Here is a 67,540-nt window from a genome sequence, read left to right on the forward strand (position 1 = left end):
TAGAGAAAAAATGTAGGAAAAGGTGAGAGATACTATTTTTTCTAATCAGAGTAGATTTAAAGAAGAGTATATAAATGTGGACAAATGATTGGGGAGAGGTTATGACATGAATCCCACTCTTATAAGAACTTAACAAAAGAGTGCTAACTAATATTTTTGGTAGACATCTTCCAATGTACTTCAACTTCTTGCCACTGCTAGGATTTGGTCTAAATCAATCTTCTGCTTTTATCCTGCTTTTTTCATCATCCACAGTAGCAGAAAACTCACGTTGGATATTTTCATTCTGTCCAGATAGTCAAACCTCAGTTCAACTCAAAAAAATCACAGTTAGAATTGCTCATTAGAAAAGTATGTTCTTTGTGGAGGAGTTAATGGAGTCGTGAGAGCAGATTTTTGCTTTTGGTTGTTAGGCAGTGGTTAATCCAATCGTCCTGGAGGTATGAAACAATATATAAAACACTACAATCTACCATTGAATATGTGATAGGGAAAGAAGTTAATTTTGACCATAAATTCACTTGAAGTGAATAAAAATGCAGGTATACAGTATGAACTAATGTCCTTTGATCTAGAAGAAGTGGAAAGAATTCAGAAGACTCTTTTGGATCATTGTGTATGTGTTTGGGGGGCTTTAGGGAGAACAGTGTATGTTGAAACTGCAAGATGAGTACCCTCTAGTGGCCAGTAAGGGCTATTGCAGTCTCTCAAGAGGTTTATCTAATGTATACTAGAAAGATAAGGTGGAGTCCAATGGGTCAGTAGTTCTAAAAGGTAACTTAGATATTGCACTACTTCAGTGAATAATTAATCCAATGACAGGCTATCTTTTTGTTGGCTTAAAGAATGCCACTCTCAATCCAAATAATTGAATGGCACTATGGAAGGAGTCATAATATATTATGTCACATCTCTTTAGAGATCCCAGGATGAAGAGTGCTGTTATAAGTCTTCATAACAATGGGACCAAGCAGAAAAGAGACAAAACCAAGATTATATGGAGTCAAATATGAATGCTTTCCCCCTTAATTGAGAAGATAAACCCTTGGGCCCCAGAACACTATAAAGAACAATATGTTTTTATTTCAACACATCAAAAGGGATGAGTGAGTTCTGACAGAATGGTATTAAGTGAGTATAAAAAAGTATGCTTACCATAGTTTTATTTTTTTAGTTGAAGGCAATGGAAATAAGTCTTAAATAATGAGCAAGGTGAAAGCAATTAGAGGGATCCTTGGGGCAGCAGAGAGAAGAAAGCATTAAAGATCCTATGCATAAATAATTCTGGCAAGCCTCTATAGTATTCTAGATTTCCATGGGCATATGTGCTAGGAGCTGCCAACCCTGATATAGCCCATTACTAATTTGCTCAGAGGCCCTCAACAAGCTACTGTAAAAAATTGCCTTCTCAATGTACTAGAAAATGTTCCCTGTCTTCAGATTGGCTGCTGTCAAATTATTTATAGGCAATTGGTTTGCATACTCAAAATGGCAAAGAATATTTCTAATTATATCCAAACATCCCTAATGTCAGTAGGAATTATGCTGAGTGTTTAAGTTGCCAAATGTTTTGTCCATACAAAGGGGAGGTGGCTTTGGCAAGAACAGATCAGTCTCTATATAAGTATCCCCAGAGGCCTGAGTGTCTCATCTCCCCCAGCAGCCAAGAGGTAAGTGTCTACTGACTTGGGATTAGAAAAAGAATGGAAGAAGCAAACCTTGATTTTCATTTTACTTTGGCTTTCATATTATAGCTTCTGCTACTTGGAACTTTCATTTTTGTATAAACTCTTATCAACACAAATTTTTAATTCTGCTGTCCAGTTTATATCCAATAGTATTGTACTGTATACTGTATTTTGGAAGTGCTTCAGTAACGAGGATTTGCTCTTCTTTTTTCTAGTACTGACTATTTTTCAAAGTGCATCTACTTCATTTGGCACTAAAAGAGGTAAGATCTACTTTATTAATCCTTTAAAATGTTATTAAGTTTAGTTGGGGAAATAGTGTTCTTGATGCTCCATATATTGCCTGTACATATCATTTTAAAAGACATGAGGTCTCCTAATGAACGTTTGTAAATATTTAATCTTGACAATGTATTGTTCAGGGATTCTGCAATATTGTAGGGTAGATTCACAAAGAATAGATTTCAATAGTAGCCCTAAAATAATACTCATCTAATTCAAAGTACCTTTTTTGTTTAGCATGTGCTGAATAAATATTTCGTGAATGAGTTTTTGGGATGAATTTCATGAATGAAAATATGAATACATTTAAACCTCAATTTAAAAGACTAATATAGATACTATATTCTGATTTTCTATTAGAATACTTTTTGCAGGTAAAAACATGCAAGAACATTCTGTGAGTTTACTTTTAATTTTTTTTACTTTTAATTTTTAATTAGACCTTATCTTAATGATTTAGGGGATCTCTGTAAGGGAGATCATCACTTGCAACAATTAGAGAATTGTTCAAGGTCCTAAGGTAAAATGCCTTGCCCGGAGTCATACAGTCATATTATGTCAGAGTTAGTACTTTACCACAGATCTTTACTTATTATGCCATGTCACCTCTCCATGAAATGTGGTTCAGTCATTTTTCGGTTGTATTTGGCTTTTCATGACTGCATTTGGCATTTTCCTGGCAAAGATACAAAAGTGGCTTGCCATTTCTTCCTCCTGCTCATGGTACAGATTAGGATACTAAGGTAAATTAGTTAAGTGACTTGCCTTGTCACACAGCCAACAAGTACCGGAGACCAGATTTAAATTCAAGAAGAGTCTTCCTAATTCCAGTCTACATTCTCTATCTGAATAGCACCTGGCTGCCCTTCTGAAATAACTTGCCTAACTAAGATGAATCTTGATCCTTTCTCAAGATTAAATCTAATTACAATTGCAGAGCCTTAGTTTCTTTGTTTTTACAAAAGAGAGTTTGAACTAGCTGTTCTTTACAATCTATTACAACTCTGACATCCAGTAAATCTATGTGAAATTTAAAGGAAAAAAAAAACTAGGGCCATTTATTTTGGGGATGGGGAAAAATAGTCATAAGAATAATGCCATGCAGTACTTGTAATTAAAATTCCTATTTTTGTACTGCTTTCCTTTTTCCAATCAGAAGAAAGCACATGGAAATAAAGTGGATAAAATAGATCTTTTCCACTACAAAATTCTCATCTTTTTACTATCAAAGATTGAGTTATTAGTGGAATTCTTGCTGTGATGAAGTCAAAGAATAGTATCATGAAAGATTGTAAGAAATTAAGGAGAGGCCAATTTCATGGTTCACAGTTCAACTACAAATGATTTAGTAGGCTACACATAAACTAAAAGTTAAAAAACAATCTCAAGGAAGAAGCATCAAACATTAGTATAAATATGCTCTTAAAAATAAGCAACAGATTAGTGAAATAACTACATATTGATCATGAAACGTTAAGAAAACAAAAATATTAAGACTCAAAAGCACTATGAATCTCAATTTCCTTTTCCATAAACTTCAATCTTTCTTTTTGAAGTATGTTATTTATATCCAGAAAGCCTTCAAAAGCAGGAAATAACTGTAGTTGCTACAAAAAAAAAATCTCCTTTGTATTTAGTTGGTGATTTTTTTTCCTTTTTCCATATGAAGAAACATATTATTAATATAATTAATAGTAAAATATAATGTGATATATAATATGATGTGATATAGTGTGTGACATATGAAAATTTTAGCATGATATGATATATAAATTACATTAAAAATCACATTTTGTTACAATGTTGGTCATCTAATTCTGAGGCAACAAGGTATAGCATTATAGAGATGGGTATAGAAATAACTTTAGAGCTCATCTAGTTCAAGTTCCCATTTTCCATATAAGGAAACTGAGGTTCAGAGAGGGAAAGATTGCAAAGATAGCAAGTGACAAAGTTGGAATTCAAATCCTTCTCACACCATATTTATCATTTGCTTCATTAGACCACATTGCCTACCTTTAAGTAATATGGAAAAGAGATTTATAGCTTGCTAACAGTGAAACCCTAAATCAGCATCATCCCCTACTAATCCTTTGAGTTCTCTTGGCACTAGTGAGTAGTAACTAAGAGAGATACTTGGATTCTGTCCAGCGCTCCAGTTTTGGTATCATAGATTTAGATCAACCTTCAAGATCAACTGTACTAATCTAGAATGCACGGATCTCCAAGGAATGCATGTATAGATTTTAGAGGGTCTATAAACTTGAATGGGAAAAATATATCTTTATTTTCATAATTCTTTCATTGAAAGTTAGTATTGCCTTTGATTATGAATTTTTAAAAACATCAAACAACATTATTCTGAAAAGGTGTTCATTGCCTTCACAAGACTGACTGCCTATGGGTCTATGACACAAAAATAATTCTGTCCTAAACAAATCATCCCCATCATCATTATTTTACAAATAAGGAAAGTGGGATTCAGGGAGGTTATTTTTCATATTTCTTTCATTTTACTTCATAACTCATGCTTACTATTTTTTCCTCTCATTTTTCTCTCACTAGCAGAATTCTCTAAATTGAAGCCATGAGTTCGGATTCAGAAATGGCCGTTTTTGGAGAGGCTGCTCCTTACCTCCGAAAGTCTGAGAAGGAGAGAATTGAAGCCCAAAACAAGCCTTTTGATGCTAAAACTTCTGTCTTTGTGGTGGAATCCAAGGAATCCTATGTGAAGAGTACCATACAGAGCAGAGAAGGGGGGAAAGTGACAGTGAAGACAGAAGGTGGAGCTGTGAGTAACAATATAGATGGAAAAGTCTTTTCCTTTAGTTCAGGGATATCCAACCAGCAAGTTATTTATAGATTTACAATGCTATGTATGGACTTATTACACAGATCTAATTACTGGCAGGATTAGGTGTCCTGACTTCTTTTTTTCAACTATTACGAAGACTGTGTTTGACAGCTATGTATAATGACATTATTCCTGTATGTATTAGGTTCATTGAAGCCTCCTGGGATAAGTACAAAAATCCCCTGGCTAGATAAAAACTCACTATTATATCTTCGGCATTACCTAACAGACCTCCAAGATGGTGATCACTGTCATGTCCTTGTATTTATTTGTTTTTTTCTGAGAAACAAGGGGAATGTAACCATAGCAGAAGCCCCCTACTCAGGGACCTTCTCAAGTGATCCTAGTTGTTCAGAAATTAACACATTTTAAAAGTGCCTATATAGTACAGAGCACTGTGCTAGATAGTGGGGAAGATACAAAATTTAGATAAGAAATGAAATTTGCTATCTGTGAGGTTGGAATCTTCCATGGGTTTTACAGGATATTTCCAAAAACTATGTGATCTTCTCATTGTGGATATTCTCTTAACCAATGCAGATCTAAACTGATTACTATGATATATCCACAGCAATGTGTGATAAATTCATAGACAAAGAGTGAGGTCCAAAAGAGAATCAGGAGAGGTTTCATGGAGAAGATGGAATTTGAGCTGAGTTTTAAAGAATTTGTAGAAATTGAAAAGAGAAGGAAGAAGCAGTATAGAAGAATAGAGAACAAACTCTATTTGGTTCAAGAACTTTGGTTTAAATCTAACTACAAATTCTTGATACTGTTTGTATTCTTGTTTAGTTCTTTCAGTTGTGACATTCTTCATGACATCATTTGGGATTTTCTTGGCAACTATTCTGGTGTACTTTGCCATTTCCTTATCCAACTCATTTTCTAGATGAGTAAATTGAAGCAAACAAGTTTAAGTGGTTTGCCCAGGATCACACAATTAGTGTATGAGGCCAGATTTGAATTCATGAAGATTAATCTTCCTCATCCCAAACCCAGCATTTCTATCCACTGAACTATCTAGCTGCCTTAGTTTCTTGTATTTATAGAATTTAAAATGATTTTATTTTCTGATTTACTGTTAGAATGATTTATCATTATTCACTTTAAGTACGTAAAAATATTCCTTGAATTATTTTTCTGGATTTGGATTGTAATTTTGATCTCATTGGTTTGGGGAATCCCAATGAGGGATATTAACACCTGTTTTGCAGTCTCAGAGAACTGCCTTGGATGCTGAGAGTTTAAGCCACTAACAAAAAATATATCAGAGAAGGCCCCAGGCCTTCCTAATTTCTCTGAAGCAGAGGATTATTGGGAAGAATCTGTCTGTGAGCTTTAAAGTTCTATATAAATATAAATTATTACTATTCCACTCATAGGGAAGAGTATGAACTATGAGAAAGTACAGAAGATATTCATGAAGTAGTGAATAGATAAGTTTTATTTGAACATAAAGTACATGAAGAGGAATAATCTAAGTATGGAAGAGTTAAACTAGTTCCAGATGGTAGGAAGTCTTAAAGGTCTGTCAACTTACCTTAGGCATCTACAGAAGAGAGCTGCCAAAGTTTTTATTTTTAGAAAAGATGCAACAGATAAAAAGAAAAAAAATTTAGAAGCATAGACTGGTGTCAGAAAAAAGTAGATATGCTGTGTCCCTGTTACAATTTCTGTTACCTCTTTGCCTTATGAAGAACTTCCAAACCTTTATATCGCTCCTTAAATTCCATGTTTCTTCCTTTCCTACTCTCCCCCATCTTTTGAGTTGAGAACATTGCCTCATATTTCACTGAAAAAAAATTGAAGCCATTATCAAAGAGCTCCTTCATATCCCTTCATTTTTATTTCACAACACTCAGATGATTTACTCCACTAACTCATTTGCCTCTGTCTCACATAATAAAGTATCCTTTCTCCTTGCCAGGCAGACTCCACTAAATGCTCAAGTGATTTTATTCCATCCTATTCTCTCTATCAGATTGTTCCTTCTTTCATCCCCATTTCTTACTTAATTTCAATCTCTACCTGTCTACCTGCCTATGAATACAGCCATATTTTCCCAGTCTTTAAAAATACTCTCACTTGGTCTGTCCATCCCCACTAACTATTATCCTGTATCTCTCATCTTTAACACCTTTAGAAGGCCATTCAGAATCAGGATCCTCTCTTCTATTCTCATCTTAACTTTCTTCTCTCTGGTTTCAAACTTCATTGTTCAACTAAACTCGTCCTCTCTAAAGTTACTAGTAACCTCTTAGATGCTAAATCTTTTCTCAATCTTTCCCATAATTTCAATTATCATCTCTATGAAGATGATTCTTAGATCTATTTACCCATCACCATAATTGCTAACATTTATAGAGTAATTCATATATGCCAGGCACTGTCTTCCCAACAATCCTGTGAAGTAGATATTATTATTATCCCCATGTTACAGATGAGAAAACTGAGTAAAACTGAAGGTAAGTGACTTGCCAAGGGTCATACTGTTAGTATATGTCTGAGGCTTCATTTGAACTCTGATATTTCTGACTCCAGCCACTGCACCAGCTATCTGCCTACCAGACTCCCAATCACAGCCTAATAACATTGTTGATGTCATTTTTGATTCTTCACTCTTTCTTACCATCCTTATACAATCTGTTGCCATATCATACCAATTCTACCTCTTCAATATCTCTCACATATATTCCCTTCTTTCCTTTGATCTTTGGCATTAATACATGCTATCATTACTTCACATTTAGAGTATTACAATAGCCTGATATTTGGTCTCTAGGTCTCAAGTCTTACCCTACTCCTATCCATCTTCCACTAAACGCCATATTGGTCTTCCTAAAAAAACTGATCTAATGAGGTCACTCTACTTCATAAATTCTACTGACTTCCTGAAGAGTAAAATATTAAATTCCCTGTTTGACTTTTAACGTCCTTAGTAACCCACAACCATCCTACCATTCCATGCTTCTCACATTTTGCTCTCTTCCATAATCCAAAAACACCAATCTTTTTGCTATTCCTTATATAAGGCACTCCATTTCCTGGCTCCATGCATTTTCATTGGTTTTCTGTCATCTCAGGAATTCTTTCCTTTCTCATCTTCTCCTCCTGGCCCCTTTGGCTTTTTTCAAGTCCCACCTAAAATTCTGCCTTCTGTTAGAAACATTCCCATATATATTTTATTCATACTTACTGTTTGCAAGTTTTCTCCCTCATTAGATTGTGATCTCCTAAAGAGGGTTTTTGTTTTTTGTCTTTCTTTGTAACTCCACCTCTTAGCACAGTGTCTGACACATAATAGATGATTAATAAATGATGATTTTCTTTGACTTGACTTTACTATTGGGTCTCCTCATTCATACATAGCTTTGCCCTATTAGTGATTACTAGTAACTAGTGGCTTCAATGTTTAAAAAAGGAAAAGTTACTCTCCACAAAATGCCTAGAGCTGCTTACTTGATGGAAAATGGTCTCTTCCTTTCCTTGTCAGACTCTCACAGTGAGGGATGACCAAGTCTTCCCCATGAACCCTCCCAAATATGACAAGATTGAGGATATGGCCATGATGACTCACCTGCATGAACCTGGGGTCCTGTATAACCTGAAAGAGCGTTATGCAGCCTGGATGATCTATGTAAGTGCACTTTAAGTAATTCTTTTCATTTGCATGATGTCTTTGAGGAATCACTTCTTTGACAACCTATTTGTCAACTGATTAATTTTCTGATTTCCTACAGACCTATTCAGGCCTCTTCTGTGTCACTGTCAATCCCTACAAATGGCTGCCAGTATATAACCCAGAAGTAGTGGCTGCCTACAGAGGCAAGAAGAGGCAGGAAGCCCCTCCCCACATCTTCTCCATCTCTGATAATGCCTATCAGTTCATGTTAACTGGTGAGAAATTAATTTCTTTTAATATGAATCATATTAACAACACTTATATAAAATATTACTTTTATCACTATCCCAGACAAAGAAGGTTCAGATAAGATAAGTGACTTGTGGGACATCTCAATGCCACCAAGTATCATCTCAAGCCTCTCCCGGTCTAGCTCTCTTTTTTTCTATACTATATGGCCTCTTTCTCATGTAGATTAATCTTGTAAATTATATTCCTAAATTCTCAAATTCTTAGAAATAGCAAACTTATCTTTCCCCTTTCAAATCCTCAAAGTGTCAGCTATCCCTCCCTGATGTGAACAACTACAGGTCTTCCTTCAGTCTGTAAGTTACCTTGTCCAACTGGAAAAAACAAACAAACAAACAAACAAAAACATCTCTAGACTCCAAGAACTACTACTATTGTAACTTATGCTTTGGTTTTAATTATGCATTTAATAACTATATTTTCTGAATTTCAAGAAATGTTTATTATAATACTCTACTCCTAAATGCTTGTCAAACAAAAAATTAATGTACTCCCTGCCTTTAAAGAGCTTATAATCCACTAGGGATGATACTAAGAACTTCTGATCTGATATGTTCCTTAATAAGAATATATTTTCTTTTACAAAAAATTTGACTTTCTCAGAAAACTTGTGGGATATTGGAAAATACTTGATCTCTGGATTCAGAGAACCTAAAATCAAATCCCATCTTTCAAGATCACTTATGTGATCTTGGCCAAATTACCTCATCTCCCTGAGCCTCAATTTCTTTATCTATAAAATAAAGGTGCTGTACTAGATCACATCTGAAGTCCTTTTCAGTTCTGGAACTATAATATGTGATTCATGATACCATATATATGTTTCTATTTAAGTTTTTGCAACTCAGAAAATCACAAAGATCTTCAAAACTTCAAACTCCATCTTATGTATAAGGAAACTGACACCTAAATAGGTGAAATTGATTGCCCTAATGCTCATTTTAACTACTCCATGGAATCTATCCTTGTCTGCCATCCAAAACAATATATGCATGTATGGATATAGTTCTTCTGAGAACTATTTAAAACTATTGAAAAATCTTTACTCACTCTCCTTATTTCCAGAAATCTAGCTAAATACATTTTCTTTTCAAATATCAAATATATTAGCAATAAAAATTAGTATTTTTTCCTAAAAGGAACCAAATAGATTTGTATGCCATTCATTTTAAATCCAGAGGTTGTTTAAAGAACTTAAGTGCCTTATTGTATGCTGGGCAGTGGGCTAGGTGTTGAGGATACTATATGATTAAAACAGTTCATGCCTTCAAGGATGTTTTGAGGGGTTTTTCAAGTGAGAACTGTTTAACTACCTATTGAACATTGAATGAATGAGGTTTTGTTTTTTTTGTGTTTTTTTTTTGGTCAAGTTAATTTTTAATCATTTCACATGAAATTGGTAATCAGAAGTTAGCAAGAGTGTTTCTCTCTATATATATTTATACACACATGCATATACATGCATATGTACATGCACAAACACACCTTGTATATACAGGCACACACACACACATATATATATATATATATATATGTGTGTGTGTGTGTGTGTGTGTGTATCCAAACCTATGAATATACATATATATATGTGTATGTATACATGTGTATGTGTACACACACATTAATTAATACCAAAATATATAAGCTCTTTTGACATTAATGCCATTATGCTAAATGCCAATTTTCACTATAACAATATTTTTCTTTTTTCTTTCTTAGACCGCGAGAATCAGTCAATCTTGATCACGTAAGTACACTACATGCATTTTTGTGCCCATTTTTAAAATTGTATTGGCTATATAGTTTAAAGGTCTGAACTGTTTCATTCATTTGGATTTGGCAGTGGAGAATCTGGTGCTGGAAAGACTGTAAATACCAAGCGTGTCATCCAATACTTTGCAACAATTGCAGTTACTGGAGAAAAAAAGAAGGAAGATTCTTCTGGAAAGATGCAGGTAGGTTCTTTATTAAAGTCACATTAAAAATCTCTCTCCATGTTCTCAGGTGCCTAAATATAACAATTGCTTCCTCCTTTTTTTAAGGGGACATTAGAAGATCAAATCATCAGTGCCAATCCCCTGCTAGAGGCCTTTGGAAATGCCAAAACTGTGAGGAATGACAACTCATCTCGTTTTGTAAGCTTCTTGGTCACTAAGACTCTTATATAGTTCATAGGGACTAGACCTCTCATGTTTATGAATTTATGCATTCTGTTTATTATTTTATTTGTTTACAAGTTTATCATTCTTTGTTTTTCCCCTCTCAAGGGAAAATTCATCAGGATCCATTTTGGTACCACAGGGAAACTGGCTTCAGCTGATATTGAAACATGTAAGTAGCAAGGGAAGGGAAAATATGAATTTGTTGGGGATTTTTGTTTGGGATATTCTTCATTTGAAGATGTTTTTGATCCTGGATCTTATAAATTACCAAGTTGCTGTCAAAAAGCACTGCCTATGATAATATGTTTATCTTACCCATGAGTGACTACTAGTATTTTTACTAACTCTCCTTATATCCAGAAACAGAATATAGTTAAATATATTTTCTTTTCAAATATCTAATATGTTAGCAGTAGTGATAAATTCTCTTAATTTTTCTCTAAAATGAAACAAATAGATTTATGAGCAATTGATTTTTAAATCCAGAGGTTGTTTAATAATTTAAGTGCTCCACTATATGCTGGGCAATATTTGGCTAAATGCTAAGGATACAGAGATATGATTAAAATACTTGTTTTCAAGGAGCTTATATATTTTAGTGAGTACTTCAAGTGAGCACTATATAACTACCTACTCAAGATTCAACAAATGGCATTTTTGGTCAAGTATGAATTAATTGTTTTTAATTTCCACATGAAGTTGGAAACCTAGATGAGACACTGTCCCCCAGGGAATTTGATATAACTAGAAAATTCTAGACTTGGAATCAGTACCTTTACCTGACAAATATTACCTACTCAGGAGGATATTGAGTAGATGTGAGTTTTCAGAGGACCCAGGTTTGAGTTATATGCCATAGGCTTTTCTTTTTAACAAGTATTTCAATAATTCAGTAAACATTAATTACATTCCTACTACATGCAAATCACTGGGCACAACATTGAGAAAACAAAGATAAAAATCACAAACTGTCTCTATGGCCAAATAGTTCACATTTTTTCTAGGATTGTAAGATGTAAAAAGATAAGTAAAGCCAAGATAATTTAAGGAAAAATTAGAATATTTAAAACTACAGGGATTGTAAAGGGCTTTTCTTAAGAGAGAATATTTTCAGTTGCCTTTAGCAGCCTTTCCATTAGAAGGTGAATTTTCTGTCCCAGAAATACCACAGAAGAAATTGACTTTGATAGTCAACTTTAATAGATGGTGCCTTTAGCATTTCACCCAAATACCAGCACCTTTTCAAACCAAGAATAAATCTGTCTATCAGTTCTAGGTCTATACCTCAATACGATCAAAGAAAAAGGAAATAGACCTATATGTAAAATATATATATATTTATACACCTCTTTTTTTTGGTGGAGAAAAACTGGAAAATAAGGGAGTTCCCAATAAGGAAATGGCTGAATAAGTTATAGTATATGAATATGATAAAATATTATTGTACTGTGAGAAATTATGAACTGAAGCAGAATGAAATGAGCAATAGCAGGAAAAATATTTATATAATGACCACAACATTGTAAAGACAACTTTGAAAGAAAGACTTAGGAACTCTCATCCTAATAACTAACTAACCCAATTCTAGAAGATCCATGAACTTATAGCACAAGTTTTAACTACTACCAAGAAACTATCTTCCTGTAATAGAAATATACTCATTTAGATAGAAATGACCTCAAATTCATATTTGTGATTAATACTTACTATCTTGAGTATTGTTATCCCTATTTTTACAAATAGAAAGAGGTAGTGACTTGCATACAATCATAAAGTAAGGTAAGTCAATAACCTATAATTTAAATTAAACTCTTATTCTGAATCCATATCTTATGCTCTAACCATAATTATCATGTGAATTACAGAACTTCTTAAATGGTAATATGAGTGGAACTATTGTCTAGTTTTAAAAAAAACTACCTAATTACTCCTGTCAAACATATACACTATATTACATTCATGTCATTGTATATATCTCATAACATGATTAGGAGACTTTGCTCTTTTTTTTTCATTTCTGTAAACTTTCTAAATTTGTCAAAGCTCACATTTTTCTGCATTTACTTGTCATTTCAGATCTGCTAGAAAAGTCTCGAGTTACCTTTCAGCTAAAGGCTGAAAGAAGCTATCACATTTTTTATCAGATCACATCCAATAAGAAGCCAGAACTAATTGGTAGGCACTATTTTAATTTATTACCTGGGTACTAATACTCTTATTAGCAAGTGCAAACTTAAACCATGTGTCCTTTACTTTATGTGCTTAGAGATGCTTCTCATCACTACCAACCCATATGATTATGCCTTTGTCAGTCAAGGGGAGATCACTGTTCCCAGCATTGATGACCAGGAAGAATTGATTGCCACTGATGTAAGTAATTTCTACAAAAAAGCTGGTTCTCTTCTGATATGAAGATGGTGTCACTGGCTCAGTGCCAATATGGAGGACATATATGTTTGATTTATTTGTTAGTGGTACTAGCAGGTTCTGTTGATGGGTTCATATATTTGTCTGACTTTTCTGTAACTGCCTTGTGACATCCCTTGAGATGTAGCATTTAGCCATATAACAATTTGGAGTTTTTTTCCATGTAAAAAATTCCATGTAATACATACCATATATTATAAGTGACAAATTCATGGCACCTCATATCTTGTAAATAAGTAAATCAATAAATGCTTCTTCCTAAAACCAAATGAAATATTGAAAATATTATGCCTGATCTCTGTCACTCATTACTCTTCTTTTTTTTATATATAGAGTGCTATTGATATCCTGGGTTTTACTTCAGATGAAAAAGTGTCCATTTACAAGCTTACAGGGGCTGTCATGCATTATGGGAACATGAAATTCAAGCAAAAGCAGCGAGAGGAACAAGCTGAGCCTGATGGCACTGAAGGTAACAAATAACTATCCATTTGACTTAATGCAAAATCTAAACAGAAACTAATTTTAACTAATTGTTGAATACATACATACATATAAATATGACATAATATACATATGATATACTGGGGCTGTCTAGATGGCACAGTAGAGAGAGCGTTAGAGCTGGAGTCAGGAAAACCTGGCTTCAAATTTGGCTCAGATATTTTCTAGTTTGTGACCCTAAGCAAATAAATTAATCCTGTTTCTGTCAGATTTCACAGCTGTAAAACAAGCTGGAGAAAGAAATGGTAAACCATTCCAGTATGACTGTCAAGAAAACCTCAAATTGGGGGTCACAAAGAGTTGGACAGAACTGAAAAAAAGTTGAATAATACATATATACTCTGTGTGTGTGTGTGTGTGTGTGTGTGTGTGTGTGTGTGTGTGTGTGTGTAATTTGAGGTGGGATAATTTACTAAGAACAGGAAGGTAGTAGGTGACATTGAATAGAGCACTGGGCTTAGAATCATGAAGGCTCATCTTCATGAATTCAAATCTATCCTCAGATATTTATTATCTCATTATTATTATATAATATATATAGCTACATTATATAATATAATATAGCTATTTATTAGTTGTGTGATTGGGGAAGTCTTTAATGAAAAGAATAAGTCATAATATTCCAAAGGGTTTTCAATAAAATGTTGCTGCAAAAAAACCTTGAATGGTAGGTTGGGAGGGTGGTAAGGATGATAATCTGATTTTATTTCATTTTACTCCACAGTTGCTGATAAGGCTGCCTATCTTCAAAATCTGAATTCTGCTGACCTCCTTAAAGCATTGTGCTACCCTAGAGTGAAGGTGGGCAATGAATATGTCACCAAAGGCCAGACTGTGCAGCAGGTGAATTCATTATTTTAATTTATTATAGTCACTGATATATCCTTGACATTCCTTTAGCAGTCCTATGAATTAACACTCGGTCTTTGAAGGTACACAATGCTGTGGGTGCCCTGGCTAAAGCTGTATATGAGAAAATGTTCCTGTGGATGGTCACTCGTATCAACCAACAGCTGGACACCAAGCAGCCCAGACAGTACTTCATTGGAGTCCTGGACATTGCTGGCTTTGAGATCTTTGATGTGAGTAACCAAATTCTAAATATATCAGTCTACATCATAACTTGATCTACCACAGCATTCCTTGTTTCTCTAGTCTTACTTATTCAGTTTGACTTATTCAGTTCAACAGCCTGGAGCAGCTGTGCATCAACTTCACCAATGAGAAACTGCAACAGTTTTTCAACCACCACATGTTCGTGCTGGAACAAGAGGAATATAAGAAAGAAGGCATTGAGTGGGAATTCATTGACTTTGGGATGGACCTGGCTGCCTGCATTGAGCTCATTGAGAAGGTGTGTTTGGTCTTCTTTGAAAAGTGGTTTAATCATATCATCATTCAAGGTTCATGGTTTTTTCTTATATCTCTTCAAAGACAGCTAAAACATCTCTTGTCATTTTAATTATATTCCTTTAGGTTAGAACTTGGGACATTTAAAATGTTGGATTTCATAATTTGGAAAGAACTTCCCTTTTCCAACTCATACATATAAATAATGTCACTTAGAAGTGACATGGGACCTATTTTAAAGCATTTAATGAAAAGCCAAGTAAATGGGCTTGAGTTTTTTTTTTTCTAAAAAAAGCTACTTTCCTTTATTATAATAAAATATATTACAATTTAAACCAAATATACTTCAGATTTTTATTTTGAATATTTCATAAATGATATACCAGAAAAAATATGATCCCATTATTTCCATAATTACAACCAGTCAAACAGCTACCCTATTCAGAAGCAAAAAAAAAAAAAAAAAAAAAAGGAAGAGAATTCAAATTATTTTAATTCTTTCCATGTAAATGGCAAAGAAACTTTAAAATATTAAAGACATTGAACTATAGGGGTTATTTTAAATCTCAATGTAATTATAATATTACAGGACACATACTTCTGGATCAACAAGGTTGGAGTTAATGATGAAAACTGTAAAAGTAGACTCACTTGCCTAAAAAAAAATTTAAAAGTAAACAACATTTAAAAACAAACTCTTACTGTAAAACTTGGACCCAAACATCCTTTTTTTCTTTAAAAATAAAAGTATTCATAACGGAGTTGTCCTATAACATGGTGGTTGTGATGGAACTATGGCATAATCTGAAGAACAACTCATTAAGTAGGCAGAATTGTTTTTAATATGTGCAATCAAATAATTTTCCCCAAATAAAGGCATTTTCTTGATCTGTGACATGAATTTGCTTAATTTAGGTCTGTGTATAACCCAAAGAAATGACCATAGCAATATTTGCTTTTGAAAGGGGATGGTTTAAAATTAAATTCTCTCATCTGTCTTTCAGCCACTGGGAATTTTCTCCATTCTAGAAGAAGAGTGTATGTTCCCCAAGGCAACAGACACATCTTTCAAGAACAAGCTGTATGATCAGCACCTTGGCAAATCCAACAACTTTCAGAAACCCAAGCCTGCCAAAGGGAAGGCTGAGGCCCACTTCTCCCTTGTGCACTATGCTGGCACTGTGGACTACAACATTGCAGGCTGGCTAGATAAGAATAAGGACCCCCTAAATGAGACAGTGGTTGGACTCTACCAGAAATCCTCCATGAAAACTCTGGCTTATCTCTTCTCTGCATATGCTGCAGCTGAAGCAGGTAAAAATCTATGATATTTGTGTAAACATATTGATTTTTATACATTATCAAGTCACATTCCAGAGCCCAGATTCTATTTTAATTAATGTGTTGTTTTTATTTTTTCATCTCAGAGGGTGGAGCAAAGAAAAGTTCCAAGAAGAAGGGTTCATCTTTCCAGACTGTGTCAGCTCTTTTCAGGGTACAGTGCAAACTTCAACATTCCTTAGTTGATTTCAAAAAATGTTTATAATTATTGCTCCTTGGATAGATTTTTGTTTGGAGGGATAAGGAAATGCGAATTTCTTATCCTGACCACTTGGGAATTAATTTTTGTCCTGAGGATGCTGAGAAATTAGGCAGTCCAGGAAACTAGATCTACCTAGAATTTACAGACTAAGTCTTCATAATTAAGGCAAGACTAGTTTTAATACCCAAGAGAATCAAGTGAGATGAGGATCTTGAGAAATATGCCCTTGAGGAATAAAAATCTTTAAATATCTTTAAATTCACTAGTCATGGGTAAGCTAAATAAGTTAAAGGAGTTTGTGGAATTACTTTAGTGTTTAGGAGGTGCCTTTATGTCTTTAGACTGTTTTTGTCTATCTGCCTTTTCCTGTATTCATTCTGACCAGACTATAGCATATGTTTCCATTTCTCCTTCTCAACACTCATCAAGACTGGGAGGAATCATGATGAACACATTGGACAAAAGCATGAGAGGTAGTATAGTAACCACAGCAGCAATATAATAGTATCTAGCATTTTTATAGTCTGCTAGGGCTTGTAAAATGCTTTACACAATTTATCTCATTTAATCCAAATACACACACATATCATAGATGTAAATACATACACACAATACACACACACACACACACACACACACAGAATAGGCTAATAGGCCAAGTCTAAAAAGGTCAGTTTTATAAGATAAAAAGTCCTTTACTTGGAATTTAAAAAGTCAACCTCACAAAGAAAAAGATGGAAAAAATTATAACAAAATTGCAATTTTTCCAATAATTTTCTTGGGGAATTAATGGACTAAAGTTTATTATAAGTCAAAATGTTGATAGTTTGGCTTTTTTGTGGCTAAAAACAATAACAACAAAACCCAGTATGATTATAGGTTGTAATGAGAATCACTGTGTCCAGAATATAGGAAGCAGCAAATTTCTTGTAATCTAACTTGATCAGCTGACATGTGGAGTATTTTTTTTCAATTCTAGATGCCATTTTTATTTTTTAATTTATGAAACAAAACAAATATTTATATAGCAATACATTTAAAAAGGTGATTCCAATGCAATTGCAAATCTACATTGCATAATGCTTTCTCTCAAATAGGCAACAAAATTATCATGTAAATTTCTCTTTTCCCCCTTTCCCACCCTAGAGATGGCTACATTAGCCATCTATTTTATTTATATATATATATATATATATATATATATATATATATATATATATATATATATATATATATATATATATATATATATATATATATATATATAATTATTCTATACATCTATTTATCAGTTATTTCTTTAGACATCACAATTTTTGAAAAAGTTGTTGCTGCTATTCAGTCATGTACAACTCTTTGTGAACTCATTTGCAGTTTTCTTGGCAAAGATACCAGAGTGGTTGCATTTCCTGCTCCGATCATTTTACAGATGAGGAAACTAATATAAACAGGGTTAAGTGACTTGCCTAGAGATACACATAGTTAAGTATCTGAAATCATATTTGAACCTTGGCAAATTAGTCTTCCTGATCCCAGGCCCAGGACTCTCTGCACTGCATCATCTAGCTGCCCCTATGATATCCAAATAAGACTAATCAATACAATGAGGGGAAAAGAGACTATGTCAAATGAGGATTGGTTGAAGGCCCTAGAGATATTTAATTTAGAGAAGAGACAATGGAAAGAGAAGATGTGGGACAAGAGATAAGGAAGGAACTTGATAGCTACTTTTTAAGTATTTGAAATGGTAGTATGTACAAGGGTTAGACCTGTTCTATTTAGTCCCAGAATAGAAAACAAGGAGAAAATAGTAGACATGGAGGAGAAGCAAACTTTGGTTTGAGATTTTAAAAAATCCCAAAATAAAACTACCTAAAAGTGGGGTGAGTTATCTTTGAAGGATAATAGGTTCCTTTAACCCTTATTTCATTGAGGATCTTTAAGCAGGGAAAAGGCCCTAGAAGGGATTGGTTAGATATGGCTTGGACTAAACAACTTTTGAAATCTTTTCAAAATTGAGATTCTGTAGTTAAAAATGCCTTTTCTACCTATTTTGTAGCATTGTTATGAGATAATATAAAGGAGTATTTTTTAAGTCCTATAAAGTATAAGGTTGTTATAGTACACTGATAGTGAGAGAAATCTTAAGATCATTAAGAACTGAGTTAAAACTCCACTTCTATCACATACTAGCAGTGTGATCATGACAGGCTACTTAAACTCTCAGGGACCTTAGTCCATTTTAAAAGATTGTAAGTTGTAGAACAATTGCTGAAAGCTTCTTCTCTGGGATTTTCCAATCTAAACAATGAAGTCCCAAGTCCAGACTCTGAAATGATTTCAGCATTCGGGTCTCCTCAGTTAGCACAAGTTATTGCTTACTGTAAGATGTTAACTATCCACAAGGCTATTTACAATGGTATTCTTGCTAGAGGACTGATCTTTCAAAGGAATTTTCCATCAGATACAGGTTAAACAGGCATTTTAGTTTCCTTCTGATTCTGAGGTTCTATAATTCTGTCATCTACATTCATGAAATTTTTGTCTTTTGGTCTTCTAGGAGAATTTAAACAAGCTGATGACCAACCTGAGGAGCACTCACCCTCATTTTGTACGGTGTATCATTCCCAATGAAACCAAAACTCCTGGTAAGAGAATCTCAGATTAAAATATACATGTTGGCTCTGAGTTCTTTATTTCACAAGATTATAAACAAATATGGTGCTTTCTTTCAGGTGCCATGGAACATGAACTTGTTCTACACCAGCTGAGGTGTAATGGTGTGCTAGAAGGCATCAGAATCTGCCGGAAGGGATTCCCAAGCAGAATCTTGTATGGTGATTTCAAACAGAGGTCAGCCTTTCCCTGATCTATTTCATATAACACAGCAATGCAACATACTGTATATTTCATGTTTAACTGATTAAATGAACACATAAGATGTTGCATAAGATAAAATACCAAGATGGATAAAAATGTAAAACTTTTTGAAGATGAAAACTACATTTGGATTAAACAGTAGAAAAATAGATTTTCCCAGGACACAGTTAATGAAGTTTCATGAAGGCAAAGCAGTAAGTAGGTAAAGTGAAAACAATTTTTGATTTGGAGTCAAATTATATGTATCTGAATTCAAATTCCACTATTATTTTTACTCCCTCTGTGACCTTGGACTAGTCATCCTCTCTCAATTTTCTCATCTGTACAATGAGTTGATTGGCCATGAAATCTTTCAGTTCTTTAATCATTTTTTTAGACTTTCTTTTTAATTTTTTTTATTTAATAGTATTTTATTTTTCTACAATGACATGTAAAAAATAGTTTTCAACATTCACCTTTGTAAGATTTTGAGTTCCAAATTTTTCTTTCTCTCTTCCTTACCTCCCTCACTCCAAGGCAGCAAACAATCTGATATAGATACATGCATTATCACATTAAACATATTTACAAAATAGTCATGTTTGGAAAGAAGACTCAGAACAAAAGAAAAAAACCACAAGAAAGGAAAAAAAGTAAAAATAACATGCTTCAATCAACATTCAGACTCAATAGTTTTTTTCTCTGGGTGTGTAGTCAGCATTTTTCATTATGGATCCCTTGGAATTCTCTTAGATTATTGCATTGCTGAGAGGAGCTAAGTTGATCATAGTTGATTATTTTGCAATGTTGCTATTATTGTGCTATGTTTTCCTAATTCTGCTCATTTCACTCAGAATCAGTTCATGTAAGTCTTTCCAGATTTTTCTGAAATCCTCCTGTTCATCATTTTTTAATAGACCAATAGCATTCCATTAGATTCATACACTACAACTTGTTCAGCCATTCCCCAATTGATAGGCATCCCCTCAATTTCTAATTTTTTGCCTCCACAGAAAGAGGAGATATCAATATTTTTGTACATGTGGGTCCTTTCCCCTTAATGGTCTCTTTCTTTCTTCTCAGGTTATCATTAGTATTTTTTGGATATATTTATTGTTTAGGATTTTTGTTTGTTTGTTTATCCAGACTTCTGATTTCATCAAATGAAGGAGGCTCATTGGGAAGAAACCTTCTATAAATGTATAGAGGCAACTGTATTACAACTTACAGTTTTAGAACATTGCCTGGGGGGATGAGATGTTAAGTGTTTTCCTAGGATCATACTGGACTGTGTCAGTGAATCAAAAATCATTTAATGAGTGCTATGTGTCAAGCACTATTCTAAGGCTAGGAATTTAAAGAGGCAAAAATACGGTTCTTGCCCAAAAGGAGGGCCAATTCTAGTAGTGAAAACCACATGTAAACAATTAGGTACTTACAAAATATATAAATAGCAGATAGAAGGTAATTTGAGAGGAAAAGACACTGACAGAGATAGAATTTGAATTTAGATTCCAAGGTGGAATTTTTCAGGTCTGGAGCCAAGAAGATCTAGATTCAAATATAACTTCAGACACATCCCTAGGCACACCATTCATTCATAAAATGTGAATAAGAACAGTACCTATCTCCTAGAGTTATTGTAAGGATGAAATAAAATAATAATTGTAAAACATTTAGCACAATGTCCAACACATAGTAAGCACTATAATAAATATTAGTTGTTACATGAACTATTTTACTTGAGATTCAGTTATATTCACCAAATTCATTCAGAAATTGTTATTTTTTACCTGCCATTTACTCAATGCAGGCCTTTGAATCTATCTAGTCTACACTGCTAGGGAGATCAAAGTATATAACACATAGACATTAGATTCATAGTGTTATTATTTTTCTATTGGTGGAAGTTAATTGAAATCAACAAATAAATAACAAGTTAATTACCTACTGCACTAATGTTTCTGTGGATTATAACACTTTCCAATTTGTTTAATCTAACAGATACAAGGTTTTAAATGCAAGTGCTATTCCTGAAGGGCAGTTCATTGATAGCAAGAAGGCCTCAGAAAAGCTTCTTGCATCTATTGATGTGGATCATACCCAGTATAAATTTGGTCACACCAAGGTATAAGCACTAATTTTTTGTGTCCGATATAAGTGACTTCCATATTTGTGTTTCCTGAAAAATGAAAATTATTTGTTATCTTTTCTTTGTTAAGGTTTTCTTCAAAGCTGGTCTTTTGGGTCTCTTGGAGGAGATGAGAGATGACAAATTAGCACAGATTATCACTCGAACTCAAGCCATGTGCAGAGGATTCCTCATGAGGGTTGAGTACCAGAAAATGTTGCAAAGAAGGTAACAAAAATAACAATGTTTCTGTTTTTGTTTCAATTCTTGTGGAGACACAAAATCCTCAAATTTTTAGCACTAAACCTTAGGAAGAACCCAGCTGTCCCAATTCCAGTTAAAGCAGCAATGCCCTAGTTAACATTCCTAAAAGATTCATCTTGGATACTCCCAGCACGAAGGAACTCACTACTTCATAGAGCAGAGTATTTCATGAACTCAGAACTTCATTACAACCTAATTTGCTCACTTGCCTCTAATCTCTCCCCACCAATTTATTCTGTATATAAAGCTCTCAAACTTTTTTTGTGAAGAAAATTTTGATCATGTTATAATTTTGTTTAGGGAGCCTATTGTAGTTTTCATTGCCACTTATCAATTTCAGTATTCAGATGCCTGACATTTCCTAACTGAGCTGAGGCCTGGTCTCATTATTCATTATTTATAAATGTGTCAAAGCTCAAACGCTGGATCCTATTTCATTGCATTGTACATTCCATTTTCTTCATCTAGTAGATACTCTCATCAATCTGAGTCCATTTGCATTTCTTTAGAAAATGCAGCTTAAGGAGCAAAAGAGATGTAATCTAATAAATATAATTTCCTGAGTCCGGAAGAGAGATCGGATTAAAGTTATGTGTGTACAATGAGCTAATTCCATATTTTTATTTTTAAAGGTTATATAAATTTTATTTTAATTTCCATTGATAAACTTAGAAATTGAAACACATCAACAAAAAAAATACATTTATGTGTTTTTAACACATCTTTTAGCTTGTTGCATCCTGCTACAATAAAGTATATTAGTCCAAGTGTAAAATCTCCATTGTAATTGATCAAGAGAATATAATCTTGACAGATCTTTTCCATTTTTCTTTTATTTCTTGTCCTTCCTGTTTCATCATTCAAAGTTCTTGGAATAATCTCTGTCTTTTTCTTCCTTTCCTTTGTGTCTTCTGTCTCTCTGTTTCCTCTCACTTGTTGTTTTAAGAGACATTACTGCTTATTATCTTCTACTTTTCTCTACAAGATTTTAGAAATGAGTTTGTAATCAAAACTTACACTGCCCTTTACTATAATATCTTTCTTCTTGACAAGATGATCAAATATCTTCTGGCTGAAGAAATTTTTGGATCTTTTTGTTTTCCTCATTGTAACAACTGATATATTCAGTAGAGAATGCTATTGATGAGGTTCAGCGCAGGGTAGGGAGTTGTGGGAATCCGCTTGTGGTCGGGGCAGGTCCTTCATAAATGAATTTACAACCTCGAAAAGTTGAACTGGCAAAAGAAGTTTATTCTTAGAACTAAGAAGTCAGCTTTTGCAGGCTGACTTCCTTAGTGGCAGGGTAGCAGAGAAAACCTCTAGCAGAGAAATCCTGACAGAGAGGTGAATAGCGTCCTGTTAGGGAAATAGGTGAGATAAAGAGAGAGTAACACTGAAAAAGAATATATTTTCAGTGGGCAGAGGATCACAGCTAAACCAAGGGGAGAGAGATAGATGTTCCTTGGCATGATTAGGTCCTCTGCAAAGAATGAGACTCAAGTTGCCTCTTTTTATAATTGAAACTTTGGCTGGAGGCTAGGGGGCAGTTTGAGTTGGAAATCAGACATAGATTTTCAGAATTGAATAGAAATTTTCCATTTGAATGAGTGTCCCTGGACTAATCTCTAATTTAATGGAGTTGGATAGAAATCTCAGGTTAAGTAGGAGTGGTCAGGAACTCAACTAGTCCCACCCGATAACAGAATGTAACCACTTTATCTTGATTCTCTGGGGTGGGTCTCTCAGAGAAGAGCCTCTCTGAGGGAGTTTCCCAAGCTTTCCTCCCAGAGTCAGAGAGAGAGTGAGAGTTTTGAGGCTCCCAACCTAACTATTAATTTCTAATATAATCCATGGCCCATTTAAATAAAAAAAACACACATTTATATATTAATTTTAAAGGGAAATGGGGTACTTTGCTATTTCCAAAACACCTAAGGGGATAATTTTTTTCTATATTTATCCCTTCTTTTGTAACTGAATTATTTTGGTCCTCTTCAAAAATGAAGGACAACAAAAACAAAAAAATTAGGCAATAGATAATTCTTAGGGTTTTTTTTTAAATATTGATTTTAGAAATTTTGTTTTCATTTGTTTTCTTGAGTTTACAAAGGATAAGGTTGGGAATTTCAGATCATGTATAGGGCAGAGAATTTTTTAACTGATATGATTACTTTGTGAATAAACATATTAATCAGTAAATACTAAACACTCAATACTCATCTGCCTCTTTACTTATTCATCCTCAATTCTTTTACTCAATTGTTTAGTTGTTACCTCCTCTTGATAAATTGTTCTCATCTTTCTTCTCTATCAGCCAAATTATCAGGTTCTTCAGGAAATACCATATTCACATATTACTTTAAGGATTTAAATTTAAACATGTTCTTTGGAGAGAAAGAATCAATCTTATTGAATTATGGCCTTAAGGAAATTATTATTTAATTCAGAAAAGAATATAAAATATAACTTCTAAATACACGAAGCTCTAAATTTAGTTGGAAAGATTAGAAATTAACATGATGCAATTAGAGAACTTTATAAAGCAATATATCATCAAGTACTATTTAGGACATTGCAATGCAGAGTTCAAAAAACTGAGAAGTCAGTGGAGTTTCAGAATAATGAGAAGAGCATGAAATAACTATATGCCAGCTTAGTTTAGGAATGGAAATTTACAAAAATCTCATGATTTTGATTCAAATAGCAATGACCAAGAAGTATTGTACTCCCTCACCTTACCTTCCATATTATTCTCATATTATTTTCCATGTTTTCCCACACATTATTTTGTACATATATTCAAATATGAGTATGCTTATAGTTTTACCAAAAAAGACAAATTATGGGACTTAATAAATAGAAATTCACAAATGCCTCTTTATGTAGACTTGTTATTCATCAGAATTCATTGATAAAGCAGTATCAATACAGATTTTATCTAGAAATAGAATTAACATTAATTAAAAATAGGATTATATTTACAATAATACAGTTTTAAAAACCACTTACCATGGACAAGATACCTGTATTATGCCCTGATATGACTAGTAATAACTTATCTAGTAAAGAGCTATAGCAATTCAATTTATCCTTTTGTTAAATTTCAGGGAAGCCCTCTTCTGCATCCAGTACAATGTCCGCGCTTTCATGAATGTCAAGCATTGGCCTTGGATGAAATTATTCTTTAAAATCAAGCCTCTCCTCAAGAGTGCTGAAACTGAAAAAGAGATGGCCACCATGAAAGAGGAATTTGAGAAAACAAAAGAAAGTCTTGCAAAGTCTGAGGCAAAAAGGAAGGAACTGGAAGAAAAGATGGTATCTCTCTTGAAAGAGAAAAATGACTTGCAGCTCCAAGTTCAATCAGTGAGTATTCAACATTCAAACATACTATTATTGAAAACATTCTAAAAGTAACCAGTAGCAATGGTTTAGATTGATGGAGAGTCACTTTTCTACAAGATATACACATGAATCTTGTTTTTCATAATTGTTCATTCTTAGTGATAAGGTCTAGATTTAGGGAACCAAAATGAGATTGGGGTTTCTGGTCGTCAGGGAGTGAAATCATAAGGTCTAGTGGCAGGTTCAGGATTCAAGGAACCAAATGGAAAGGTTTGGCTCCCCTGCACCGTCTTAGGAATTCAGCACAAGGATAGGGAGTTTTGGGGAACTCCCTTCTGGAGGCATAGAGATTCTCTGTAAAGGAATTTACAGACCCCAAAACCTAGATTGATAAAAGAAGTTTAATTATAGGGATTGGGAAGTAAGGTTAGAAATCCTGACAGAGAGGCATGAAGTCTGGTTAGGGAAATAAGTAAGGATAAAGAGAGGGTAGCATTGGAAAAGAATATTCCAGTGGGCAGAGGCCCTTGGCATAGCATAGCTGGCATGTTTAGAACCTGCACAAAGAGAGGATTTTAGATTGGCTCTTTTAAAATAGGAGCTTTGGCTACCAGCTGAAGGGAACTTGTGGGTAGAGTTCTACAAGCTGGGTTTCAGCTTGAGCTGGAATTCAATGAGTTTCAATAGGATTGGAATTCCTTTTGCTAGATAACAGAGTAAAACTGTCTTGTTTGCTTTCCCTTGGGCAGGGTCCCTCAATGAGGCAGAATTGAAGGAGATTTTCTCCTTCAAGAATTTTTAGAGTTTAGGGGTCCCTTCTTCACTAGTACAAATTCAACCCACTCAAAGGATATAATTTTTTTCATATGTTGTTCATATGTTGAAACATATGTTTCATATGTTTTTCATATTTCATTTTGTGGATAATTTTTATTTAAATTTACTTATTTTTATTTTCATCAGGGATATTGGTCTATTATAGGAGTTCAAGATTTTTCTGAGATGAAATCCACCTCAGATAGGATAACAAAGTAGAACAGTAGAGAGACATTGGGGCTAGAATCAGGAAGATCTGAGTTACACGTGTTCTCAGACATTTACTAGCTGTGTGACTCTGGGCAAGTTGTTTAACATTTGTTTACCTCAGTTTCATCATCTCTAAAATAGGAAAAATAATAATAATGCTTACCTCCTAAAGTTGTTGTAAGGATTTGATAAGATGATTGTAAAGTGCTTAGCACAGTGCCAAGCACATAGTAAGTACTATATAAATGTTAACCCTTATTTTTCAAATATATAAAATATAAGTATATAGGATTAAAATTATATTTAAATACAATTATTAATACTTTAAAATAATTTTATGGATCCCAGATTAAGAATTCCTGATAAAGTTTTCTTTCTCTGCTTTGTGTCTCCATGGTTTATATATAAAGACTATATTATCTCATAAAAAGAATTTAATAGAAAGTCTTTTCCTATTTTTTAAACAGCTCATGTAATAATGGAATTAGTTGTTCTTTGATAGAATTTATTTATAAATCCATTTAGTCTTATGGTTTTTTTTCTTCTGGGAATTCAATTATGGCTTTTTTTAAAAATTGAGTTATTTAAATTTTCTACTTCTCATTCTGTTAACCTGCATATTTTATGTTTTTATAAATATTGAGCCATTTCAGTTATCAGTTTTATTAGCATTTAATTGCACCAAATGATTCCAAATAATTTCCTTTATTTTCTCTTCATTTCTTGTGAATTCTCATTTTTCCTTTTGCCAATTTAGTTTTCCTCTCTTTTAGTTGATAATATTTTTTTCCAAAAATCTAGCTCCAAGTCCTTTTAATTTAGTGAGCTTTTTTATTTTCCATTTTGTTAATCTTTGATTTCTAGAATTTACATTTCCATATAATTGAGAAGTTTTTTATTTGCTTTTCTTATTTTTCATTTTAAGATATATACACAACTCATTTACTTTGTTTTACTTTTGTTGATAAAAGTTTTTACAGATAGAAAATTTCTATTCATAAAAATTGACTTCTTCCCAAAGAGGTAGCTAGATGGTGTAGTGGACTTATGGTCAAAAAGGCCACAGCTCTAATTGTATGAGTATGTGTCCTTTGAATTTTTCTTCATCTCTAGAATGTGATCCCGGTAATTGTGTCACTGAGTCAAAGGATTGGTTGAATCCTTTCTTCAAAGGCCCTTCATTTTTTAGGGGCCTGCAGAAGGGATAGGTTAGTGTGATGATCAGCAAAGAATGTTTTTCTGCATTTTTTGGATGTTTTAATGTTTACTCCAAGACCATGCTTTTCACTGTCTGTCTCTCATGCCTAAAATACTCCCCCTTTTTAATCTCTGCCACTTCCTCAGCTCACCTTCTATAAAGGGCCTACCTTAATTCCCCACAAAGCTAGCAACTTCCCTTTGTTATTACCTTTATTTATCTTATATGTACATATTTATTGATGCTGGTCCCTCCCTCCCCCCACCACATTAGTTTGCAAAATCTTTGAGGACAAGGACTATTTTTGCTTTTCTTTGTATCCTCAGTATTCAGTACTAGGCCTTATTCATAATAGAGACTTAATAAATAATTATCAACTTGGCTTGAAGTAGCAGTTATTTTCCAGACAACAGGAAAGCAGAGGCAGTAAGGTTAAAAATTTTCAAATAAACCCATGTCTTCTGAATGTCATCCATTTCTTCTAGTACATTTCCGTATTTATTTTTACTCTTAAAGACAATCATCCCATTATTTAAGTCCTGTTTCCCAGGAAGTTTTGGTTAGGTTTCTATGGGTAGACACTTTATTCCTACATAATTTTTTTGGAATTTTTGAAGCCAACATAATTAAATTAGCTATGCTTCCTTAAAATAAAAAACATTCATCATAATTCAGTAAGTGTGCCTTTTTCTCTTCAAAGAACATGTTTAAAGTTTAAATCCCTAATTTGAATGCATTCCCTCTACAGGAAGCTGATAGTTTGGCTGATGCAGAGGAACGATGTGAACAGCTTATCAAGAATAAAATCCAGCTTGAGGCAAAAATCAAAGAATTGACTGAGAGAGCTGAAGATGAAGAAGAAGTAAATGCTGAACTGACAGCCAAAAAGAGGAAATTGGAGGATGAATGTTCAGAGCTTAAAAAAGATATTGATGACCTTGAACTAACACTAGCTAAGGTGGAAAAGGAAAAACATGCTACAGAAAACAAGGTCTGAGCTATGTTCTTTAAATTTTCATCATAAGCATTCAACACTACTGATAGAGTTAATGTATTTTATGTTAAAACAATCTTGCTCTCCACTTACTAAGGTGAAAAACCTCACAGAAGAGATGGCAGGATTGGATGAAACCATTGCCAAGCTCACCAAAGAGAAGAAAGCTCTCCAAGAGGCCCACCAGCAGACCCTGGATGATTTGCAGGCAGAGGAGGACAAAGTGAATACACTGACCAAAGCCAAAACCAAATTGGAACAGCAAGTGGATGATGTAAGTCTTAAAAAATAAACTTCTTTCCTTCTAAAAAATAAAAAGCTTGCTTTAATATTTAAAAACTACTTACATCTTTCTAATTCAGCTTGAAGGGTCATTGGAGCAAGAAAAGAAACTTCGCATGGACCTGGAGAGAGCCAAGCGAAAACTTGAGGGTGACCTGAAATTAGCCCAAGAATCCACAATGGATATGGAAAATGACAAAGCACAGCTTGATGAAAAACTTAAAAAGTAAGCAGCTTTAAAGGCAATCCTTGAAATGGGAAAAAAAAAAAAAAAAAAAAAGCAACCACACACAAATTATAATAGCCATTCTTGACCAGGAGAAAGAGTAAAAAACAAACAAATAAATAAAAACTTTCCTCACTTCTTTGCAAAGTTGGAGATGAGGACAGTGGGAAATAGATGGGAACTGTGGAATGTGAAATATTCCAAATATGATCAGATTAGTTTTATGTGATAGTTTTGCTGAATCACTTTTTTTTTTTATTCTTCCTTGTAAAGGATAGATTCTTGGGTAGAAAAAGAGGAGGAATATTTGGAAATGAAGATGATTTAAAATTGAAAGATAGAAATTATTTAAACAGTTTTGTTTTAATTTTGTTGCAAGGAAAGCAATATCTATATGAGATTCTTTTTTTTTTTTTTTTTTTTTTTGAGATTGTCTTTTTAATTCATATGAGTCAGGCTATAATCCCATAGCCCCTTTAAATGGGAAAGTTGAGCCTAGTGTATTACTTGAGCTCAGAAATTCTAAACTGCTTAACCAATTAGGAGAATGTATTAAATTTGGCACTAAGGCCAGCTTTCATGAGCAAGAGGGCCAACCAGACTGTCTAAAGAAGGGTGAAGCAGTCCAGATTTAAAATAAAGCAGTTCAAATATCCATGTAAATTGGCAAAGGATTAGGCCCATGGGCAGACTCTGAACTCCTAACTTGGGTGAGACAGGGAGAGCTAGATTAAAATAAAATGAAACCTTAACAGTCTGTTGTTCTAAAAGGAAAGAGTTTGAAATCAGCAATCTACAAAGCAAGATTGAAGATGAACAGGCAGTGGAAATTCAACTACAGAAGAAGATTAAGGAGTTGCAGGTAAAGTCATCACTTCTTTGGGTTCTAATCCTCAGAGAATTAACTATTAGTAGGAAAGGGCTAATGGATGTGCTTTTCCCTGTTGCCAGGCCCGTATTGAAGAATTGGAGGAAGAAATTGAGGCAGAACGTGCGTCCCGGGCAAAAGCTGAAAAGCAGAGATCTGATCTGTCTAGGGAACTTGAGGAAATTAGTGAGCGCCTGGAAGAAGCTGGTGGAGCAACTTCAGCTCAGGTGGAGTTGAACAAGAAACGAGAGGCTGAATTCCAGAAGATGCGCAGGGACCTTGAAGAGGCCACCCTGCAGCATGAAGCCACAGCTGCCACTCTGCGCAAGAAGCATGCCGATAGTGTTGCTGAGCTTGGGGAACAAATTGATAACTTGCAGAGGGTCAAACAGAAACTAGAGAAAGAGAAGAGTGAATTGAAGTTGGAGATTGATGATCTTTCAAGTAACATGGAGATGCTCTCCAAAGCAAAGGTAGTGTAGGAGCTTACATATAGTTTTCTAAATAGTATTTTATTTTTCCAAATACATGTGAGATAGTTTTCAGCATTCACCTTTGCAAAACCTTGTGTTCCAAATTTTTCTACCTGTCTTCCTGTCTCCCTTCTCCCCAAAATAGCAAGCAATCCAATATAGGTTAAACATTTCATATATTTTGGTTACAAATAAAAATAATCCTCCCCTTCTTTGTAGAGATGAAGAACAATGGATATGGAAAGTTGTATATACTATTTGGTTGATGTGTATATTTGGCTGATGTGGGTTTTGCCAAGCTGTTTGTTTTCTTTCTTTTTTTAATTGTTTATAGTTTACTGAGTAGAGAAGGATAGATGTTGGGTAATGAAGATAAAGTTAAAACAAGACATCAATAGAAATTTAGTACTCTTAAAGCCAACAGTAGAACATGCTAATGATATCTAATTCAAGAAAAAAGAAAAATAATCAAAATATGATTTAATATTACCTTGATTTTTTTTATAGTTTCTCACTTATCTTCCTCAGTTGTGACTATTTTGATTCTTTTACCTGTCACATCTGTTCTATTTGTTCAAACGTACTTCCTTCTACAAATGTTAAATTTTCTTCTTTTAAAATGATATAATTTGAGTATGAATTTTCTTGCAGACTAGTTTCAGGTTATTGGAAGATATCCATTAACCTACAAACTGGCCTACAGCTGTCCAGTTCTAAACTTCCAAGTGATGTAGACAGACCCTTAAACCTGTCAAAACTTCTAAGGTTCTCAAAGGTAGATCTGGATCAGACTTTCAAATCTACCAAAAAGTTGGAACAGCAGAACTTAATTTTTAGAGCAATATAATAGCACCCAGGAAACTTTTTAATATATTCAGACATACAGAACTCCTATATTAGATTAGAATTTTGACTCTAAAAATAAACTAATCAGCCTACTCTGACTTCTAGCCTGAAAAGATGATGTAGTGGAGAAAGCACCAAACCTAGGCATTAAAAATCCAAATTCTGGTTTTGATTACCATTTTTCACTATGTGAACGAGATCAAGCTATGTTATTGTGATTCTCATTTGAGTAAGCTAAATTATGTGATCTCTAAAATCTCTTTCCTCTTACTGTTTATGATTCAATTTATCCCTGGATATGCTAGGAGTTGATCTAGGTCTAGAGAAGATTGACTGGCAGTAGAAGCAAGTCTCCTGAAATAGGATTATAGATTTAGAGCTGACTCCCCTTCCCCTTCCCCCTCATTCATTTATATATTAGAAAATTGAGGTACCAAGATTTTAAATGACTTACCCATCATCTCACAACTAATAAATATCAAAGGCTGGGAAAGGACTCTGGAAATCTATTATACCATGCTACATGATCTTGACCTAGATTGAGAGGCTTTATAGGCAAACCAGGAGTCACATAAGCCTGTTCATAGTTTTACAAGAATCCATAGCCTTTGTCTGAAGACCTGTAGTGAGAAGCAATACATTGCTCTGTAAAGAAGCATTTTACTTTCAGATAGCTCTAATTGCTAAGAAGTTTTACTTACATAAAGTCTAATCCTGCTCCATGCAATTTCCTCCCATTGCTCTAAAATCTTTCCATATGACAGTCATTCAGTTCTTTATCCATACAATTAGATTCCCTTTGGCAATATCGTTTACTCCCTTATGAATCACCAAAAATTAGTAGTAATGACCAAGTCAAACAAGTCACTGAACTAGAGATATGTTTCAGGAATACAATCGATCTCTATTGTCAGATACTTTGGAATCACCTAGAGAATTGATTCATTGTTTTATTTTTCCATTTTGGTGGACAAACAGAAATTTGGGAAAAGTCTTAGCTCTAATTTAAACAGGTCAAGATTTCCCATTGCATCCAGAGCCATCTCCAGTCATCTTGACTTATGTCTTGCCATTCTGATGACTCTGGAGGAGAAAATGAGGTTGTTGAATTTGCACAATTCTGTCTTACTTAAATCTAATTCCCTTGCAAGTCAAAAACATCACCCATGGTTCTCTTTGAAAATGAAGGACCAATAATAACCTTTTCCCAAATATTTTATAGTGTCTAAGTCATTTTCTAAGAGTGTGTTGAAAGAATTAATATTAGTTTCTCTAGACCTCCAAAGCCTCTGAAAGTCACTATTTTAAGAGAAGGACATCCATTTAGATATATTAATTCTGGCATGTTTATTTTCATTATTTTATTACCACTTCTAATATGTTGTATTTAAAAGTGGCCAAAGGCAAAATTTTCACTCTTCTCATTGCATTCATTGCTTCATTGATCTCTCCTAGGCAAATCTTGAAAAACTGTCCCGAAGTCTGGAAGATCAAGTTAGTGAACTTAAGAACAGAGAAGAAGAGCAACAACGTCTGGTCAATGAGCTAACAGCCCAGAGAGCTCGGCTGCAGACAGAAGCAGGCAAGCTTCTTTGTTGGTCTATGAATGTATGGGAGGCAGCTCACTGTGGCAAGGAGCCTAAAATGTTAAACTTTAAATTTCCCACTTTGGGCAAAGCACCTCATCTTTCTGTTTTTTTTTTTTTCTATAAAATGGAATATATATATATATATATATATATATGTATATATATATATATATATATATATATATATATGTATATATATATATAATGTTTGATGGTTTTTTCTACTTCTAAATCCATGATTTCAGAAAGAAAAGAAGTTCTAGATTAGAAGCAGAATCTCCATTTTTGAAAAGGCAAACAATTAATGTTCATCAAACAACTTAGAAATTTCCATAGAATTTGGGTTTTGTTTATTAATTAGGTGTAATCACCAACTAATAGGAGTGGATTCTTCTGAATACAGGGATTTACAGGCCTTAAGCTTCTTTTCTTTGTCTATGATCCTAATAAAACATTCCTCTTTCTTATTTTAGGTGAATATTCCCGTCAATTAGATGAGAAAGAAATTTTAGTCTCTCAGCTTTTAAGGGGTAAACAAGCTTTTACCCAACAAGTTGAAGAACTGAAGCGACAGCTAGAAGAGGAATCTAAAGTGAGTAATGAAGGAATGGTAACTTTAGTTTGTTTTTGTTTATGTGTATTTTTATATCTCAAGATTTTTTTTACCTTATTCATTCTTTTATACTGATAAAAATAAAGATTCCTTATAAACAAATGAAACTAACACATAGATGGGACCATTTTCATAGGCAAAGAATGCTCTGGCCCATGCCCTGCAGTCATCTCGCCATGACTGTGACTTATTACGGGAACAATATGAAGAGGAACAGGAAGCAAAAGCTGAGATGCAAAGGGCATTATCCAAGGCCAATGGAGAAGTTGCCCAGTGGAGGACCAAATATGAGACCGATGCCATTCAACGCACAGAGGAATTAGAAGAGGCCAAGTATGTATGATGAACCTAAGGACAAAGAAAAGAAATTACTTGATGTCTAATCATTGAGAAGAGGTGTGCCTAAAAGTCACTAACCTGAAACCTAGCATTAAAGGATATGGAATTAGTCTAAACTTGTAATACTCATTCTTAAAATAGACTAAACCAGAACTTTCAGAGGACCTTAGCTACACACACACACACACACACACACACACACACACACACACACACACACACACACATATCCCTATACCTTATATGTAGGACCCCTTTCTTAACATTAAAAAAATCACTTTAATCAATCAATTAAGCAACAAAGCATTAATGTAAGTAGTCAAACTACTGACAGCACTGTGTGTTGTACCTATGTCACACATACACACACACACATACCCCATATATATATATATATATATATATATATATATATATATATATATATATATATATATATAAAGCAACACTATTTACTTGAAGGATATTGTGAGATAAGCATTTTGCTAAGAGTAAGTGCTATAGAAATATAAGCATTATTGAGTAGGAAACATTCAAAAATTTAATGAATGCAATAATACCACTAGTACTTGCCACTTTAGGGCTCTAGACCCAGCAATATAAAAAATTATCTTAGCTGCCATCATTTGGAATAGTGAAATTCATTAACTACATAGAAATAATTCAGTTATGTGCTTTTTCAATGAGGCACTCTATCAATGAATGAGTTGCTGGCTCTTCTAAAACAATTCTCATTGGACATTTTAATTCTGCTCTTATTCATTCATGTTTTTGAACCTCTTCAGGAGAAAGCTGGCCCAGCGTCTACAAGATGCTGAAGAACATGTAGAAGCTGTGAATGCCAAATGTGCATCCCTTGAAAAGACCAAGCAGAGACTGCAAAATGAAGTGGAAGATCTCATGCTTGATGTAGAGCGATCCAATGCTGCCTGTGCTGCTCTTGATAAAAAGCAAAGGAATTTTGACAAGGTATTCCCAGGCCATTACCTTTACTTATTGCTTAGTTTGCTCTAATTTTATTCACCCCATAAACTGACCATTCATTTTATCTAGATCTTATCAGAAGGGAAACAGAAATATGAGGAAACTCAGGCTGAGCTCGAAGCTTCCCAGAAGGAATCCCGGGCTCTGAGCACAGAGTTGTTCAAGATGAAGAATGCCTTCGAGGAATCCTTGGATCACCTGGAAACCCTGAAGCGAGAAAACAAGAACTTACAGCGTGAGTGCTTTCAAAAACTTTCTACCAAGGTGCCATAGCAGACCATTGGTCATCTTCTGACCAACCTTCTCTCTGTCTATTAACCAACAGAGGAGATATCGGATCTCACTGAGCAGGTTGCAGAGGGAGGAAAACAACTTCATGAATTGGAGAAAGTAAAGAAGCAAGTAGAACAAGAAAAGTGTGAACTGCAAGCTTCCCTTGAAGAAGCTGAGGTAAGATCATAGAATTTTCTAGCTAGCACCGACATTTGATTTCACCTAATTCTAAACCCTCATGAATTAATGGATGCATTCATGCATGCATGTATGCTTGATTATATTAAAGAATAAACAAGCACTTATTAAGTGTTTGCTATAAATAAAGTTTGGAATATAAGTAGAAAGGCGAAACTGTCCCATATATCAAGGTACTAACATTCTATTAGGGAAGTCAACACATATGAATGAAATAGCAAAGTAGATGATAATTTATCTTCTTTAATATTATTTCCACTGATAAAGTCATGTTCATTTCCAATGCTGGACCATTTAACAGTGCCAAAAACTTAGTTGGCAAGAATTTTCTTTTGTGGCTATTGAGAAGTCAAGGCCTGAAAAACTTGCAGAAGTAATTGTTAGATTTTAGTACCATCTAGAATCTCTAGCTGATGGATGCAGAAAAGTTTTAATAAGGCATGATGAATGCTATGGGTGATAGTGAAAGCAGTTCTAATCAGACTGAAAGGCACTATTGTCTGGGCTCTTAAGCTTTATGATCTTGGGTTTTTGTTTCATGGTCCAAGGATAGTTGGTAGTGTTGGTCTTGTCTGACTTGGCACATATTACTCTTGTCTCATTTCAAATATTCATTAATATGCAAATTTTAAAATTTACTGTGTATGATTACTTCAGATATGAAGGGAAAAAAAAACTTCTGAGTTTCTTGTGCTTTAACTAAAACAGACCTAGAGTATAGAGGGCCACAGAAAATGGAAAAACCCTGGGTAAGGTATAAGACTCTTTAGCACAGAGGGAACCTGCTAACAATGCCTGGTTCAGCTTCCCACCTCCCCTAAGGGCTCTTGGCTTTCTTAAGAAGTCAGAAGGCCAAGAGAATTTGTGTTGTAATGGAAGCAGAGTGATACCAGGTGTCAAAGAGTGATACCAGGTGGCAATCTACAGACAAGAGCAAGTTGTTTTTGTGGCATATACTTATATACTTATTCATGGTTATATAAGGATATGAGGATATATAAAGGAGGAAGACCTTGGAATAAATGGACTTCATATTTTAACCCATCCTTGGGAGTCTCGCCTCATCACTCCTCCACTATGATGGTATTGCTTTGACACCCCAGCATGGGGGCTCTAGAAAGCATAGTACATTTTGGCACCTTAATTTGGCAGCTCTGGAGAAGCATGCACTCTAGCGTGTGGGCTCTAGAAAGCAGGACACAACATTAGGGAAATATGGATTTAATAATAGTTCACATTTGCATAATACTTTATAGTTAACACTGCATTTTCCTCATAACAACCTTGTGAGATAGGTAGGATGTTATAATACTCATTTTATAGATGAAAAAATTTGAGTCATATTAAATTAGAAGATTTTAAAAGGATTTTAATGTGTTAGTACCAGCATTTAATCATGGGTCTCTATTCCACTTTACTGTCTCTCACTTTCAAAACAAATAATTTAGGTTTTGATCACTAACCTTCCAAAAAGTTTCATACAAATTACTTTTAAATAACAAGTATAATGTTCTGGCTAGCTCTCTGGAGGTCCTCCAAATGGGCCTTGGTTTCAGCAGAATAATCACCACAAGAATAGTCAGGAATAAAATCCAAAATCTTTATTATCTCTTTCACAGTCTGTCTCCTTCACCTGGAGCTGGGCTAGCTTTATGGGGGACCTTCAATTAGGCCTTGGTCTCAGTGGAGAAGTGAAGGACAGGCCAGCCACAGGTCTTTGTCTTCAAGTCTGTCCTCCAGCCTCGTGTCTTCTCTATGTCTAAGCCTATCTTCCCTCCCAGATCTCTTAGTTCTTATATACTCTAAGTACACCATCATAGGTGTCAATCTTGTAGAACAGGTGTCAATTTGTAGAACTATACTAAGTACATGTAAACTAGAGAATTATTATCTTAATTCCACTGAGTTAACACCTTGTTGTAGGTTTAAATCAATCATACTGAATCTTAAGTATACCTTTTTGGATTCCTGCCCTCTACAAACAAGCTGCCCTATTTTGTTTAAAATTTAATTTCCAAAATTTGCTTTATATAGAATAATTCCAATGTGTATGTATTTATGTGTATACATGTTTTTGTCTTATATACATATAATTCATACATATGTAGATTATATATGTGTAGATATATCCATATATATATATATGTATTATATATATAATTGTACAAAATGAGGCAATCTGGTATTAACAAAGAGATGGAATTGAGTTTAGAAGGGACGAGAGGTTTCAAAAATTCAAGCAGTAATAATTTTTTATCACTAATTAATAATTTGTCTTCATTTAGGCATCGCTTGAACATGAAGAGGGAAAAATCCTGCGTATACAACTTGAGTTGAATCAAGTCAAGTCTGACATTGACAGGAAATTGGCTGAAAAGGATGAGGAACTTGAACAGTTTAAAAGAAATCACATTAGAATTGTGGAGTCTATGCAGAGCACATTGGATGCTGAGATTAGAAGCAGAAATGATGCTCTAAGGATAAAGAAGAAGATGGAGGGAGACCTGAATGAAATGGAGATTCAACTGAATCATGCCAACCGCCAAGCTGCAGAGGCCATAAGGAACTACAGAAATACCCAAGTATTATTAAAGGTAAATGGATTTAACTAGCCTGTCAAATGAACTCTTCCCCATCCCCACCTCCCAAAAAACCTGTCAGGAGTAAAATGTATTTTTAACAGTTTTCCTTTCCACAAAGCTATGAAATTGAAACCATGTAGTTAATTAAATCAGAGAAAATTGGCATAGTAGAAATACTAGGAATCATTTAGTCTAACACTTTTTAAATTTAGAAATGAGTAATCAAAAGAATGAAAGTTATTATGTATCATTCCAGGCCACACAAGTACTAAGTATCTCAGAATTTTTGAATTGCAAGGACTAGCTTCTCAATATCACAAAAATCATAGACAAATACACATGTGTTGAATGGTCATCTAGATTCAACTTAGACAGTAAGGACAATCCATTTCACTTCTGAGTTACTCTAATTCTTAGGAAGTTATTATTTATACCAAATCTAAATTTTCTTATTTGCTTCTAAGTCTATTCTGAAGCCAAGCATTATTAGTCTAATCCCTCTTCCACATGATAGTCTTTTAAATTCTTTAAGAAAGTCTCATGTCTCTCCTCAGTTTTCTTTTTTCAAGCTAGATATTCCCAGATTCTTCCACTGATCTTCATAAGAGAGCACTTCAAGGCCTTTTTGCCTTTCTTGTTATCTTTTTCTGGACCCTGTCTAGCTTTTAATTGTCTTTCCCAGAATGTGGTAATCAGGAATGAACACAATTACTACAGATATGGATTGACTACATAACCTTTTTTGATTGCCATGTCATTGTGAGCAATAAAACCTTAATATATTTTTCAGGGCAATTGTATTTCTAAACATGCCTCCTCTTTCTTTTATTTGTTAGATTGAATTTTAATCCCATTATAAGAATTTATCTTTATTAAATTTTATCTAGTTAGATTCAATTTAATGATCTACTCTCTTAAAAGTTTTAGGTATCCTATCCAGTGTGTTAGGTATCCCTTATAGACTTGTATCATTGGAAAATATCATAATTATGCTTACTATCAGTCATTAATAAAATGTTCAACAGTACTGGGTCAAACATCTGAAAATTTCATAATTATGCTCATCAATCATTAATCAAAATGTTCAACAGTATTAGATCAAACACTCTGCTAGATGTCTCGGGTTCAACCACTTTAACCACTCACTTTCATCTGGTCTACATCTCTCTCTTTCATCCACAAGAATTTTATAAGACTTTGGGAAATATTTTGATAAAAATCTAGAATCAGCATTATCTTGATTTCTATCAGTCAAGTAACCCAGTGAAGAAACATAGCTGAAACCTCTTGTCTTGTAGCCCAGTGTACTCTCTCTTATACAATAGAAAATCAAAATTGTAATAAAAAAATCACACTCATGGAAATTTAAGAACCTCAGAAGTCACCTGTTCCATCTCATATAGGTTATAAGAACTTCCTCTTCAAAATCCCTAACAAATGTTCATAGAGCTTATTTTTGAAGAACATAGACAACTGCCTCCTAAAGTAGCCAACTTCACTTCTGGACAGTTTTAAGTACAGGCAATTTTTCCCCTTGAATGAACCAAGATATTCTTCTTATTAATCTCTCAGTTATAATTCTGTCTCCTAGGGCCAAGCAGAACAAACTTAAGTTATATTACATGAATCTACCCTTCTAACATTTTAAAAAGGTTATTATGCCTTCTAAAGCATTCTCTTCCTTGAGCTAAAAATCCCCAGTGGTTTCAAGTTCACTCCCCAAAACATTTACACTCTTCTTTATGCTATCCAGCTTGTCAATGTTCTTTCTAAAATATGGTATACAAACCTGAATCCAATACTTCAAAGGGGATCTTACTAAAGCAGAAATCCTCTTCTTCATTCAAGAATCTACCTCTCAAAATTCCAGACCAAGATCACATTAATTCTTTGCTCTGTCATTTTGGTACAATTGACTCATGCTGAGATTACACTTCACTAAAATCCTCAGACCCATTTTTTGGTCAGCCTTAATCTGTGAAGTTGTTTATTTGAATCTGAATAAATGGTTTAGAATCTATTCATCCCTATCAAATTTTTTTTCATTAGATTCTATCCACTTCATTCAATCCCTATTCTGTGATGAAGCTTAATAGCTATTTTTCTTCAGTTTGTATCATTAAATCTTTTATCTCTTAGAAGGGGAGGGTGGCTTCATGTTAGACATGGAATTGGGAAGGCCTGCACTCCATTCTTTCCTCTGACACAAGCTGTGTGCAAGTTATTTGATCTTCCTCAGTCCAAATTTCCTTATCTTTAGGATATATGAAATAATTTCTGAAGTGACTATAGTATTTGCTATTCAAACAAGATAATTCATGTAAAATATTATATAATTGTCAATAATTATTGTTACTCCAGTTGTATGGAGGAAGAGGTAGGAAGAGAAAATCTCTTATCTGCATCACCAAATAATCATAATCATCCAGTTCAGGACATGGTATAAATACACCAATTTCACACAAGTGAAGCAATTTTCTTTATTACCCAGGATACCCAGATTCACCTAGACGATGCTCTCCGAGGCCAGGAGGACCTAAAGGAGCAGTTAGCAATGGTTGAGCGCAGAGCCAACCTATTGCAGGCTGAGATTGAGGAACTGCGGGTAACTCTAGAACAGACTGAGAGAAGCAGGAAGATAGCAGAACAAGAGCTTCTGGATGCCAGTGAACGTGTACAACTCCTACATACCCAGGTGAGGATTCATTGAGTCCTTGGACTCATCACCAGTGATGATGAACAAATCAGATTGAAGTTATTAATAAAGTGAATTAGCAAATGTTTGCTAATTTCTTCAAAACTGTATATAAGTTGTAATGCTAAATGCTAGGAGGAGCAAAATATAAAGACACAGTCCCTACTCTTAAGGAGCTTAAAGTTGAGAAGGAAAAATACAATAAGAATGCAAACAATTATAACACAAATTAAAGTATAGGAAGTCTAGAAGAGAAATATAAAATACCTCAATGAGAGCTTCAAAGAAGAGATTCCTTCCTCCTTTTGAGATGGAATGTGAGAGGTTAAAAGGGGACAGATTAAAGATGTTATTATGATGGAAGAGTGGTGTTTGAGCTGGACTTGAAAAAACCACCTTCAGTATTTTTAACTACTTTCTAAATTTCCAAGAAAATATTTTCACAAGGCAAACTTATATATTTCTGAAATCAATAGAGCAGATTCCTTCCTTGCTTCATAGCAATTCAATCTTTTTTGGATATGTGTATATGTATACACAGACACATATGTATGTATGTATGTACAGATATATGTAAGTGGAGACACATATATATTATACAACTATTAACTGAAATCTTTTGTCACTTTCTTTCCTTGTCCACTCTCCTACTTTATAATTGAGCAACAACAATAATATAATTAATTGTAACAACAATAAAAATAAATTCAGTAAAACTAACCAAAACATCACCTAGTGTGATTACATATAGTTATTCTTTCCATATTGTGGGGGTTAGACGTGAAGTCCCCCCTAAATCTAGAAAATTTACATAAAATTTTTGGCTCTCCCTTCATATCAGAGAAGTCTGACTTGTTATGGTATTAAAAGATAAAATATGTTGATATTATATGTTATTCACACACATATTTTATGCATTTTTTTGAGTTTCTAAACTTTTTCTGTGCCACCTACTGACCCTTGCGTATTATCTGAAGCTTCTGTAAAACTAAAATATTCCCATTTCATTTCTTATGCCAACCCACAATATTTTGAAATCCAAATAGGAAAAGTCACAATGTAAAAGCAATAATTGTATACATATATATGCACACATACACACATGGTATACATATAGAAGGTGAAATAGAGAAAGCTTTATTTAGAGAAGAATAGCAAATAGTTGCTCTGTCATTTCCAGTTGTGTCCAACTTTTCTGTGATCCCATATGAGGTTTCTTGATGAAGATACCAGAGTGATTTTCCATTTCCTTCTCCAAGTAATTTTATAGATGAGGAAACTGAGGCAAACAGAATTAAGAGTTTCCCAGATTCAAAGTTATTAAGTGTCTGAAGTATTTGAACTCAGGTCTCCCTAACTCCAGGCCTGACTCTATTGCCACCTAGCCAGCCTCATAGCAAACAAACCACTTGCTAGGTCCAAAATAACAGACAATTGAAGCTTCCCAGCTACTTTAAACAGAGGAGTACCTTATGAAAAGCCATTAAGCAAATTTCACTGATTTTAACCAGAACACCAGCCTGATCAACACCAAGAAGAAATTGGAGACTGACATTTCTCAGCTCCAGAGTGAAATGGAGGAAGTAATTCAAGAATCTCGAAATGCAGAAGAGAAGGCAAAGAAAGCAATCACTGATGTAAGTAGAAGAGGCATGTCTTTTGCCAGCAAGGATTGGACTACCTGACATTTTCAGGTTTCATACTTTTCTTGATTTGATTGCTAACTAGGCAGCAATGATGGCTGAGGAGCTGAAGAAGGAGCAGGACACCAGTGCCCATCTGGAGAGGATGAAGAAAAACCTGGAGCAGACTGTGAAGGACTTACAGCACCGTCTGGATGAGGCTGAACAGCTGGCCTTGAAAGGAGGAAGGAAGCAGATCCAGAAACTGGAGGCCAGAGTAACTATCCCAAATTTTAATGCATTGCCATTCAGCTGCAAGAGTTTGGTGTGGATATTAGTGATATAGTTATTATTACAAAGCCTGAGAATCCATCAGCCAGCATTTGTTAAGCACTAACCAGGTGCCAGGCATTATGTTAACACTACAAAGAAAGGCAAAAAATGGATTATATTCTCCAGGAGCTCAAATTCTGAGAGAGACAATGGAAATAACAACCTATCAATGAGCAGTAGGCAGGTAAATTAGGGGCAGAATCAGAGGGAAGACCCTCTGGTTAAAGAAGACTGAGAAAGATTTCTATCTCAAAACTAGAGGTAGTTTCCAGAGTCATCCAGTTTAGTCCCTTATCTTCAGTCAGGGCTGTGATAAAAAAAATCCTCAAAATATATTTGCAGTAGTTTATTGACTTGGAAAAAAGTGCCGGGTTTATAATCAGAACAGGCCTCAGTCTTTTCTTAGATTCTTGTTAGCTTGGTGATCATGGGCAAATTACTTTGCCTCTCCAAGTTATCATCTGTAACAAGGACAAGGGAAGAGGGATAAGTGTATATATAGCACCTAACTGTGCTAATATGCTTTTTCTCATATTTTATCGTATTCTCACAAAAACCCTACAAGAGAGGTGCTGTTATTATATCTTTTTTATGGTTGAGGAAACTGAGGCAAACAGAGAATAAGTGACTTGCCCAGAATGACCCAGCTCTGATTTGAACTCCAGGTCCAGCAGGAATAATAACTACCATGCACACAGGTTTATATGAAGAAAGTGCTTTGGGAACCTTAAAGTTTAATATAAATGTGAGTTAGTATTCTTTGTCTCTTGGTTTCCTCTGTTGCTCACCCTGATAGACATTTTCTAACTCAGATTAGGTGATTTAGAGCATCAGTGAAAGCAAGAGATGGAAAACATGTTTGTGTTCAAATGTGCCTAATAAACCCCTCCAGTCCAAAATGGTATAGAGAACAATTGCCATCAGGGATTTAGAGTTTGAAGGTACCTGAGAAAGTATGTCGTTCAAACCCTTCATTTTAAAACAAGGAAGCTAACTTAACTAGTTTCCCAAGATAAAACAGATCTTGTTAAGTGGCTCACGTAATGTGACACAGATAACACACAAGAAATTTAAACAGCAGGTCTCAAATCCAACTTCACTATCTCCAAATCTAGCTATACTTTCTTGCCTCCCCAAGTTAATCTCTAGCCTTTGAGCTTAGTATTGTTGGTGTTCTAGCCAGAGGATTTTTAGTTAGGGATCCCTAGAAAGTCATTTGTGAAGTGGAGTTTAGGAAGATACTCCCCTGACTGCATTTTCATAACCCAACCATTCCTGAATGCTTCCTTTTCTTTTTTTCATTTTTCCCAGGGAAAAGTCTTTTCCTTTCCTTCTTTCTTATTTCCAAACCTAAACTACCTTGTTGTAAGTCATCATATTTGATTTTAGGTACGTGAGCTTGAAGGAGAGGTTGAAAGTGAACAAAAACGCAATGCTGAGGCTGTTAAAGGTCTACGAAAACATGAGAGGAGGGTAAAAGAACTCACTTACCAGGTAAGTAGAACCACTCTTCTGTTTTTGAGCCTTCTCCTTCCTAAGAAATTGGAAAAGCCCTACATAGTGTTGTGGAAAGAGCATACTGGGTTTTGATAAGAAGTTTAAGAGACATGGTTTCTGGTAATTAATCATTTTATTAATTAATTAATTTTTTATTTTATTATTCATGATAGCAGTCACAGTAGCAATATAAAACATGATAGCATGATGGAACTTTTGGATGCAAAGGGGTCCTTCATGAAATTTACTCAATGCTTTATATGCCACCAATTCTTCTACTTTGAACAAAAAAGTTAATTCAATTTCATTATCAACAGTGTTCTTCAGATGCTGATTTGACTGAGTAATGAATAAGACCTAGGAAAGGAAAAAATTTGGATTATATACCAAATTATATGTTATTTAGTAGTCATTTCTCTCAATTTGGAATCTTTACACCTGAATTCTAGTCCTAGTTCCAACCCTTAGAACTATGTGGCCATAGATGAGTTTCTTAGCCTCAATTTCTTCATCTATAAAATGTGCCATGAGGAAAATACTTTGCAAACTTAAAATTGTTATTATCTATCTTTTGACTTATTATTCAATATATCTAGACATGCATTAATTTGGTGAATATGAGTTATGAGGCCCAACGTATAATACAGTCCTATTACAGCTATAAAGACAAGCTATATGGATGAGGATGTCTCCAGATATGACCAAACCTGTTCCAGGTCCACCCACATGCCTTCATTAAAGTTGCATGCAATCCTTTGTGACTGCTGCCTTGAAGTATACAAAGATAATTTGTCAAAATATTGATATCAGGCATTTGTTTTTTGACTGAGTATATTGTTTTTCAAATTCATTCAGACTGAAGAGGATCGTAAGAATGTTCTCAGGCTCCAAGACCTGGTAGATAAATTGCAGGCAAAGGTGAAATCTTATAAGAGACAAGCTGAGGAAGCTGTGAGTATTTTCAAAGCTTGGAGAGGAGACTTTATTTAAACATGACAATTATACTATAAGAGTTTTAGTCATTTTGATTAATTCAATAGATATTTATTAAACATCTACTACTATGTGTTAGACACTGAAGAAAAGGGGAAGCTGTATTTTAGGAGAAATTATTTTGTGAACAACTACACCCACCCATCCTAGTGGAAAAAAATCCTCCATTTCAGAATGAGTCCTCACATAAAATGTTTCTAAATCTTAAATTACTTAGAATGGTATAGAGCTTTAAATAACTCACTTAACTGATTATATGTATAATTAAGACATGTATTTTATATGTAAATTAATATATCAAAGTCATCCTAAGGTTTTGTATCACCATCACTCTCCAGAAAAAGGCATTTTTAAAACTCTATATGTGTATATTTTTATTTCTACTATCACATCTTTATATCAACTATTGGCATTTACATCTTCTATAGTTCCTTTCTCTGGAAACCTACAGAATTTTCACTGGAATGATCAATAGTCTTTTTTTATTTATGATATAATGAGTAGTATAGTAAATATAAAGTCAATATAGCATGAGTTCAACTCCCCCTTTTCACAAATACTGGGAAAATATATATTCTTCTTATTGCCCTAATCAGTTCTATAAGATTGTAAGTTGCAAAACATTTGCCAGCCTTTGTTGGTTAAAGGAATTTCCTCACCAAGAAATCATAGATCAATAAAATGGAAGAAACTGATTTGTGGGAAGCCCTTAGTAAATCTTTCCTGGTGGCTCCCTCTTACTTCATATTGTGGGTTAAAAAAACAAATAATGATGGATCTAACCAAAGGAGGTTCCTTCCTTTTCTCTTTTCTGCTACAATGGAGTCACAGTTTATGGCCAGAGGAGAGCAGGGCTTACATATAGCCACAATTTCACAATATAAGAGTATAACAACTACATAAAGGAGTATAACAACTACATAAAGATGTATAACCTATCTCCTCTGCCATTTTCAGGTGGATTTTGAATTTATTCACTATATTCACTATTCACTTCATCTAATCATTAAGACTTTTCTGAAATGTGCATTTAATATTATTAATTAGTTATTAATTGATTAATTATTAATATGATTACAAAAGTACATAATTATATGATGTGGTATATAATAGTACAATTAATATTAATATAAAAGTAATCCTCTACTTTTCCCAAGCTAAGGTGCTTCATAAATTTCCTGGAATAAAATGTAATTAAAGTTATAAATTACATCCTGATATTTAAGGTCAGAAATAGGAAGGACAAAGTTTTTGTTTTCCTTTGGAAAATAAGCAACAAAAGGATTGAGACTAAGACAAACACATTTCTTTTCTTCTAACAAATTTATTTCTGTTTTCAGGAAGAACAGTCCAATGTTAATCTTTCTAAATTCCGAAAACTCCAACATGAGCTGGAGGAGGCTGAGGAACGTGCTGACATTGCTGAATCCCAAGTCAATAAACTTCGGGTGAAGAGCCGAGAAGTTCACACCAAAGTAGTTAGTGCTGAGTAATCAGCGCTAACTGAATCCTCTAAGTGACTGAAGAAATGCACAAAATGTGTTATTTTTGATCACTTAGTCCTATAAATAGTGTATTCTATCTTCCCTAACTGGGAAATAAAGCAAATTTTGCTAACAAATTAGGCTTCTCTTTCATTTTTAAAGTTCTTTGTTCTAAAATATGCTACCTGCTAAGCTGTAGGTGGCATAATTGTAGAATGTTAGAGTTTAGGATTTTTAATCTGAATTCTATGAATTTGATTTTGTAGTTGTTAGAATTTTGACAAATATGTTTCAATATAAGAAGTTCCCATAGCACGCACACAGGTGCACGCGGCCGTGCACACACACACACACACACACACACACACACACACACACACACACACACAAGTTGAGAACCCCAAATATATCTTAATCTAATCCATACCCAAAAGAAATCCCCCCTCTAGCAATGATCCTCTAGCTTCTCCTTTGAAGATCTAAATTAAGGGAGAACCCACAACATCCTGAGGCAATCTGTTGCTCAGATTGTTGAGAAGCTTTTTCTGATATACCTTTGTAAAGTAAGAACATTTCTCATTTGAATGTGTCAGAACAAAGTGTTAATGGAGCCTGTTCACATTCAAACAAAGCCATTGCAGAGAGACTTTGTCTTGCCTAAGAACCAATATAAAATAGATAAACCTGTCTCAGAGCCAGATACAGATATCGAGGTTCTGGAAACAAAGAAAAAGGGAGTGGGTCTAATAGAGATGAACAGAAAGCAATGGCAGGCCCAAGATCAATCAGCAAAAAGAAGAAAGACAAAGTAGAACTGATTTGTGACAAGAACAAACTTTTTCTTGGGACTTCCTCAGTCCTTGAATTTCAGCACAATTAGACTGATGGAATTAGCCCAAGGTTCTTACTCTGAGATGCTGTTGAGTCAATGCTCCCTTTCCATTTCTGTGTTAGTTGGATACCAAGTGATACAACAAAATCTGCACTAGTTCCAGAAGGGATTAGTATTTTGTCCTCCTTTTTCCTGTTCCTTGGGTTCACATATAGAGGTCAGATTTAAACCTGACTAATTTTAAAAGGAAAAAAAAAAATCAAGCTTTCTATCTGAAAAGGAAAGCTTATACCCTACAGAGCTTCTTAGATAACATGGAATTCTCCTAGAAATCTGAAATTTAAAGAAGAGAATCAAATTGTTTGTATCAAAAACGAAGAGGAAATTAGAGCAATAATTAAGAGCTATTTTGCCCAACTGTATGCCAATCAATCTGATAATCTAAGTAAAATAGATGGATACTTACAAAAATATAGATTGCCTAAATTAACAGAGGAGGAAATAAATTACTTCCATCATCCCATTTTAGAAAAAGAAATCGAACAATTATCATTCAATTATAATCATTTCCCTAAGAGAAAATCACCAGGGCCAGATGGATTTATATAAGAATTTTATCAAACATTTAAAGAACATTTAACTCTAATACAATGTAAACTATTTGGAAAAATAGGAAAAGAAGAAATTCTATCAATTTTTTAAAAATGACACAGACATGGTGCTGATACCTAAATCAAGTAGAGTCAAAACAGAGAAAGAAAATTATAGACCAATTTCCCTAATGAATATTGATGCAAAAATCTTCAATGAAATACTAGCAAAGAGATTACCACAAGTTATCCCCTGGATAATCCACCAGATAGGATTTATACTAGAAATGCAGGGATGGTTCAATATTAGGGAAACTATTAGCATAATTCACTATATCAGTAATGAAAGTAACAAAAATCATATGATTATCTCAATAGTTTAACAAAATACAACACCCATTCCTATTAAAAACATTAGAGAGTATAGGAATAAAGGGAGTTTTCCTTAAAATGATCAATAGCATCTATTTAAAGCCATCAGCAAGCATCATATGTAATGAGGATAAATTAGAACCATTCCCAATAAGACCTAATAAGACTTTGAAACAAAGTTGCCCACTATCACCATAACTAGTCAATATTATGTTAAAAATGTTAGTTGTGGGCAATAAGAGAAGAAAAATAAAGGAATTAGAGAAGGCAATGAGAAAATCAAATTATTGCCTTTTGCAAATGATATGTTGGTATAATCAACTAACAAACTACTAGAAATAATTCACAACTTTAACAAAGTTGCAGGATACAAAATAAATACACATAAATCATCAATTATATATTACCAACAAAGTCCAGCAGCAAAATAGACAAAGAGAACTTCCATTTAAAATAACTATAGACAACATAAAATATTTGAGAGTCTACCTGCCAAGGCAAAGTCAGGAAATATAATGAACACAAATTAGAAAACACTTTCCACACAAATAAAGTCAGATCTAATCAACTGAAAAAATATCAAGTGCCCATGGGTAGGCCGAGCTAATATAAAAAAAATGACAATACTATCTAAATTAATCTATTAAATCAGTGTCATGCCAATCAAACGCCTAAGAAATTATTTTACAACAAATTAACAAAGTTCATTGGGAAGAATAAAAAGTCAAGAATTTCAAGAGAATTAGTGAAAAAATGCAAATGAAAATGGCCAACCTGTACCAGACCTAAAACTATATTATAAAGCAGTGGTACGGCTAAAAAATAGAGTAGTTCATCAGTGGAATAGGTTAGGTTTACAAGACACAATAGTTAATGATTATAGTAATTTAGTGTTTGATAAACCCAAAGACCCTAGCTTCTGGGATAAGAACTCATTATTTGACAAAAATTGCTGAGAAAATTGGAAATAAGTTTGACAGAAACTAGGCATTGAGCCACACCTAACACTCTATTCGAAAATAAGATCAAAATGGATTCATGATTTAGGCATAAGAGTGATATTATAAACAAATTAGAACCACATAGGATAATCTATCTTTCAGATCTATGGAGAAGGAAGGAATTTGTGGCCAAAAAAGAATTGGAATACATCTTGGAATGCAAAATGGACAATTTTGGTTATATTAAGCTAAAAAGTTTTTGTACAACAAAACCAATGCAGAGAAGATTAGAAGGGGAGGAATAAACTGGGAAAAAAATTTACATTCAAAGTTTCTGATAAAGGCTTCCTTTCTAAAGTATATAGAGAATTGACTCAAACTTATAAGAATTCAAGCCATTCTCCAATTGATGAATGATCAAAAGATATGACCAGACAATTTTCAGGTGAGGAAATTGAAACCATTTCTAGTCATATGAAAAAGTGCTCTAAATCACTATTGATCAGAAAAATGTAAATTAAGACAACTCTGAGGTACCACTACACACCCCTCAGATTGGCTAAGATGGCAGGAAAAGATGATAAATGTTGGAGGGCATGTGGGAAACCTGGGATACTAATACATTGTTGGTGGAGTTGTGAACTGATTCAGCCATTCTGGAGAGCAATTTGCAACTATGCACAAAGGACTATCAAATTGCGCATACCCTTCGATCCAGCTGTGTCTCTACTGGGCAAGGTATCCCAAAGAGATCATAAAGGAGGGAAAGGGACCCACATGTGAAAAAATGTTTGTGGCAGCCCATTTTTGTAGTGGTAAGAAATTGGAAACTGAATGGATTCCCATCAGTTGGAGAATGGCTGAATAAGTTGTTGTATATGAATGTTATGGAATATTTTTATTCTATAAGAAACAATCAGTAGGATGACTTCATAGATGCCTGGAGAGACATGAACCTATGCTAAGTGAAGTGAGTAGAACTGGGAGATCATTGTACATGGCAACAGCAAGATTATACGATGATCAATTCTGATGGATGTGGCTCTTTTCAACAATGAGGTGATTCAGGCCAATTCCAATGGTCATAAGATGGAGAGAGCCATCTGCATCCAAAGAGAGAACTATGAAAACTGAGTATGGATCACAACATAGTATTTTCATTCTTTTTTTTTTTGCTATTGTTTGCTTGCATTTTGTTTTCTTTCTCATTTCTTTCATTTTTGATCTGATTTTTCTTGTGCAGCATGATATTTGTGGAAATGTGTATTGAACAATTACACATGTTTAATATATACTGGATTATTTGCCGTTTAGAGGAGGGGATGGGGAAAGGAAGGGAAAGAATTTGGAATACAAGTTTTGCAAGGGTGAATGTGGAAAATTATTTATGCATATATTTTTAAAAATAAAAAGCTTTAATGATAATAAAAATTTTTTAAAAAGAAATCTTGAGATTTATTGAGAATTGACACCTTACCCTCCAGTTGAGAAGCCAAATTGTCCTGAGTGAGATCTCCTCCGTGAATGTTTCAACACATAAGGCCATCCAGCCAAGATTTAGAGAAGTTTCCAAGTGTTCTTTTTGTACAGGTACCCAAAAAAGTTTCTCCAAGGTTCATTTTTTACAGGTAATAGCCCTTTTAGGACTAGGCAAATTTCCTCTAGATTTCTTTACCAAATGATACCTAGTTTCCCCCAATGGATTTTTGTCACTGCTGGGATATATCTATTAAGATTTCAATGCTATCCAATATCAGTACAAGGAGATTCAGTTAAAGAGTAAAAAGAAAAACAAGACAAAAGATTCCCAAAAAGAAGAGATTGAGCACTTTGATAACTTGGGATTTCCAAACCTTATGAGCCTTCTTTTATGGATGTATATTGTATCTCACAATAAGCAGGCAGTGTAAGTCTGTTTAAATACAAGAAAATTATAAACATTTATTAGCTACGTACCAGCATTTTAATGATACAAAATTTATAATTCTCACATTAGTCTTGTACAGGATTTTTTAGTACAGTAATTATCCGTAACTAAACATTCAACAAAAAAAAAGTGTAAAAAGTCATGTCAGAAGAAATTCATTTGACTTTTAAGGAAGCACATTTTTAAAAGGACTGCTGTGAAACCAAAGTTTAAAAAGGAATCAAATTTATAATGAATTGAAAAATGGTTTCCTCCTCCTTAAAGGGAAATAATCCCGCCTTCCTACCACAATGAAGTAAAAACAAAACAACAACAATAAAAAAAAGACATATCCATAACCTTATAAAATTGTTTCTGGAATTTTTCTGCTACTTTATCTTCTGCATAGATGCTGATGAATAAACTGCAATTATTTTCATGGTAACTTTTTGCAAATATTTGTCATGAGTGCTGCAATAGGAAATGACCAATTATCTATGAAATGATGCTTCTTGTTTACTTTAGATACATGATAAAAACCAACTCACCCACTTCTTTGTTTGCCTCTCCAAAGAGAACTTGTGAGCCATCCTTCCATTTAGCTGCATGATACAGTGGGGAAAGCACTGACTCTGTAGAGGACATGTGTTTAAATCTGGCCTCTAATAATGACTGGAGTCATGTTATTTAATTTCTCCAGATGTCCATTTGTTCATCTGTAACGTTACTCCAGAAGACTTCTAAATCTAGCAATAGGGGGCAGCTAGGTGGCGCAGTAGATAGAGCACCAGCCTTGAATTCAGGAAGACCAGAGTTCAAATCTGATGTCAGACACTTAACACTTCCTAGCTGTGTGACCCTGGGCAAGTCACTTAACCCCAGCCTTAAATAAATAAATAAATAAATCTAGGTATAGGATGAGATTTAATTTATAGTTAATTTGTCAAGATTATATGATTTAGTTCCTCTAGAATTATGTTCTTTTGCTGCTCATTAGACAAAGATATCACATTTAGATTACCAATCAAGTTTACAATTTAAAAGCTATGTGACTTTTAAAACCTTTGCTCCCCTATTTCTGCCACCATCACTTCAGACACATGACAAAGAGTCACTTTGTGTTTTACTCTATTTTATGGCTTGCCATGAATTAATTAGCAAGTGGACTCTCTATACTTAGCCTAAGTGAGCTTCAGAGTACTGTCTCAGTCTTTTGCCAAGATCATGCTGAAAGATTCCTTTGTATGACAGGTCCTAGCAGAACTTGTGCTCTATTGTCATGACTTTTGAGAATCCAAGGTTATTTCCACCCTTCAAGGAGGAATTGAATTAGGACTTTGTGGGACAGCTAACTTAAACTAGCTCCTTATTAACTATTTTTGTTCTGACTTTCCCAATCTGATGAACATTCTCCTTGGCTGAGAAAAGCAGAAGCAAATACAAAATTGAGAAGTTCTCCCTTCCATATGTAATCTGTTATCAAGCATCTTGTATGTCTTCAATGATTGTTTCTTTATAATCTTTCTCTTTCCCCTAAAATAGCAATTAAAAAAACAAACATCTGTATAGTCTTCTGTTAGCCTTAGCTCATTTGTGCTTTGTATTTATATTCTATTATTTACCCTTGTCTTCATCTTCTGGATATGCCTTTTTAAAATATAAGCTGGTCATTGAGTTGTCAGTACATACACATCAGTCTTCTTTGAGAATCTTTCCTCTCCTGTGTTTGAATTATCTTTGTGTCTTCAGAATTTCATTCTTAAGGATGCCTTCATCCTTTCTGGGCTGATTTCTCCTATCAAGTTTGAATGTAGGGGTCCTAATTCACCTTTCTCTATAACCTTTGAAATCCACGGTCTCTAAATCTTACATGCATGTCAATTCCAAACTCCCCTCTCCTTCATAATAAATTCTAGCTTCCTCCCGAGAAACCAAACATTTTGTTTGTGGCAGCCCTTTTTGTAGTGGCTAGAAACTGGAAATTGAATGAATGCCCATCAATTGGAGAATGGCTGAATAAATTATGGTATATGAATGTTATGGAATGTTATTGTTCTGTAAGAAATGACCAGCAGGATGATTTTAGAGAGGCCTGGAGAGACCTACATGAACTGATGCTAAGTGAAATGAGCGAACCAGGATCTCATTATACACAGCACTAACAAGATAATATGATGATCAATTCTGATGGGCATGACTCTCTTCAACAATGAGATGATTTAAACCAGTTCCAATTGTTCAGTGATGAAGAGAACCATCTAAACCTAGAGAGAGGACTATGGGAGAGCGTGGACCACAACAGAGCATTCTCACTTTTTTGGTTGTTGTTTGCTTACATTTTGTTTTCTTTCTCAGCTTTTTTTCTCCTTGATCTGATTTTTCTTGTGCAGCAAGATAACTGTATAAATATGTATACATATATGGGATTTAATATATATTTTAACATATTTAACATTTTTTGGACTATCTGACATCTAGGGGAAGGAGTGGAGGGAAGGAGGGAAAATTTGGAACAGAAGGTTTTACAAGGGTCAATGCATATGCTTTGTAAATAAAAAGCTTTAATAAAAAATTTTAAAAGAATCCAAACATTTCTGCTTTTACAAACAAATTCTCTGTCAGTCAACTATTGAGAATCAGATTTATAATAGAAATTTTCTTCAATTGTTTCTATATCTTATGATGGATGGAAATAATTTCTGGTTCTTAATTTTAAAAGAAAATAAACAAATGTAAAGGAACATAAGAGAAACAAATGAAACATTGCATCAATTTTTCATTATAAATATTTTAATATTTTATATTAAATTAATTTAGGTTTGTGTTAGTTAAGCTTTAAAACATTTTTAAGGTAAGTTAATGACAAACTTTATTTTTCTCTATTTTAAAGAAAAATCCTCAATACTATGAAATGATATGCCTATGTATGACTATTATTATAGAACCATGATATTATCTTTAAGGATTTTAGTGGCATTGCCCTAATAGGTTATAATTTGGGTGTTGTCACATTATGGAAAATCTTTTGTGTTTCTGAATACCACTCATCCCCTACCTGTTTATATGCCTTTCTATCATTATATATGGGCTTCTTTCTAAGTAGTTGTTTTTTTTTTTTTTTTTTTTGCCCATGGGAGATGAGATTAATCCTCTATTTTTCTACTCTGCCTCTGTTTTTTTCTCCAGTTTTACTGGGACTGAGAACAAACGTGTATACTTACATATTCTTTTTCTCTATTGTTTCCCACTCCCCTGTATCTTTCACTTCTGTCTTTCTGAAATATAGGGTTTTGTTTGTGGTGTCAATTCATTTAAGGGATTAAAGAGTTTATTAAAATGTTGAATAAAGGCAAGAACAGTCCCCTGGATATCCCAGCTCATAGTCTAACCCCTTCATTCCATAGAAAGGAAAAAAGACCTTAGCACTATTACTTAACCTCAGAAGTGTAAATAGAAAATGGATCTGTGATATCTTTTCCCACCATATCATGTTGTATTTTTAAATGAGAACCCCCAAGCCAAACTGTCCTAGCAGAGGATGTCATCTCTTTTAGTCATATATAAATAAATGCTTCAATCTACCATAAGAACTAGAAAACTACAAAACACATGTGTCAAAACAGACATGCAGCTTGACTTTTACTGGCACAGGCCAATTGTCACTGCCATCACCACTCCTATTGATAAAAATATCTGATAGCTCTGCAAGAAAACCAGCAACAAGTGTTGCTCAATACCAGGTCTATCCACATTATTAATAATTCAAAATTCCCTTCCTAAAATAATGACAGAAGCTTTCAAAATTCTATTCAGAAAAATCATATATTTTGCTTTGAAAATTTAACATTTACCTAATACTTCAAAGGTCTTCAAATGCATTTGTTAAATTTCTCAAACTAGATGTTACATAAATATCTTGTATTCAACATATCCAAAAATGAAATCATCATCTTTTTCCTCAAATCCTTCCCTCCTCCCAAGTTCCTCATACTCCCAGTCATCCAAGCTCCAAAACTAGGGTGTCAACCACCACTCCATATTTTCTCCTGCACCCCATATCCAATCATTTGTCAAGTCCTGTCAATTGTCAAAGGCAATTCATGCCTAGCACATAGTATGTATGAATTGATTGACTGAATGAATTTACTTAATTCTTCTTCCTCACATAAGCCTATATTTTATCCCTTTCAATTGGTTTGTAGTTCCATTAACCACTTATGAGCTGTTAATAATTCAAATTTGTGTCATACTCTAAGTTTTATAAAGTATTTTATTCATAATAGCCTTATGAGGTAAGTGTAGCCATATTCAATATTCTATTCTATTGAAGAAAAGGGAGCTAAGAGAGGGTAAATATAATGAATAGAAGGCTAGGCTTGGAGTCAAAAAGGCTTTCATATGAATTTTTCCTCAGATGCCTACAAGATATATACTGTTTTCTCATCTACAAAAATCTATAAAATGGGAATGATAATTATTCTATCTGCTATAAAGATTGAATTAGACAAAAGATGTAAAGTGATTTACAAACCTTAATGTTTTAGGATTGTGAGCTTTTACACAGATTATACAGTTTATATGTGAGAACCAAGAGATGCAGACTCAGGTCCTCTAATTCCAAAAACAGTAGACTATTCTATGTACTCTCTCTTCTCTCTCTCTCTCTCTCTCTCTCTCTCTCTCTCTCTCTCTCTCTCTCTCTCTCTCTCTCTCTCTCTCTCTCTCTCTCTCTCTCTCTCTCTCTCTCTCATGAATACAGCCAGTTGAGAATGTTAAAATTTTTTACAATATTTCATTCTTCCCAGTGCTACAGCTATTGTTCTCCTTGAGAGAAGATAAGGTAATCAGGCACTTGAACTAAGTCCAACTTTTAAATGCTCCCTCCCTCAGTCAGTCAATAAACATTTATTAAAGGCCTTCTATGTGTCAGTCACTGTGCTAAGCATAGTGGATACAAAGAAAGGTAAAAGATCCTTGTTCTCAAGAGCTTACCATCTAATAGGGAAGAAAATACACAAATAACTATGTACAAACATAATATATTGGAAGCTAAATTGAAGATAATCAATAGGAAGAAGACACTGTGCTTAAGAAGGATCAAGAAAGGGTTCCCATAGAAAATGGGCTTTTGACTGGAACTTTGAAGGAAATCAGGAGGTAGGAATGAGGATGAAGAGTATTCCACAAATGGAAGAAGCCTGCCTAGAGTCAGGATATGGCTTTTTCAAAGAACAGGAAGGAGACTAGTGTCACTGAATTGTGGAGTAAATGGATTGCATTGAGGGGCAGGGGGAGAGTGGTTTAAGAAAACTAGAAAAATGTAGTGGAGGGCAGAATATGAAGAATATGGCTTTGAATGTCAGATAATATTTTATACTTGAGGCTGAAGGTGATAAGGATTCACTGGAATTTGTTGAGTAGAGGTGTGAAACTTTAAGATTCTCTTTGTAAGCTTCAGCAAAGATCTATTCAGAAACCTAGCTTAAAAACAGGCCTCAGAGTTCAGACACTTCTACTTAAAGAGACAAAGAAGAGAACAGCAACAATAAAAAAAGGATATTGATAATATGGGCAGTTAACAACTGCTAGATGCTGCATCTTCTTCTATAGGGATTAAAGTGCTGGAATAAACATATAGCAGTTGCCAGCCAATACACTGTAAATTGTGTTGCCTGGCATTAAAACAGATTTGGGTGCATACTATACAAACATGGTGATTTCTCTGGAGTGCCCTCACTGCCTATTTCTAACAGATTTTCCTAAATAAGAAAGAGAAAGCAGCAGGCAGATGGAGAGAACAATACTTAAATTAGTATTTATCAACCTAATTCTGCTTCTGCCTAAATGAAATCCAGCACTGCTGCCTCTTGAATTACAAAAAGCAGAAAATTCTCTCATGTTGGAAGAGAAAAAATTCTCATTGTTAGATAGGACTTTAGATAGGCTGCAGTCTAGCCTCTTCATTTTATAGATGAAGCCCCAGGATGTGCTTCATATGGTTTTACATTTTTTTTTCTTTAAAATCCAGAGTAATTAATAGTTCATACAAGTTCATATTATCCTTTCCCTCTGATATCTCCAGGAACTTCCTATTGTTAATATAACTATTCATGGAAAATATTAGCACTCGAAATATTCTATTATTAATGTTATTAATGGAAATATTAAGAATAGAAATCAATCACATCAAAGTCCAGATAACTGAAACAAAAGAAATCTTTTCTTTCTCTAACCAATGTATAGAAACTCTCCCTTCTGTTCTACAATACATGATAAATCAGGAGTTTTTTTGGCAAGGCAGTTGGGGTTGTGACTTTCTAAAGCTCACACAGCTGGTGAGTGTTAAGTGTCTGAAACTGGATTTGAATCCAGGTCCTCCTGACTCCAAGGCCAGTGCTCTATGTACCATGCCATTTAGCTGCCTCCTAAACCAGGAATTCTTTTTTTTTTTTTTTAAATAATTTTTATTATATATATTTTTATAATGTTATCCCTTGTATTCCTTTTTCCAAATTATCCCCCCCCTCTCTATTCCCTCCCCCCGATGACAGGCAATCCCATACATTTTACATGTGTTACAATATAACTTAGATACAATACATGTGTGTAAATACCATTTTCTTGTTGCACAATAAGCATTAGATTCCGAAGGTACATGTAACCTGGGTAGATAGACAGTAGTGCTAACAATTTACGTTCACTTCCCAGTGTTTCTTCTCTGGGTGTAGCTACCTCTGTCCATCATTGATCAACTGGAAGTGAGTTGGCTCTTCTTTATGTTGAAGATTTCCACTTCCATCAGAATACATCCTCATACAGTATTGTTGTTGAAGTGTATAGTGATCTTCTGGTTCTGCTCATTTCACTCAGCAACAGTTGATGTAAGTCTCTCCAAGCCTCTCTGTATTCCTCCTGCTGGTCATTTCTTACAGAGCAATAATATTCCATAACCTTCATATACCATAATTTACCCAACCATTCTCCAACTGATGGACATCCATTCATCTTCCAGTTTCTAGCTACAACAAAAAGAGCTGCCACAAACATTTTGGCACATATATGTCTCTTTCTGCTCTTTAGTATTTCTTTGGGATATAAGCCCAGTAGTAGCACTGCTGGGTCAAAGGGTATGCACAGTTTGATAACTTTTTGGGCATAGTTCCAAATTGCTCTCCAGAATGGCTGGATTCTTTCACAACTCCACCAGCAATGTATTAGTGTCCCAGTTATCCCACAGCCCCTCCAACATTCATCATTATTTGTTCCTGTCATCTTAGCCAATCTGACAGGTGTGTAGTGGTATCTCAGAGTTGTCTTAATTTGCATTTCTCTAATCAGTAGTGATTTGGAACACTCTTTCATGTGAGTGGATATAGTTTCAATTTCTTCATCTGAGAATTGTCTGTTCATATCCTTTGACCATTTATCAATTGGAGAATTAAACCAGGAATTCTTAAGTCTTTAGTTCTTAAGTCTATGAACTTCAAAAAAATCAATAATTATTCCAATATAATTGGTTTCTTTTATGCTGGTATTTTATTATATGTATTTACATATATTTTACATTTTATACATTTACATTTATTTTACACATTTTAAAAACAATATTCTGTTAAATGGCCCATAGGTTTCATTGGTGGCCAAAGGGACCAAATAAAACAAACAAGCTCATAAAATCAGTTATTCTAAATAATTCCTACCAGTCACTTCATTTCCTCCTTTTGTAACAATCCTTTATGGCAAAAACAAAAAACAAAAAACTTCTCAGAATACTACAAACATCAGTTTGTCTTTATCTGGAGACAAAACCCATTATAAAAATACAAATACAAAACAAGATTTTAAATCACTGGAAACTCCAGAAGGAAATGCTAACTTTCAAAACAGAAAAAAAGTTGCTTATCAGGGAGAAGAAAGGCTGGAAAATTCATAAATTCATCAGGTCACAGAAGTGTTTGAGGCAGACACAGTTAAGCAAACAGTAAATTCTGCCCTGGGAGGTTATTATTCCCTAAGTAAATCAGTGATCTGCTGGATCCAAGGCTCCAATTGCTAATTTTCGTAATTAGGATTATTCTCAGCTCAGGATAACAGTGTCCTTTCCTTACAAGTGACTTCCTCCTGGATTTGATGCCATACTATTTCCATCAATTGTCCACATTCTCAGATTCTGATAATAACCCACAGTGAAGGAAAAACAAGTCTCAGATGTTTAGGCTGCTAAAGCTTCTCGTGAGGTCATTGCTATTCTTCCTACCACTTAGTCTCCTACTTTATTCCTCCCTTGTCCCCCAAATAATTTCACTTTTTCTTTAAAGTATCAATGCTCAGAGTTCAAACTGTTTGGTCTATGGGGGTCTGACCTTTTCCCCTCCCTGCCTATGAGGAGCCATTCCATAGGTCACTCTGTCAATCAAAAATCAATCAATAAACTCTGATTAAAGAGTTACTGTATGCTAGGCATTATGCTAAACATTGGATAGATGAAAAACCAAGCCCAGAGGAAAGAAATGATTAGCCACGAATAGAGATTCTATTGAAAAATGTAAAAACCTTTAGAGTGGAAATAGTTTTGTTTTTTTCTTTATATCCCCAACACCTAGTATGGTACCTGACACATAATAATTTCTTAATAAATGCTTATTTAATGAATGCTCTCTAGGACACCTGTTCTTTAATTAACAAACTGATAACACTGCATCTTTGACTGTTCTTTTCTAACACTGATTGTACTCTCACTTTACTAATTTCTTTTAAGTATCATTGAGGACCAAATAAAAGAAAAAATAAGACACTTAATATTTTTTAAAATGGGGCACCACAGGTGGATTTTATTAAGACATATTATAAATAATGTGGGATAGATCAGAAACCACATTTTGTTATTTTAGGAAAAAAGAAGAAAAGAAGAAGAGGAAGAGAAAATGGAGGAGGAGGAAGATCTAAATGCTTAAAGGAAAAACTACCTGAATAGGAAAAAAAAGACCCACATAATAAGATAATAATTATGAGTAACTTTACTATGTCTCTTTTAGACTTAGACAAATCTTACAAGGAAAAAAAATACATATTTTTCTTATTTCTCATTTTCCCTTACTTACTTCCCTTTAAGTCCCAACTAAAATCTACAAGAAGCCTTTATCAATCCCATTCAATACTAGTGATTTTCAATACTAGTGATGATTATTTCCAAATTATTATAGATGCATATGTAATGCCTGGATATAATTGCTTGTTGTCTTCCCCCTTTGAGTATGAGTTGCTTAAGAATAGGAACTATTTTTTTGCTTTTCTTTAAATCCTCAGCACTTAGCATAATGCCTAAGTAGTTACTTAATAAATGTTTATTGATTGACAGAACTGAACATAATGTTTGAAAAATAAATATTAAAAATCTTTGGTAGCTATTAAATAGGAACATTATATTAATAATTGGAATCCATCTATCTTCAGCATTGCACATCTTTGCAAAAGTCAGTTTGATAGAACACAAAGAACTAAAAATAAATGGAAAAATATTAAACATTAAAATATTAAAAGTGTTTCTTGAATTAAATTAGTGATGAGTCTCTCTGACCTCAGGGTTTTTAATTAAAGCCTTTCCACCTTGGTTTAAGAGCTGGCAAAGCTTATCGTCCACTGAAATAGCCTTTAAAAATCCAAGGTCACCTCTATGAGGCATAGGAGTAGAATTTCAGTAGAAGTTTAGTGTAGTAGCATACAAATATAAGCTCTTTTGAAGAAATAAACTTTTTCCTGGCACTGAATTCTTGGAAGAATTTATTGCCCAGATCTTTTATAAAATAAAACATTCCCTAACTCATTTTAACAATACCATGTGACTTTCATATCCACTAAATGTGATTTGGCAATAGAATTTTCTTACAAATTCTTCATGCTCATCCACAAACCTGACCCCTTCTTATATGATCTAACACATCCTTTCACCATGTCTCATAGTTACTAGTCAGACACACAACTTCACTCTCTGAACACTCATAGAACTACACATATATATATATACGTATATATCTGTATGTATGTATATATCTGTATGTATGTATATATCTGTATGTATGTATGTATATATATATACGTATATATCTGTATGTATGTATATATCTGTATGTATGTATATATCTGTATGTATGTATGTATATATATATACGTATATATCTGTATGTATGTATATATCTGTATGTATGTATATATGTGTGTGTGTGTGTATATATATATATATATATATATATATATATATATATATATATATATATAAACTTGCTCTAATAAATACAGGACTATACATATGCTTATGCTAAAACTTTCAGGTTTTGGGAACCTGAATAAGAATCTGTATAAGAACAGATCTTTATTATGGACATGTCCTGTCCTTATCTACACAGAGAGCTGGTGAGGAAGGATAAGAGGTATATGGAATGTAATATGTTTACATCCTTAGGGAGTCAGGGATACAGGATTAGGTTTTCCCAGAGGGAGTTATTTAATTTTTGGTACTTTTAATCTTTCTTTTCATGTTATTAGTAATAAATTTCTTGAAGGCAGGAACCATGGCTCATATTCCTTTTTTAAAAAAATTTTAATATATTTTGTTTATTTTATAATTATAACTTTTTTGACAGTACATAAGCATGGGTAATTTTTTACATTATCCTTTGCACTCACTTCTGTTCTGATTTTTCCCTTCCTTCCCTCTACCCCTTCCCCTAGATGGCAGGCAATCTTAATATATGTTAGATATGTTATAATATATCCTAGATACAATATATGTGTGCAGAACTGAATTTCTTGTTGTACAGGGAGAATTGGATTCAGAAGGTAGAAAACAAAAGAAGAAAAACAAAAATACAAACAGTTTACACTCCTTTCCCAATGTTCCTTCTCTGGGTGTAGCTGATTCTGTCCATCATTGATCAATTGGAACTGAATTAGATCTTCTCTTTGTTGAAGATATCCACTTCCATCAGAATACATCCTCATACAGTATCATTGTTGAAGTGTATAATGATCTCCTGGTTCCACTCATTTCACTCAGCATCAGTTCATGTAAGTCTCTCCAAGCCTCTCTGTATTCCTCCTGCTGGTCATTTCTTACAGAACAATGATATGCCATAACATTCATGTATCACAATTTACCCAACCATTCTCCAATTGATGGGCATCCATTCATTTTCTAGTTTCTAGCCACTACAAAAAGGGCTGCCACAAACATTTTGGCACATACAGGTCCCTTTCCCTTCTTTAGTATTTCCTTGGGATATAAGCCCAGTAGTAGCACTGTTGGATCAAAGGGTATGCACAGTTTGATAACTTTTGGGGCATAATTCCAGATTGCTCTCCAGAATGGTTGGATTCATTCACAACTCCACCAACAATGCATCAGTGTCCCAGTTTTCCTACATCCCCTCCAACATTCATCATTATTTTTTTCCTATCATCTTAACCAATCTGACAGTGTGTAGTGGTATCTCAGAGTTGTTTTAATTTGCATTTCTCTGAACAATAGTGATTTGGAACACTCTTTTATATGAGTGGAAATAGTTTCAATTTCTTCATCTGAAAATTGTCTGTTCATATCCTTTGACCATTTATCAATTGGAGAATGGTTTGATTTCTTATAAATTAGAGTCAGTTTTCTATATTATACACACACACACACACACACACACACACACACACACACACACACACACATATATATATATATATATATATGTATATTATCAGAACCTTTAACTGTAAAAATGTTTTCCCAGTTTGTTACTTCCCTTCTAATCTTATTTACATTAGTTTTGTCTGTACAAAAACTTTTTAATTTGATATAATAAAAATTTTCTATTTTGTGATCAATAATAATCTCTAGTTCTTCTTTAGTCACGAATTTCTTCCTCTTCCCCAAGTCTGAGAGGTAGACTATCGCATGTTCCTCTAATTTATTTATGATCTTGTTCTTTATGCCTAAATCATGGACCCATTTTGATCTTATCTCAGTATGTGGTGTTGTGTGGGTCCATGCATGGCTCATACTTCTTGAGAAACCTTTTTCTAAGGTGACCTCTTTATTGCTAAATCCAATGGCCTCATTTTTGTTCTCCCTTTTCTGGGGTGTTTTACATTGTGGACAAACTCCTTTTTCTGAACCCTTTCTGATGCCCTTTTTGCCCGTTTTTCTTTTCCCTTGCTTTCTATAGTTCACTTTCAGAATTTTTCTTATATGTCTTTGACTACTCCTCCTTTGACTCCATCACTAGATTTCCCCCCTCTTTCCATAGTTTAAATAGGAAGGATGCAGGAAGGATTTGCAAAAGTGCTAACATTTATACTGCCTTTCTTGACGAGAGTACAGCTAATCCATTCATAGCATGAATTTCTCCATCATGATTTTGATATCACAATAATTCAGAATTTTTCTATGTTATGAAAGGAGAGCCAAAAAATTTTACATGGATTTTCCAGATCATGGGGGGTGCTGTGACCTTAACCCCTGTGATGTCGAAGTGATAAGTACAGAGTATGCTCCCATGACTTGGCCTAATATTTCCATTTAGATATATGTTCTCTTAGACGGTCTGCCATTATGATGATGACAGTCAGAAGAGCCTCTGTCTGGTCTCGGCTTTGTCACTATTGACATGGATATACTTTGACAAGTCATGTTTCCTTTCTAGGTATCTGTTTCTTCTTCTGTAAATGGGGCAGTAATAACCACTCTGAAATCTTCATACATTATTGTGAAAAGCAAATGATGCAATGTATGTTTTAACAATTGGTAAAATGCTATAAAAATGTTAGCAATTATTATATAATAGTTAATAATTATTAGATGGTTAACTAGAAGAATGAAATAACTCTGAACAGAAAAAGTAACTGGTTTGGAGTAGAGGAATGAGAAAATGTTGTCAAAACAACTTTTATTATGTTTCAGATACTGTGCCAAGCTCTACAGATAGAAAGAGAGGTAAAAGACATTCCTTGCTTTCAAGGAGCTTAGTTTAACGGGAGAAAACAACTATACAAAGAAGGTATATGAACTAGATGGCAAGAAACTGGAAACCAACTGAATGCCCAGTTGGAGAATGGCTGAATAAGTTATAGAATATGAATGTTATGGGATATTATTGTTCTATAAGAAATGATCAGCAGGATTTGGTTTCAGAGAATCCTGGAGAGATTTACATGAATTGATGCTAAGTGAAATTAGCAGAACCAGGAGATCATTATACATGGCAACAGCAAGATTATACAATGATCAATTCTGATGGACATGATTCTTTCCAACAATGAGATGATTGAGGCCAGTTCCAATGATCTTGTGATAAAGAAAATCATCTACATCCAAAGAGAGGGCTGTGGGAACTGAGTGTGGACCACAACATAGCATTTTCACTCTTGTTTGCTTGCATTTTTTTCTTTCTCATTTATTTTTGCCTTTATATAGTATTTAGCACAGTGTCTGGCACATAGTAAGTGCTTAATAAAGGAATGTGACTGAAATGATGAAGAAGGAAGAACTGACAGGAGACTGGATTAATCAAAACCAGTAAAACAATATATGCAATGTAAATGGAAAGTACAATAACAACAAAACATGAATGTTAAGTAATTATAATTACCAAGCTGGGTCCCAAAAAAGAAATGAGAAAAAGCACTTCTGTTCTTTGCAGAGTTGGGGGACTATAGATAGAGAACTTACATAGAATGTTAGACTACTTAATTTTTATTTATTCTATATAAAAGGGATGACTCATTGGTAAAGGAGGAAGAAGTCACAGGAAATGAAAATGATGTAAAAACAAAAGATATTAATAAAAATTATAAATAACATATATAAGTAATACCATTACTATTTTAAGAACTTTGAATGAATAAATTTTGAATATTATAAGCCCCCAAAGTAACTACAGAGGGCATGTGTAGGAAGATGTTATCTGCATTCAGATTGTATATTTTACATATATATATATATACATATATATATATATTACATACACATTTGTGTTCAATGGTAGTTATTGCTACAATGAGGAGAGGAAAAAAGAAATTTACTTGGTAACTTTATTATATATTTAAAAGGCATAGCAAGTTGTACATAACTTACAGTTTCATATACAATCATTTGTTCCTACTATATTGTAGAAATGTTTATTTTATTGTATAAATTAAAATAGAATAAATAAATTTTTTTCAAAAAAAGTTTTAAGACTTGTTTGTTGTATAACATTGGAAAAGTCCCCTCCATCTCTTTGGGGTTGTTTCATCTCTATAAAATAATGAGATCAAATTACATGATTTCTCTACATCCTTTCCTACTGTTTTATATAGTTAGTAAAACAGTTTTAATTTCAATCATTACTATTATTAGTGTTCCTGCTTTAGAACTTTTGCACCTAAATTCTTATTCCTGGCTTAGAAAATTTTGTGCTTATTTTAAAAAGTTATCTCTTACATAAAGCTCTTTGAAAGCCTTAGATGTGAAATGTAAGATATTATCAGACAGTATGAACACAATTAGCTACAGTGTCTTCTCATGTGTCTTTTTGATGTGGTGGAAAGATCTCTTGAATAAGTCAGGAGACCCAGGTTGTAATCCTTGGCTTGGCCACTAATTTTCTGGGTAACCTTGGACAACTTATGTTATTTCTTTTTGACCTTAATTTCCTCATGACAGGTGGAATATTCTAAGAGATTTTCTAGAATCCCTGTTATTTCTTAGAGTTTAAATTTCAAACTTATTCTTTTTTAAAGTGCCTATCTTAAGTGACCTTTTTTGTGTCTTCTCTCACTTCTTCACTGCTCTTCTTCCAAATTCAAGACCCTTGCAACCAAAAGAATCATTTCTATGAAAATAAAATCCTGTCTTCCTCATTTACTCATTTCCCTTCATACTCTGGTTTCTATCCTCACCATTTTGCTAAAAGTTCTATCTCTCAAAAGTCACTAAAAATCCTCCAAATGCAATAATAGATCATTCTTCAACCTCTGTTACTTCTTTGTGCTATCTGACCTCATTATTTCCCTCCTGTTCTTGCCTTTGGCATATTACCTTGTATTATCTTTATTTGATACTCAGCATGTCTAAAATCAAACTCATCATCAATCTCCCCTGCCCTGATTCCACTTCCCTTATTTAACAGTCTTGATCTTGGAGCAAACCTATTGAATCAAAATGATAGATAGATGGAGACAGATGGAAATACGTTAAAAATTATACCTCAAAGCTGTTTAACATGCCTAGAAGAAATCACACCACCATAGTGACAAAATAATTTCATTTAATCTTATTTGGGTCCTCACTTCTGCACAGAAAGTTTTATTCTTCCTTAAGAGTTTCCCATTCCAATTAACATTTGTTCTAAATGTTCTCTTCTCAAGTCATTAACACTTCTTTCCCTTTTCTCTTAGCAGCTGTTTTTTGCCTCCTACTTTGCTGAGAAAATCTAGGTCATGTATAACTCATACATCTTTTTTTACTATATTCAAATGATGACCTCAAAGTCATCTTCATCTATCCTCCCCATTTATTCCTATTTCTAAAGTAATATGACTTTTTTTGTCAAAGGAACCTTTTCACCTGTGTGTGCCTATAGTATATCTCCTTAGATTCCTAGAGATTATCATAACATGCTTCTATTTTAACCTTTTCCTAAGATATTCAGTGTTTTAAATTTGATCATTAAAAAGTCACCATACCTGTATTCAAATTCTCCTTCTGTCTTTCTTAATCTGTGTGTCCTTAGGCAAGCTAGTTAACCTTTCTGGCTCTTAGTTTTATCAGTTGTAAAATGAGAGGCAGAACTAGATGTCCCCTAAATTTCCTTCTAGATCTAAATCCATTAGTCTACAAGTATCTTATTTCATTCCAATTTAAACTTGAAGCACTGGACAAGTCTGAATCAGGCCTGGTTTTTGATATCCTCAATGAGAACTGGAGGGGAAAACAGATTCTCTTTTGTAGACAATTCTTTATTGAAAATAATATATTTGCAGTGACTAAAAGGTTCAGTAAATATTAAATTCTGCTATTTTTTTTAGTTGTGAAGTACCCCAAAAGGGGCAACTGACATAGCAGAAGCAGTTTAAGGACTATCTTACAGCAGAGAGAATGCACCATATGTTAAGAATATAAAAAATTTCTTTGACAAAGGCAATCATACAAATCATTTAGGTCAATGATCTTTAAATAATATTAATGTCAAGTGAATAATAAGACAGGAAGAAGTATGCCCACCAAAAGTGCTTGGTATTATCATGGAAGATATATTATATAAGGTTCAAATGGAAAAATAAATTCCTTATAGATGATGAAATATTCCAGATGCTCTTATTTGTATTGTGCTGATTGAATCAAACCTCTTCAATGAGATCAATAGTTATTCCAAAGAAATCCACCTAACAATATAGATATGAAAAACAAAATGTATATATTTCA

At 34.0% G+C, this 67,540-nt stretch overlaps 1 protein-coding gene across 2 annotated transcripts; it reads left to right on the forward strand.

The window, feature by feature from the left end:
* The first annotated feature begins 1,649 nt into the window (after positions 1–1,649).
* Positions 1,650–46,589, forward strand: LOC141566921 (myosin-8). 2 transcript variants are annotated; one of them, XM_074312071.1, is made up of 40 exons: positions 1,650–1,670; positions 1,904–1,951; positions 4,536–4,761; positions 8,318–8,461; positions 8,565–8,721; positions 10,475–10,502; positions 10,599–10,710; positions 10,798–10,890; positions 11,023–11,086; positions 12,994–13,092; positions 13,184–13,287; positions 13,678–13,816; positions 14,573–14,691; positions 14,781–14,930; positions 15,032–15,202; positions 16,203–16,512; positions 16,626–16,693; positions 19,302–19,389; positions 19,477–19,594; positions 21,605–21,728; positions 21,823–21,959; positions 25,103–25,358; positions 28,310–28,552; positions 28,653–28,829; positions 28,918–29,063; positions 29,835–29,925; positions 30,015–30,404; positions 32,706–32,832; positions 33,313–33,431; positions 33,589–33,785; positions 34,577–34,760; positions 34,845–35,010; positions 35,101–35,225; positions 37,532–37,840; positions 40,320–40,523; positions 42,035–42,160; positions 42,252–42,422; positions 43,868–43,972; positions 44,831–44,926; positions 46,309–46,589. In XM_074312071.1, exons 3-40 carry the CDS (start codon positions 4,558–4,560, stop codon positions 46,459–46,461), a joined length of 5,814 nt encoding a protein of 1,937 aa, XP_074168172.1. In that variant the 5' UTR covers positions 1,650–1,670; positions 1,904–1,951; positions 4,536–4,557; the 3' UTR covers positions 46,462–46,589. The 2 variants fall into 2 exon arrangements, with proteins under 2 accessions (XP_074168172.1, XP_074168173.1); XM_074312072.1 differs by lacking the exon at positions 1,650–1,670 and having other exon boundaries at positions 1,887–1,951.
* Positions 46,590–67,540: the final 20,951 nt, after the last annotated feature.

This window comes from Sminthopsis crassicaudata, chromosome 4 (genome assembly GCF_048593235.1).
Source record: "Sminthopsis crassicaudata isolate SCR6 chromosome 4, ASM4859323v1, whole genome shotgun sequence".
NCBI classification, from domain to species: Eukaryota; Metazoa; Chordata; class Mammalia; order Dasyuromorphia; family Dasyuridae; genus Sminthopsis; species Sminthopsis crassicaudata.

Coding starts and splice junctions, on each gene's coding strand:
- LOC141566921 (XM_074312071.1), top strand. CDS start 4,558: ATGAGTTCGGATTCAGAAATGGCCGTTTTTGGAGAGGCTGCTCCTTAC. Junction 19,390..19,476: donor CAATGAAACCAAAACTCCTG/GTAAGAGAATCT, acceptor GCTTTCTTTCAG/GTGCCATGGAACATGAACTT. Junction 19,595..21,604: donor TATGGTGATTTCAAACAGAG/GTCAGCCTTTCC, acceptor TTAATCTAACAG/ATACAAGGTTTTAAATGCAA.